The sequence below is a fragment of the Perognathus longimembris genome, chromosome 5, assembly GCF_023159225.1.
Source record: "Perognathus longimembris pacificus isolate PPM17 chromosome 5, ASM2315922v1, whole genome shotgun sequence".
Lineage (NCBI taxonomy): Eukaryota > Metazoa > Chordata > Mammalia > Rodentia > Heteromyidae > Perognathus > Perognathus longimembris.
In genome coordinates this window covers 1,456,225-1,522,696 of record NC_063165.1, presented here as the reverse complement: position 1 = coordinate 1,522,696, position 66,472 = coordinate 1,456,225, and the positions used below count along the sequence as shown (strand labels likewise).

General features: G+C 54.7%; 10 protein-coding genes across 28 annotated transcripts; 6 read left to right on the top strand and 4 right to left on the bottom strand.

Moving 5' to 3' along the window:
• The first annotated feature begins 3,865 nt into the window (after positions 1-3,865).
• LOC125351397 (keratin-associated protein 10-3-like) lies at positions 3,866-4,546 on the top strand. The gene is made up of 2 exons (XM_048346107.1): positions 3,866-4,188; positions 4,234-4,546. The coding sequence occupies exons 1-2, from the start codon at positions 3,866-3,868 to the stop codon at positions 4,544-4,546; spliced, it is 636 nt and encodes a 211-aa protein (XP_048202064.1).
• A 10,244-nt stretch (positions 4,547-14,790) lies between these two features.
• LOC125351394 (keratin-associated protein 10-3-like) lies at positions 14,791-15,486 on the bottom strand. 2 transcript variants are annotated; one of them, XM_048346102.1, is made up of 2 exons: positions 15,158-15,486; positions 14,791-15,088 (listed from the first exon to the last, which is right to left on the bottom strand). In XM_048346102.1, exons 1-2 carry the CDS (start codon positions 15,484-15,486, stop codon positions 14,791-14,793), a joined length of 627 nt encoding a protein of 208 aa, XP_048202059.1. The 2 variants fall into 2 exon arrangements, with proteins under 2 accessions (XP_048202059.1, XP_048202060.1); XM_048346103.1 differs by having other exon boundaries at positions 14,791-15,118; positions 15,194-15,486.
• Positions 15,487-17,917: 2,431 nt separating this feature from the next.
• LOC125351393 (keratin-associated protein 10-3-like) lies at positions 17,918-18,911 on the top strand. 3 transcript variants are annotated; one of them, XM_048346101.1, is made up of 2 exons: positions 17,918-18,520; positions 18,626-18,911. In XM_048346101.1, the coding sequence occupies exons 1-2, from the start codon at positions 18,186-18,188 to the stop codon at positions 18,909-18,911; spliced, it is 621 nt and encodes a 206-aa protein (XP_048202058.1). In that variant the 5' UTR covers positions 17,918-18,185. The 3 variants fall into 3 exon arrangements, with proteins under 3 accessions (XP_048202058.1, XP_048202056.1, XP_048202057.1); XM_048346099.1 differs by having other exon boundaries at positions 17,918-18,580; XM_048346100.1 differs by having other exon boundaries at positions 17,918-18,661; positions 18,749-18,911.
• A 7,746-nt stretch (positions 18,912-26,657) lies between these two features.
• LOC125351578 (keratin-associated protein 10-8-like) lies at positions 26,658-27,378 on the top strand. The gene has a single exon (XM_048346434.1). The coding sequence runs from the start codon at positions 26,713-26,715 to the stop codon at positions 27,376-27,378; it is 666 nt and encodes a 221-aa protein (XP_048202391.1). The 5' UTR covers positions 26,658-26,712.
• Positions 27,379-34,825: 7,447 nt separating this feature from the next.
• Positions 34,826-35,509, top strand: LOC125351396 (keratin-associated protein 10-3-like). Its single transcript, XM_048346106.1, has one exon. The coding sequence runs from the start codon at positions 34,826-34,828 to the stop codon at positions 35,507-35,509; it is 684 nt and encodes a 227-aa protein (XP_048202063.1).
• Positions 35,510-40,504: 4,995 nt separating this feature from the next.
• Positions 40,505-41,197, top strand: LOC125351577 (keratin-associated protein 10-12-like). The gene has a single exon (XM_048346432.1). The coding sequence runs from the start codon at positions 40,505-40,507 to the stop codon at positions 41,195-41,197; it is 693 nt and encodes a 230-aa protein (XP_048202389.1).
• A 9,383-nt stretch (positions 41,198-50,580) lies between these two features.
• Positions 50,581-51,105, top strand: LOC125351406 (keratin-associated protein 12-1-like). Of its 5 annotated transcripts, none has more exons than XM_048346136.1 (2): positions 50,581-50,642; positions 50,784-51,105. In XM_048346136.1, exons 1-2 carry the CDS (start codon positions 50,581-50,583, stop codon positions 51,103-51,105), a joined length of 384 nt encoding a protein of 127 aa, XP_048202093.1. The 5 variants fall into 5 exon arrangements, with proteins under 5 accessions (XP_048202093.1, XP_048202092.1, XP_048202096.1 ...); XM_048346135.1 differs by having other exon boundaries at positions 50,754-51,105; XM_048346139.1 differs by having other exon boundaries at positions 50,581-50,655; positions 50,854-51,105.
• Positions 51,106-57,124: 6,019 nt separating this feature from the next.
• On the bottom strand, positions 57,125-57,769 carry LOC125351408 (keratin-associated protein 12-1-like). Of its 5 annotated transcripts, XM_048346143.1 has the most exons (3): positions 57,707-57,769; positions 57,513-57,616; positions 57,125-57,353 (listed from the first exon to the last, which is right to left on the bottom strand). In XM_048346143.1, exons 1-3 carry the CDS (start codon positions 57,767-57,769, stop codon positions 57,125-57,127), a joined length of 396 nt encoding a protein of 131 aa, XP_048202100.1. The 5 variants fall into 5 exon arrangements, with proteins under 5 accessions (XP_048202100.1, XP_048202102.1, XP_048202104.1 ...); XM_048346145.1 differs by lacking the exon at positions 57,513-57,616 and having other exon boundaries at positions 57,663-57,769; XM_048346147.1 differs by lacking the exon at positions 57,513-57,616 and having other exon boundaries at positions 57,693-57,769.
• A 4,978-nt stretch (positions 57,770-62,747) lies between these two features.
• LOC125351404 (keratin-associated protein 12-1-like) lies at positions 62,748-63,302 on the bottom strand. 5 transcript variants are annotated; one of them, XM_048346126.1, is made up of 2 exons: positions 63,061-63,302; positions 62,748-62,976 (listed from the first exon to the last, which is right to left on the bottom strand). In XM_048346126.1, exons 1-2 carry the CDS (start codon positions 63,300-63,302, stop codon positions 62,748-62,750), a joined length of 471 nt encoding a protein of 156 aa, XP_048202083.1. The 5 variants fall into 5 exon arrangements, with proteins under 5 accessions (XP_048202083.1, XP_048202084.1, XP_048202086.1 ...); XM_048346127.1 differs by having other exon boundaries at positions 63,136-63,302; XM_048346129.1 differs by having other exon boundaries at positions 63,166-63,302.
• A 2,449-nt stretch (positions 63,303-65,751) lies between these two features.
• On the bottom strand, positions 65,752-66,246 carry LOC125351400 (keratin-associated protein 12-1-like). 4 transcript variants are annotated; one of them, XM_048346110.1, is made up of 2 exons: positions 66,050-66,246; positions 65,752-65,980 (listed from the first exon to the last, which is right to left on the bottom strand). In XM_048346110.1, exons 1-2 carry the CDS (start codon positions 66,244-66,246, stop codon positions 65,752-65,754), a joined length of 426 nt encoding a protein of 141 aa, XP_048202067.1. The 4 variants fall into 4 exon arrangements, with proteins under 4 accessions (XP_048202067.1, XP_048202068.1, XP_048202070.1 ...); XM_048346111.1 differs by having other exon boundaries at positions 66,110-66,246; XM_048346113.1 differs by having other exon boundaries at positions 66,170-66,246.
• Between the last annotated feature and the right edge of the window lie 226 nt (positions 66,247-66,472).

Sequence of the window (66,472 nt, the reverse complement as noted above, 5' to 3'; positions counted from 1 at the left end):
ACACACACAATGACCAGAAAAAAAACATGGAAAAAACCTCTGAGTGTCTCTGAATACATTGGATAACACTCATGCAAGAGAGAGCAGCAGGGGACAAGTGGAGGACTGATGACCCAAAGCACAAAGCAGAAGGCAAGAGCCGGTACAGCACCCTGAGCTCAAGCATCGTGGCTGGTGACAATTGCGGTGAAGCGACTTCACACGCAGAACTAGCAGGTGCTGTACCATCGCTCCTTGGAGAAGCAGAGCCAGGCTCCCCTATGCCTCTGTTCATTTTTCTCAATGAGCAATGCATCAGCTTACCTTATTGTGCTTAGTTCTCAGTACGATTGAGCCGTAGCCGACGCCATAGCTCATGCCTGACTTCTGAAGACATAACGTATTTTCTCCATAGTGCACATCACAGCCTGTGGAGCACCAGAGCACGCCTCACTACCATTGTGCCCCTTACACAGCAGAGGTGTCAGAAATGCATAAGAATCTGGGAAACGAGGAGCGGAGTAGACCATGGGAAGATACATATTCGCAATTTGAGAGCTGAAGCAGAAAGGCAGAACGTTCACTGATCGACCTGGAGGGGAGGGATTCTGGGGACCCTCTCTATGCCCTTGAGTGATTTGTCCTCCTAAGTGTTTACCAATTTTAGCAAATGAGTGTGAAAATCAAAAGGCCACCGTCAAATGCATCTTGATGATGGCATTAAATATGCATTATTTAAGTAATCAGACCAGATTCTAACAGCGAGGTCCAACCTGATGTTCTCTGTGTTGGGAACACTATGACAGATGCAAACATGCAAACAGATTCAAAGCAAAAGAATAAGTAGGGGTGTGGGCATGGCCCAAGTGGTATAGCACCTGTCCCATGTGCATTCAATCCTAGTACTGCCCCCCCCAAAAGATGTGTGATATAATGTGTGCTATCTATCTATCATTTATCTATATATCTGTCTATCATTAGTCTATTGATCAATCATCTATCATTTATCTGCCTCCCAGTCTATAATCTATCTACCAATTATCTATCTACCTTCAGGAGCTCCCTGGCCGCAGGCTTGGCAGTGACACAGTGCGCTGGGAATGGAGGGGGTTCTAGGTGTTGCTGGGGAGCCTACACACCGTGCAATGGGCCTACAGAGTTGGGTTTTCATGTGTGAGCTCACGGTTGACATTTCCTGTCGTGCGTGTCAGGATCAGAGCTGCGTGTCACTCTCCTGAGTGACGTAACGATGGCTGATGGTCAGCCTGTAGTCACACAGATCTGCCCGTGCTGCTGGCCAGGGCTGCACTGACCAGTGCAGCCATCATTGCCACTCCCAGAGACTCGGGGAGACTTGGGGAGACTCGGGGAGAGGTGGGCACACTCGCCTTGTAAGTATCAGAAAGGAAAAGCAGGCACGCAGGACGTAAAGAAACAATGGCACTGACCTTGGGTGGAAGGCTGGGCACATTCAAAGTCACCACGATGGAGAACTCCTCAGGGAACAGGTGGCACCGGGAGAAAATCCTAGACGCGGGGAAGCTCACGGTGTGCGGGTCAGCGGCTACCAGCTGGAGGCCTCGCGCGCCCTGAGTCTGCACCAGCCGTACTCCGCCCGTGGTCCCCGCTGGGGGCACGGCCTCTGCCAGGAGGTCCAGGGGGCCCAGGTCTGCGGCAAAGACAGCTGTCAGAACCCAGGCAGCCACCGTGCCAGGCACTGCTCACCAAAGCACAAACGAAGCGTGAATGAAGCCAGGCCCTGTGCCCGTCGACGAGGGCTCTGCCAGAACCACAAGTGGTGGCAGAGGCCGCCACCCCCTACACAGACACCCGGGAAGACGTGGGCCCGGCTCCACACGCAACCTCAGACCGTCTCCACCCAGGGCAGGGATCCCACAGCCGGAGCCTTGCTGCAAGACGCCTTGTGTGGTTCTCGCCTCGCCTGAGGGAAGTCCCCTCGCCTCAGCCTGCTGACCATTGCACCAGCCTGAGCCGCAGCCTGACCTACTGCAGCGCCCTGCTGGCTCTGAGGACAAACTAGTCTCTGTCTCTCTCTCTCTCTGTGTCTCTCTGTGTGTCTCCTCTGTCTCTGTCTCTCTCACCTATCTGTCTCTGTTACAGACACTGAATCCTTATAATAGCCCTGCAAGCTGTGCCTCTCTTCCTCCAGTCAGACTCCATGTGCTTTGGTGAAGAGCGGCCACCTTTGAACCCCAGGCTCGTTCCCCACATTCCGAGCTGCAGCTGTCATGGGTGGTGGCAGACACTGAGCAGTGTGTGGACGGGGCAGCGGGGACGCAGTATCGCGGGGACAGGACCTCTTTCTCCACGGTGCAGCGGGACTGAGGTGCTGGGCAGCACTGGCTGTCTCTCCACACCACACTGTCCAGGGTAAGGGCAAACAGCTCCCCACCCTCCAATCTGGGGACTGGGAGCTCGGCTGCCAGGCTGGGACGCAGGGGGCAGGGCCAGGTGCTCACACGGCCTGGCCTGCCCCACAGGAGATGGCTGACGCTGCCCTGTGAGAGCCTTGAGTCCCCGTTGCCGGGCTAGCTTTACCTCCCCTGGTGCGGGAATGCTAAGCTTACTCCCTTATCAGTGCTCCCCTTTTCACCCTCTCCCCTGGGCACCCGACCAGCGGGCAGCCAAGGTGGAGCGGAGGGACACGGGCTAGCCTAAGGTGCACGTGGCCAAACGAGATCCCCTTTTCCTCCCTCCTTACCCACCAAGGAAGCCAGGCACAGACGGATCTTGGAGATTCTTCAGAGAGCAATCCAATTTAATCGGGAGGGGCTCACAGTAATATAATGATGATGACGAGGATTGAGCATGAGCTGGCGATAGGCTGGTGAGCTTGTCCATCCAAGAGCAGCTCCCAAGGACCTCCCTTATGGGTTAACGTCACTTCTCATAGTACCGCCCTCTGGGCAAAGCCCGCGAAAAGGGGGCACATGTGCTCGCTGGCACAAGGTGGGGGATGGTCTCAAAACTACCCCTTCTGGTTATGGACCCAGAAGGAAATAGGTGTGGCTCACTTCCACACTGCCCTAGAGCTGGGGGAAGGGCGGCATCTCGGGAGCGTGCTCATCGCCCTTCCCCCCTTAAGGCCAAGATGAATCCCCAACATCCATCCCAAAGCAGAGCCCTTCTGCCTGCCTAGGATCAGCCACCACATGAGGCCGCTACGGGCCCACAGCCTCTCAGGACCCTGGACCAGACTGAGGAACCCAGGAAAACAGGTGCCTGGAGGCCAGGAAGCTCTGGGATTACACCGACATATCAGGAACCCCCTCCCCAGGGTGCTCCAACAAGGCCCAGGGACCCGGAGAACAAGGGACAGAGGCTGGGCCCAGGCCTCACCTCAGGCAGGGGAGCAACTGCAGCACCCCTCTTCTAAAGCAGCTCCCTGCGTGCAGAGGGGAGGCTGCACAGGGCTGCCGTGCAGTCATGGAAGCTCACCACGCCAGGTCACGAGAGGAGCCTGCACCCCGAACCCCACGGCACCTCTGCAGTCGCACCATGTCCTGCACCCCAAACCTCGGAACCCCCACGGCACGGCTCCAGCCACAACACGCCCAGGCCGCAGGACAGTGTGCCCACCCCCACCCCCGGACATCAGGTAGCAAAGCCTCCTGAGCTTGAGCTAACTCCCCTTTTCTGAGGCTAAAGATGGAAACCCGCACTCCGGGTCAGCTGAGCAGCAATGCAGGAAACCAAACACAGCTGCCAACGACTCTCCAGGAAGACCAAACATCAACAGGAAGGGCCTCTATGGGACAACACAGCCGAGGGGGGTATAAAAGCCAACAGTTCCTCACCACACACACACAGACACACCCACCCCCACACACCCTCATCTCCTCCTCCCAGCCCAGCCCAGCCCGCCATGGCCGCCTCCACCATGTCCGTCTGCTCCGACGCCTGCACCAACGCCTCCTGGCAGGTGGACGACTGCCCAGAGAGCTGCTGTGAGCCCTGCTGCTGCCCGCAGTCTAGCTGCCAGCCCTGTGGCTGCGCCCCCGCCCCTGGCCTGACCCTCCTCTGCTCCCCGGCCAGCTGTGTGTGCAGCCCCTGCTGCCAGTCCGTCTGCACCAGCTGCTGCACGCCCTGCTGCTGCCCGCAGTCTAGCTGCCAGCCCTGTGGCTGCACCGGCTCGCCCTGCCAGCAGGCCTGCTGTGTGCCCATGTGCTGTAAGCCCATGTGCTGCACGCCCGTGTGCTGTAAGCCCATGTGCTGCACACCCATGTCCTGCAGGCCCGTGTGCTGTGAGCCCATGTGCTGCACGCCTGTGTGCTGCAGGCCCGTGTGCTGTGGGGCTTCCTCCAGCTGCTGCCAGCCGTCTAGCTGCCAGCCCTGTGGCTGCACCTGCTCGCCCTGCCAGCCATCCTCTAGCATGTCCCTGCTGTGCAGGCCCGTGTGCAGGCCGGCCTGCGGGGTGCCCGCCTCCTGCTGCTGTGCCCCCTGCTGCCAGCCCAGTTGCTGCCGCCCCGCGGCCTCCTCTGTCTCTCTGCTGTGCCGCCCTGCCTGCTCCCGCCTGGCCTGCTGTGGCCAGACATCTTGCTGCTGATGAGTGCGGCCCGCGGCCAGTGGGCTTCCTTCTGTTAGAAGCTGGCAGCCCAGCATGAGTTGCTCCAGCACTGGCACAGCTCCTGGCATTGGGTGATTCCTCTGACACTGCGGGGGGTGTCGTGGAGATGTAGCTGCTCACACTTCCTGCCCCCCGCCTTGTCTCCCCTCCTGCCTTGGGTCAGCACCTCCTGTATTTACCCTCTCCCCTTGTCTTGATGTGCTTGAGTCTGTAATAAAGGCCCTGAATTTGATCCTTGGCTCCTGGTCATCATCTGTGTCCTCCTGCGGGGTCCTCTCTGCTCAGAGGAGAGGTGTACATCTGGGGGAGAAGGGAGCTTCTGGGGGTGGGAGCATCTGGGGGGAGGGAGAAGCCTCTGGGGGTGGGGACTTCTGGGGGAGGGAGCATCTAGGGGGAGGGGGTAGCCTCTAGGGGAGGGGATTCTGGGGGTGGAGGCTCTTGAGGTCTGTGGCCCTGGCCCTGGGGGCCCTCCCAGACCCACCTCGTGCTGTCACTGAAGAGCTCCCCTGTGTCTGAGGTGCCCTGCTGACCCCATGAGTAGGTGGCAGGAGCATGGGAGGGGGAGGGGGGAGATCAGGTCACTGGGCCTGTGCCATTGCCTCTCTTGGCTCCTCTGAACCCCGCTGGGACATAGGGGCCATGAGGCTGGCAGTTGAGAGGTCTGTGTGTGGTGGCTGCCAGAAAACCATGTCGCAACCAATACATGGGGTTAGATAGACGCCCTAATGCTATCTGTGGGCCAGACAGACGCCATGATGCCCTCTGCGGGGCCAGGGGGACCCCACAATTCCCTCTGTGGGGCCAGACAGACCCCATGATGCCCTCTGAGGAGCCAGGGAGACTGAACAATGCCCTCTGCAGGGCCAGACAGACCCCATGATGCCCTTTGTGGGGCGAGGGGGACCCACAATGCCCTCGGCAGGGCCAGACAGACCCCACGATGCACTCTGCGGGGCCAGTATGATGCCATGATGCTGGCTATGGGCCAGATGGACCCCATAATGCCCTCTGTGGGGCCGGGCACACGTTGCGATGCCCCTGTGGGGCCAGACTGCGTGTGACGCCGAACGCTCATGGAAACCAGTGCAGATGGCGTGCGATGGCTAGCGCTCGTGACTGGTGCAGACAGTGTGTGATGCTAAGCCCTTGTGAAACCAGTGCAGACAGCGCATGATGCCGAGTGCTCATGGAAACCAGTGCAGACGGTGCACGATGCTCAGCCTTCAGGGAAACCAGTGTAGACGGTGCACAATGCTCAGCCTTCAGGGAAACCTGTACAGATGGCGTGCAATGCCAAGTGCTCGTGGAAACCGGTGCCGATGGCACGTGACACCGAGTGCTTGTGGAAACCAGTGCAGATGGCATGCAATTCCGTGCCCTCATGGAAATCAGTGCAGATGGCACGTGACGCCGAGCTCTCATGGAAACTAGTGCAGACAGCACGTGACACCGAGCTCTCATGGAAACCAGTGCAGACAGCGCGCAATGCCGAGCTCTCAAAAAACCAGTGCAGATGGTGCGCAATGCTGTACTTTCATGGAAACCAGTACAGACGGTGCGATATGCTGAGCTCTCATGGAAACCAGTGCAGAGGGCAGGCGATGCCGAGCTCTCATGGAAACCAGTGCAGATGGCGCGATATACTGAGCTTTCGTGGAAACCAGTGCAGATGGCACGCGACGCCGAGCTCTCATGGAAACCAGTGCAGATGGCGCGATATGCCGTGCTCTCATGGAAACAAGAGCAGATGGCGCGATATGCCGTGCTCTCATGGAAACAAGAGCAGACGGCGCGATATGCCGAGCTCTCATGGAAACAAGAGCAGATGGCGCGATATGCCGAACTCTCATGGAAACAAGTGCAGATGGCGCGCGATGCCGAACTCTCATGGAAACCAGTGCAGACGGCGCGATATGTCGAGCTCTCATGGAAACCAGTGCAGACGGCCTGTGATGTTGAGTGCTCATGGAAACCAGTGCAGATGGCGTGGGACGCTAAGTTCTCATGGAAACTAGTGCAGATGGCGCGTGATGCTGTGCTCTCATGGAAACCAGTGCAGATGGCGCGTGATGCTGTGCTCTCATGGAAACCAGTGCAGATGGCGCGTGATGCCGAGCGCTCATAGAAACTGGTGCAGATGGTGCGCAATGCTGAGCTCTCATGGTAACCAGTGCAGACGGCACACGACGCTGAGCACTTGTGGAAACCAGTGCAGACAGTGCGCAATGCTGTGCTCTCATGGAAAGCAGTGCAGACGGTGCACGATGCAGAGCGCTCGTGGAAACCAGTGCAGATGGCACGTGATGCTGTGCTCTCATGGAAACCGGTGCAGACGGCCCTATATGCCTAGCTCTCATGGGAACCAGTGCAGACGGCACGCGACACCGAGTGCTCAAGAAACCAATGCAGACAGCGCACGACACCGATTGCTCATGGAAACCAGTGCTGACGGCGCGTGACGCCGAGCCCTCAGGGAAACCAGTGCAGACGGTGCGCGATGCTGTGCTCCCATGGAAACCAGTGCAGACATTGCACAATGCTAAGGGCTCATGAAAACCAGTGCAGACGGTGCACGGTGCTGAGTGCTCATGGAAAACAGTGCAGACTGCGTGTGACATCAAGCTCTCATGGAAACCAGTGCAGACTGCGCGCGACACCGAGCTCTCATGGAAACCAGTGCAGACGGCATGATATGCTGAGCTCTCATGGAAACCAGTGCAGACAGCGTGATATGCTGAGCTCTCATGGAAACCAGTGCAGATGTGGTTCGCACTGATGGCGTCTTGGGCTTCCAAGGCAGCGCCCACGCAGTCCCGTGGCTGTCTGGTGAGCTTAGTTGCAGCAGAGCCAGGGGAAAACAGAACACGAGCACTCACCCTGGTGGTCTTGGCTCCTGACAAATGAGATGGCTCACCAGACAAGTGTGCTCACACACTGCCATCGGGCCCTGGCCACAGGGTGTGAATCACACCTGTGGGGCCAAAGCTAACAACTTGCTACTCCAGCTGGTACTGGTGGCTCACACTTGCAACTCCAGCTACCTGGGAAGTCAAGAAAAGGAGGGTCACAGCTCAAGGTCAGCCTTGGCAGGAGCGTCTGTGTGCAAGACTCCATCTGCTGAGATGGAGGCTGGATGCAGTGGTGCACACCTGTTTCCCTAAAAACGACAGGAAGAGTAAAGTAGGCAAACCGCAGCCTAGGCCCAGGCCTGTGCAGGAAGCAAGATCCCTTCCCTAAAACTAACCTGAAAGAAACAGGGTGGAGGGCATAGCTCAGTGGTATAACACCAGCTTAGCAAATGCAGGTCTTGAGTTTAAGTCCCAGTACCACCAGAAGAATGGGATGAAGAAGGAGGAACAGGAGCAAAAACTCTACAGGAGTGAACTCTACTGAACGAGTTTTCTTTAGAAGAGACCTGTACTCTTGCTGTGACTGGAGAGGGGTGGCCATTCCTGGCTGGGGCTTCAACATATTGCCCTGTCATCAGGAAGGAATTTTCTGGCAGGTAAGAGGTGGCATGTAACTATTTCCTAAGACGCAAAACCTTTTGTGAGGCAAGATAAGAGCCTTTCCTGAAATCAGGTTAGCAGCAGAGGAGCAGAGGGCGATCCAGCTGGTTTGGAGGTGTGTTCCCCAAGCCCTGAGTGCTGAGGACTTGGATCCCAGCCTGGTGCAATGGGAAATGGTGAAGCCCATGTGCAAGACTCCTGGTCACATGCAGGCCAGCCTGGAAGGGTGGGGTGAGGGTTGCAGGCCCATCCATGGCCCTTGCCTCCTGCTGCAGAGTGAGTGGCTGCTCCTAATACACCCACAGCCAATACATGGCCTGGACATGGGCCTGGACAGAGCCCGCAGGCAATGGCCGATGTGGACAAAGTGACAGGGGTCTGTGCAGACAGGGCTCACAGGCTGACGTGGATTGGGCCGTGGGGGTCTGTGCGCAAACCCAATTTACCACCACCAACCAGAACATGTTGTCCACACATGAGCTGTGACGAAACGCACACCTCCAAGGGTCCAGTCAAGCTCCACAGACAGGATGTTCCAGCCAGAGACATGGGAAAAATCCCTGAGCAAGCATACGCAAAAATAATCTGAGAGGAAAGGACACCAGCATAATGGTCCTGCCAGGACCGCCTCTGGGGCCACCTGCCCACTAGCCCTGCCTGCCTTTTCCTGGGTCCGGAACCAGAAAGGGTGGCTCTAACCAGCCCCGCCTCCCACCTCAGACCGCGTGTGCGCCAAGGTGGTGGCGGGCAGAACCCAGGGGGTGGTCCTGTGGGATGTGACGACCGCCCATAGAGGAAGTCCTGTGACGTCATTGTGATGGGCAGTTCATAATCAGCCTATCGCCATGCTTAGTTAGCCACTCCAAATCCGTCCCCTTCCTGCCGCCATTACTGCTATATAAACCCCGCCCTGAATTAAAATCCTTGGATTTTCTGCCTGACGGATCCCCGAAGCGCCTGGTATCCTGAGTCCTTACTTAAACGTATGGGGGGCTGGGTGGGTGTTATTTGCGACTTGCACACATCCAGGGCTTCTCATACCCCAGCATTTCACCTGCGTGATGGGAGAAATCATGTGCGGCCTGAGGGCCCTGCAGATGGCGCCACAACGTGTGGCTTGAGCACACAGGGAACGTAGACTTAAAGCGCGTGCCGCTTTTTGCCTGGCTGCCATTGTTCGCCCCTCCCCCTCTCCGCTTCTGAGGCCTGGGAAATTTGCTGGCCTACCTACCTAACACGTTGTTGGCTAATCTGCTTTAAAAGAGACCAAAAAAAGGCTTTAGGTTTTGTTGTTGATGTTTGATAAGTTTGGGGATTCACTTAAATTCAAATTACTGTTGGATAAGCTTTTGGTGGACAAAGGAAAGGTTTTGGCTGGTGGGCACCTCCCACCCTCGCCCCAGGTGGTGAGCGTGCCGAATTCCTAAAGGCTGGGTGGGGACTTGGAGGCTCCCGAAAACCCTGCCCCCCACCTGGGAGGTAGCCTTACAAAAAAGATGTCTTGCAGTGAGCCTGAATCTGTGACAAATTTTGTTTCCTAGGAAGAGTTCTTTTGTTTTTTAACTGATCACGTGGTTCTAAAATATGGGCAAAATAATACCATTTTGCCACTGGAATTCCAGTAGACTTACATGGCCAATTCAGAAAGAGAAAATTTTTTCTAAGCACGCTCAAAGCTTGTGCACAACTGTGTTTGTATATGTCTGTCTGTCTGTCTGTGGGTAAAATATGTAAAAATCTAGCTTCATGGTTTAAAAAATTACTTGCCCCCTTTTAACTACTACGTTAACTTGCTTGAGTTTTGTGTTAAACTTTCCTTTGCAGCCTGTAGGTGGAGTTACAGCAAGGAAAAACCCCAGGTTTTAAACCCAAACTGATTGTTTGGGTGCAAGCAAATGTGTCTAAGAAAAACTCCAAAAAGTTCTGATATACAGCATATGGTATAAGTACAATGATGTAAAACCAGTGTGTTATTCTTTATGTTATTCTCTATGCTAAAGGTCAAGTGTACGTCTGTTCATGAAAATTCTTTGATATAGACTAAGATTTTGCTCTTCCAATTTTCTCTCCTATGCTCTCATGAACTCTTTAAGATCAAGGGATCAGTCATTTTATACAAATGTGACTATTAACCTAAATTTTCCTGACCCAAAATTAACATTTTGCTTCAAAGGATACAGATCAACATGTGTGCTAGCTGTGTGGACTGTGGCAGCCCATGACTACAGGAAGCTCCCACAGTCTGATCCCAAAGTGCTTGGTTTCACTACTAATGATTCCTTATTCTCTCTCTCTTGCATTGGAAACTGCTCAAGCAATGTAGGAGTCTTGTGAGGAGTCTTACCCCGGCTCTGCCTGCCCCAAGATTAGAGCTGGGTTCATAACAGTCCTATCATAACAGTTACTCCAGGTTAAAAACATCATAGTTATGTTGGTGGCCACAGGGTTGCCTTGGGGTAGCATTGGTCTTCCCTCTCCATGTCTGAGACTGTCATGGCTGCTACAAAGAGCAGACTTGGTTGGCCTTTAGTCTGTGTGGATTTTGTGACTAGGAAGATGGTTAAAGGCCCAATCCCTCTAAAATCTTTTTAAAGTTGTCACTCTGCTTAAACCAGTAGGACATCAGCCTACAAAAGCCACAGTACTCAGTAAACAACCAGGAAATACTGGGAGATTTCAAATGTCTTTAACCAGTCTGTGTAGAATTTTGCAGGTAACCCAGCAGGAGATGTCGATCTATCCAGAGGATTCCAAGAGATGCCTCCACAGCCTTGCCCAGATCCAACCCATCTCTCCTGCCTGCCTCCACCACACATGACTAATGAAGCCTGCTGATCCAGGATGGAAGACACAGCCACTGCTGAAGCTGAGACTTTTACATTGTCTTGACCCTTTGCCCTCTTGATTATTATTCACTTGTGCTCTCTTCCGCCTGCCAGTAAGGTTAAATGATACAATTTGACTTGATGACACATGGATCTCATTTAGTCTGCTGTTCCCTAAGTGTTATGACAGAACTCTGACAAGTATTTGTTGGTCAATTCTCAACAAGTTAAGGTAAAGCTATTTCTATTGCTCTCCTTGTTGCTTTAATTGGAAACAAAAAGGGCTTTTACGGCTAGAACTCCTTGGATTGCAGTTTGAAGCCAGCCTGGGCAAAAAATCTTTCTGAAACTCCACCTCCCAATTAACAATCAAAGAGCCAGGCAGGAAGCTTGGCTCAAGAGAATCAGCAAAATGCTGAATGTGGCACCGTGACTCAAGTGGTAGAGTGCTAGCCTTGAGAAGAAGTGCTCAGGGACAGTGCCCAGACCCTGAGTTCAAACCCCATAAATGCCAGCAACAAGCACCTAGATCCCTGGGACTCAGCCAGTTCAGGGAACAAGGATCATGGAGACGAGTAAGAGGAGAATGATGGCACATCCTAAATGGAGTAACTTTGTCTCTCCCTTTCAAAATTAATCAGAGCCAGGAGATCAGGAGGAATAGTTGTTTACCCACCCAATGCCCATACCTGTCCATTTTCCTTTTCCTGCCATTTGTATATATGTATATGTATTTATTTTAGCCTCTGACTGGCTACTCCAAACCAGTCCACTATCCCTAAACACAACCTTCAGCTATCCCTCCTTCCTTGTAATTGGCCACAAATTGGTTTATGTTCCAAATGGAACTTTTCTGGCTTATGCCCAGGGTATGTACTCCTATGTCATTCATGTTAACTAGCCCTATGAACTTGTCAGCCTTTTGCCTGACCTTTTCAAAAGTCTCTTTTAACAGGATAACATCCCTCACTGGGGTCACCACCTCGGAACTTGCAGTTCAAGGCCATCATCTTTCCACACTGCTGTGCCCAGAGCAGATCTGGACCCTGGAGGCCCCAGCCCTAGAGACTCCCTGATGTGCCCAAACTACAGGAGGTAGCCAGAGGAAACCATGACACCCTCTGGCCCTGATAACCATTCTCATGGAAATGATGAGGACTTTTACCAACCAAACTGGATGGTACCAGGCCAAATGACGAATCAGGGGCCCCCTGACTACTTTGCCCCCTTTCAGCAGAAAGTAGTTCCAGAAGAGATGACCTCTGCCCGTACTTCCAGCCTGGTGACCTCCTCTGTTATTAATTAAAACAAAAGGGGGTAACAGACCCCATGACCAGTTAAGGACAGCTATGTTTACATTAAATATCTTAAATTTACACTAAAAAAATTAAATCTCCCCAAAACAGTGTGGGAAGGGGCTTAGCATCCGCCTTTCCAATTGGGGAACCAAGCCCAATTTGGATATGGGCATTCGCTCTGGAGAAATCTCTTCTCTTTGTTCTCTCTAGGAAAACAAAGACCATGGTGGATTTCATCCTGCTCTTCCATGGAAATACGGGAAGCCTGCCTGCATACATCAGCAGTGGACCAGCGCCGGCCCTGCTTGCTTCCTGGACTCTGCCTTGGCGTCTCCCATGGCACAATGTTTTGCTGTGGCGATATTGCCTGCAGCTTTGCAAAAGAACTGGAATGGAGTATTACATTGTCGTTTCCCTTTTGTCTCTCCCCTGCTGCTAAACTTAAGGGTTCCCGTTGGAGGGAAATAGGAGTTGAGGGTTTTGACACCTTGCTTCAATGTTTATGATAAAATGTTTACTAACCACATGTGTTGAGCTACCAGCACCTTGACTGCCATGGACCTCCAGAGCCCGAACCTGCTTTTACCGCACCGCCAGAGAAGGGGAGTGCTGCCTGCGTTATCTTGAGTGGCGCAGAAACGGACTAAGAACTCCAATTTTCTCTGGACTGAGGCAAATGGGTGGCCCCTCCACCTGCTCCCCCTTGTGGGAGAGGCCCCACATATGCCTTATGTCCACATTTGCTTTATGTCTACATATGCCTTATGTTTACATCGCCTCCTGCTATTTAAAAAACAGAAGGGGGAGATGTGGGCCACTGCCTGCTGGGGCCGCCTGCCCGCTATCCCCGCCTGCCTTTTCCCAGGTCTGGAACCAGAAAGGGTGGCTCTAACCAGCCCCGCCTCCCGCCTCAGACCGCGTGTGCGCCAAGGTGGCGGCAGGCGGAACCCAGGGGGTGGTCCTGTGGGATGTGACGACCGCCCATAGAGGAAGTCCTGTGACGTCATTGTGATGGGCAGTTCATAATCAGCCTATCGCCATGCCTAGTTAGCCACTCCAAATCCCTCCCCTTCCTGCCGCCATTACTGCTATATAAACCCCGCCCTGAATTAAAATCCTTGGATTTACTCCCTGACGGATCCCCATGCGCCTGGTATCCTGAGTCCTTATTTAAACGTATGGGGGGCTGGGTGGGCGTTATTCGCGACTTGCACCATCCGTGGCTTCTCACACTAGGGCACACCCCAGCATTTCACCCACAGGATGGGAGAAATTGTGCGCAGGCCGAAGGCCCTACAAATAGAGCTATTGTAGAGTGCTAGCCTTGAGGGAAAAGTCCAGGAGCAGTGCCCTGGCACTAAGTTCAACCTCCAGGCTCAGCACTACAAAAAAAAAAGTATTACCATATTAATTAATAAAAAGAAAGGCATCTTGGGCATTTTGATGATCCTGGGGCTTTTTTTCTTAATTCAATGTGTTTATTTAAGGGAAAGCAATCTCAGAAAACTCATATTTTATGAGATAAGACAGAGCATTCTCCCCAAGGCCAAGAGTAGGGCCATAATTTGCTCTCACAGGTCTATCCAGCTTTACACCCGAGTCTCCTACCAGGGCACCAAGATCAGAAGAAATGACAGTGGCCAGGCACGGTGATACACGTCTATAATCCCAGCTACTCCAGAAACACAGTTAGGAGGATCACCATTCAAAACTAACTCAGGGCAAAAACATGAGACTCTATCTGAGAAACAAAGTAAGAACCGGGGTTAAGGGAGTGACTCACATGGAAGAGACCCTGCCCAGAGCTTGTGGGGCCCTGAGTTCTCAGTATGGTGCTCTCCCCCTGTGCCTGTGTGTCAGCTGGGGTCAAGAGGGCTGCATGGAGGCCTGCTGGTGGGGGCCCCCGCCACCCTGAGCGCCCCTGACAGCCCCTGCAGAGGGCCCTGCTCTGGTGCAGGAGACCTGCATGGTCAACTTCCTGCTGGACAAGACTTCTCCCACAGGAACCTCCCTCTTGCTGTAAGCCTGAGCAGCTCCTCTCCGTGTCCTGTGTGTGTGGGGGTGCCTGGCCACCAGGACAGATGGGCCGCTGTGTCTGAAGCCTGAGGCCGCAGCGCCCTGGAGAGGGGTGTCCAGGCGGGGGGGGGGGCACAGGTGCAGAAGATGTCTAGTAGCTCTGGGCCTCCTGGGTCCCTGACAGAGCCGCACCTGCTCCTGCCCACGCCCAAGGAGTGAGCTGGCCTCCCTTGTGACTCATAGGCTGTCATTTGTTCCTAGAAGTAGTGACTGGAGTCCCCCAACTGCTCACACCCCGCGGCCCACAACACAGAGAGGAGGAGACATGGTGATCGGTGAGTTTATTGATGACAGGGGAGGTCATGTGACACAGAACAGAGGGAATGGGAGGGAGGAGAGTGATCCAGAGAGAGAGCAGAGAGAGGAAGGAGGGAGGAAGGGGAGGAAGGAAGGAGAGGTCAGGGAACATAGGAGGCCCAACCACAGAGGTTGCTGCCTAGCTCAGGTCGGACCAAACTAAGGGCCTGTGACGGGGCACAGGCAGGACCTGAGCTCCCGGGCCCGGGCCGTGCCCATCAGCAGCTGCACTTTTGGCCGGAGGAGCCGCTGCAGCAGGCCGGGCGGGAGCAGGCGGGGCGGCACAGCAAGGAGACACAGGAGGCCGCGGGGCGGCAGCAGCTGGGCTGGCAGCAGGGGGTGCAGCCGTAGGAGGCAGGCACCCTGCAGGCCGGCCTGCACAGCAGGGACACGCTAGAGGACGGCTGGCAGGGAGAGCAGGTGCAGCCACAGGGCTGGCAGCAGCCGGAGGAAGCCCCACTGCACACGGGTGTGCAGCACACGGGCCTGCAGCATACGGGCGTGCAGCACACGGGCCTGCAGCATACGGGCGTGCAGCACATGGGCCTGCAGCACATGGGCGTGCAGCACACGGGCGTGCAGCACACGGGCCTGCAGCACACGGGCTTACAGCACATGGGCACACAGCAGGCCTGCTGGCAGGGTGAGCCGGTGCAGCCACAGGGCTGGCAGCTAGACTGCGGGCAGCAGCAGGGCGTGCAGCAGCTGGTGCAGACGGACTGGCAGCAGGGGCTGCACACACAGCTGGCCGGGGAGCAGAGGAGGGTCAGGCTGGGGGCGGGGGCGCAGCTGCAGGACTGGCAGCTAGACTGCGGGCAGCAGCAGGGCTCGCAGCAGCTCTCTGGGCAGTCGTCCACCTGCCAGGAGGTGTTGGTGTAGGCGTCGGAGCAGACGGACATGGTGGAGGCGGCCATGGCGGGCTGGGCTGGGAGGAGGTGTGAGTGTGTGTGTGCGTGTGTGTAAGTGTGTGTGGGTACAGTGGCTGCTGGCTTTTATATCCCTCTAGGGCTGTTGTCCTGGCCCCCAGCTTCCCCTTCCTGCTGGCAAGAGGCTCCTGGCTGTCATTAGCGATGTTTGTTTGCTGGGATGTTGTCCAGCTTGGTCATCCCAGTCAGGTGTCGGTAGATAGATAGCTCTGCTTACCAAATAGCAATCCTCTCTCTCTCTCTCTCTCTCTCTCTCTCTCTCTCTTTCTCTCTCTCTCTCTCTCTTTCTCTCTCTCCCCCTATCTATCATCTATCTATCTACCTAGCTATCACCTGTTCATGCATCTATCCAGTTGCCTGGTCTGGCTCTGTGACTTGTGAGCCCGACTGTGGCACACAGGACATAGCCAGTCAGGACGTGGACTCTGTCCAAAGGACTTGGTGCCAAGGACGTTGCCTGTGGCATCAGCCCTCCCCTGGCCCCCCACCCTAGTGTGCAGGGCAGTGAGCCCCTGCTGACAGGGCCTGGCGGCCAGGGCCATGACTGGACCCCGGCCCTTCCCCTGAGCTCTCAACAGCTTCTCACTCCTAACACCTCCTGAGCCCTGCCCCGTGTCCCCCCCGTCCTTTCTCGGACACCTGTGGCCCTCCTGGCTGCTCAGTCAGCCCTGGCACCGCGAGTCCTTTCTATCCCCACCTGGAACTTGAAAGGCAGCGGAGTAACGTGGACGATCTGCATTGCAAGGGCTTGTTTGCTCCCTCACTCCCCCCATTTCCAGTTCCACCCCAGGGTTTTCTGTTTCCCAGTTCCCAATCCCCTCCCCCACCCACCCCACATCCATTCAGCGATGACGCCCACCCCAGTCCATAAATCAGTGATCCTGATTCTTCAGTTAAAGGACTTCTGCTTATTTCATTTCTATGCACTTCCGCGTGCTGATACAATGCTTGACATGACGTCTGGGTTCCTACATGTATTAACCAGAGGGTGGCTCAGGCCCCCAATCCTAGATCCTCAGGAGGCTGGGATCTGAGGTTCATGTTTCAAACCCAACCCTGGCAAGAAAATCTGTGAGACTCTCATCTCCAGGTAACCACCAGAAAACCGGAAGTGGCGCTGTGGCTTAAAGTGGTAGATTGCTCGCCTTGAGCTGAAGCGCTCAGGGATGGTCCTGACTCCAGGGACGCCTTGAGTCCAAGCCCATGAACATCCACAAAAATTATGCTTAGATTTTTAGGTTTTCAGTTAGAAGTGTGTCTGACATAAGCCTCCGCCTTGCAGACAGGGCCCCTCACCGTGGCGGCCACGTGGCACTTGCCAACGTCCGAAGGAGCCAGGCTAACATCTGAACTGCATTGCCTATCATTCAACATCCAAAGGCGCTGAAGTAGCCATCATGTGATTGAAGCCCAGAGCCCCGAGGTCTCCAGGCCTTGCCCCGATCCCCCGGGGACTGAGACCTGAGCTGGGGCCCAACCACCATTGAAGGCGCAGCTGCCGTGGCCTCTCCACAGGGCACAGGTGCCGCTCCCACAGATGGGCCTAGTCCTAAAGGACCCTGGAAGGGGAGACTTTGGGCTTCTGGGATCCACCCCAGCACCGGGCCCTCCTGAGGCCACTCCAACTCGCACCTGTGTGGAGGCCTCCTGTGGGCCCAGGGCGTGCTGGGTGGGGCTCAGCCATCGAGGGCATCACTGGGCAGCCAGCAGCCTGCCTGAGGCCAGCCAGCTTCCTGGTCAGGGGCCCCTGCTGCCCCACCTGCCACGTACACTGAGGCTGCAGCTCCAGGGCAGGGCAGGGTGGGGCAGGGCAGGGCGGGGTGGGGCGGGGTAGGGCGGGGTGGGGTGGGGTAGGGCAGGCCGGGACGGGGTGGGGTGGGGTAGGCCAGGACGGGGCAGGGCAGGGCAGGGCGGGGCGGGGCAGCACAGGCTGAGCAAGCAAGGAGAGGGAGTCAGCACTCTAGCCCACCACACGTGGGCCCGCCGCATGTGGGTCATGGGTGAGAAGCAAAGGCACTGCGGGCAGGCACAGGGCCGTGGCCGGGTGACCCAGGAGTTGTCCAGTGACGGACGGGAGCTGTGGACAGACACAGGACAGAGGCCCTGCATGGCAGAGGGGAGACAAGAGCCCCGTAGTCCCACTCGGACCCGCCATCCCGGGATGAGGGAGGTGCTGCCACCCCAAACCCCCCGACGGCTCTGCCACCTGCACTGAAACCCAGGACTCCCATGCTGGGCAGACAGGGACTCACTTCTAGAAACCTCCACCCTGAGAGCCCGAGGCCCAGCGCCCTCCCCCCAGGCGCAGGTGGGCACAGGCTGGTGTTAGCTACAGGCCGTGAGATGAGGAAAAGGCAGCAATGCCAGTATGCACCCTGGGGGCCCCTCTGCCTCCCGGGCCTGCCCATGAGGGGTGAGGGGTGAGGATGAGTCATGAGCCCCGGCACTTGCTTTCCCCCTTTTCCGGAAAAGCAGCTTCTCAGAGCTAAACAAGGAGCTGGCGCTAATGAGCTCTTGGCTGCCAAACAAGGAAGGGACAGCCACGAGGCGCCACCAGGAGACACCCCACACTGGGATATAAAAGGCAGAGTGCCTGACACCTTACACACACACACACACACACACACACACACACACACACACACACACACACCGCCTCCTCCCAGTCCAGCCCAGCCCAGCCCGCCATGGCCGCCTCCACCATGTCCGTCTGCTCCGACGCCTACACCAACGCCTCCTGGCAGGTGGACGACTGCCCAGAGAGCTGCTGCGAGCCCTGCTGCGCCCCTGCCTGCTGCCAGCCCTGTGGCTGTGCCCCCACCCCCGGCCTGACCCTCCTCTGCTCCCCGGCCAGCTGTGTGTGCAGCCCCTGCTGCCAGTCCGTCTGCACCAGCTGCTGCACGCCCTGCTGCTGCCCACAGTCTAGCTGCCAGCCCTGTGGCTGCACCGGCTCACCCTGCCAGCAGGCCTGCTGTGAGCCCATGTGCTGTAAGCCCGTGTGCTGTAAGCCCGTGTGCTGCACGCCCGTGTGCTGCACACCCGTGTGCTGTGAGCCCATGTGTTGTAAACCCATGTGCTGCACGCCTGTGTGCTGCAGGCCCATGTGCTGCACGCCCGTGTGCTGCAGGCCGGTGTGCTGCACGCCCGTGTGCTGCACGCCCGTGTGTGGTGGGGCTTCCTCTGGCTGCTGCCCACCGTCTAGCTGCCAGCCCTGTGGCTGCACCTGCTCGCCCTGCCAGCCGTCCTCCAGCGTGTCCCTGCTGTGCAGGCCGGCCTGTGGGGTGCCCGCCTCCTGCGGCTGTGCCCCCTGCTGCCAGCCCAGCTGCTGCCGCCCCGCAGCCTCCTGTGTCTCTCTGCTGTGCCGCCCTGCCTGCTCCCGCCCGGCCTGCTGTGGCCACACATCCTGCTGCTGACTGATCTCTAGAGGCCGTCGCGGCCTGGGTTCCCCACGCCTCTGGTCATGCCTTGATAGTGTCAGGATGCCTCCCCAGGCCTGCACAGGGATGCAGGCACCTCACCCATGATCTAAGCACGTACCGACTGTCTCCAGTCGACAAGCAGGCTCTGCTCTAGGTCCGGAGAGCAGTGTCCACAGGCCAAGCCTGACCCTAGGCGGGCGCCGTCCATGTACATAAACACACAGCTGTCCCACTGACGGGTTCCTTGCCTATGTGGGGAAAGAGCTGCTACTTGCAGCTCCTTGGGCCTGGCTTCTCTCTGTGGTTTGGAGCCTCTTCCTCCCCCTTCTTCTTGATTGTGTGGGTTGTCAGACCATACAATAAAATCTTTTTCTGAAGCATCTACCTAGTTGGTGTCTGTGTTTGCATGGAAGCCCTGGCCTGGTGTGTACCTGCATCACACCAGCCCCTCCGAGGACACCCAGGAAGCCCGTGCCACCCTGGCCACGTGTGTGGAGGGTGACTGACCAGTGGCCCCACCCCAGGAGTGGCCCCTCACCCCACCCCCCCTGCTCCCCCAGGACGAGTCCCTGTGATCCACAGGGTGCCCTTGTGTCCCTCTTCCACGTGAAAGAATCCACAGCGTGCCCTCGAGTCCCTCTTCCACGTGAAAGAATCCACAGCGTGCCCTCGAGTCCCTCCTCCATGTAAAAGGGAATCCACAGGGTGCCCTTGTGTCCCTCTTCCACGTGAAAGAATCCACAGCATGCCCTCGAGTCCCTTTTTCACGTGAGAGGGAATCCACAGCGTGCCCTTGTTGGGGGCATCAGCTTGGCATTGAGGGGAGCGGTCCTGAGAGACCGCCCCCTTTCTTCCGCCCTGGGGCTGCGTGGCTGTTAGCCACTCCTACCCCCTTCCAGGTCCAGAACCGGAAGAGGCGGCTAAACCAGCCCCGCCTCCCGTCTGTAAGCACGTGTGCCACAATGGCGCCGGCCGAGCCCTGGGGGAGGAGGGGGACGGTCCTAGGGGACGTGACGTTAGCCTTGGAGGATGTCCTAGGATGCCGCCTCGGACGGACAGCTCATCAGCCAATCGCTGATACCTAGTTAGGCAATCCAAGTCCCTCCCCTTCCCGCCGTCATCACTGCTATAAATGTAATTGCCCTCCCCTTTATTAAACGGAAAGCTTGCCAGGCGGCTCCCCGAAATCGCCTGTGTGTCCTGAGTCCTGCTTTAAACTTAAGGGGGGCTCGCAGGCAGTTTTGCGGCTCTACCTCATCTTGGCTTTGCCACCCCGGGATACGCTTCCTGCTCCTCCTGCCGGCGGGAGAAATGAGCGGAGCTGAGTGTCCCGACATGCCCTTGAGTCCCTCTTCCACGTGACAGAATCCACAGTGTGCCTTTGAGTCCCTCTTCCACGTGACAGAATCCACGGCATGCCCTCGTGTCCCTCTTCCACGTGACAGAATCCACAGTGTGCCTTTGAGTCCCTCTTCCACGTGACAGAATCCACGGCATGCCCTCGTGTCCCTCTTCCCCATGAGGGGGAATCCACAGCGTGGACACACAGCGTGTGTGTCCTGAGTTCTGCTTTAAACTTAAGGGGGGCTCGGCAGGCGGTTTGGCGGCTCTACCTCATCTCGGCTTTGCCCTCCCCCCGCCCCCCGATACGCTTCCTGCTCCTCCTGCCGGGAGGAGAAGCGTGCGGAGCCGAGAGTCCCGACAATTGGTGTCCAAAAGTGGGACGAACGAACGCACGACAAGCGAACCTGGGGCTTAGAGGCTCCACCGCCTAGCCGAGCAATCTTTCACGGAGGCATGGGCATCCCCCCTGGGGCAAACCCACAATTAGTGGAGTGACCCGCTGATATATTGAGATTCATGCTCCAAAATACCGGATTGGACTTTTCAGACACTTTAAAACATGGCACTGGCCTTTGTAGCCTGGCCGCGTGGGAGGGGGATAGCCCTCCCGCTGCTCGGGAGGAGAGGGGCACAAAGCCTCATTCCAAGGGGCCCTTAGACCTGCCTTGGCCTCATCCCCCGGATCCCGGTGGGGGAAGAGCGGGCCGCGGAGCCGAGAGCGGCGGGCGCCATCACGCAGGCCTCCATGTCTGAGCCTGGCACCCCTCCCCCCCCGGCGACGCCTGTGGCTCAGCGAGCGGGAACCCGATGTGACACGGCGGCGGCATCGACGGCGACCATAGAGGTGACTGAGGCGGTCGGTCCCCTAAGCCCGTGGTCGGCCTCTGGGCGGCCGAGTTGCAGCTGAGTCGCGGCCGAGCGTAGCCCCCACGGCCCTGCCCTCTGTGACCTTGCTCGTATTACCCCCCCCATGGAGAAAGCAATGGTCCCGGCGGCGGCTGAGGGAGAAGGGAGCCGCCTGGTGGCGGCGGTGAGCGGGAGCCTGACCTGACGCCTGGCCTGGCGGGGACGGGCGGCAAGGCCCCTGTGTGTCCGCGCACGCCGTTCTTCTGGGTTTGCCCTTGCGCCTGCTCCCTCCCCCCTGCTTCTGAGGCCTGCTCATTTGCTGGCCTACCTAACACGATACTGGCTGATCTGCTTTGAAAGAAAAAAAACAGGGGTTTTAGATTTTTGTTATTGGGGCTCGATAAAATTTGGGAATTCGCTTAAATTCGGAGCTTTTGTTAAACAAAGGAAAGAGAGATGTCTCGCTGTGAGCCCGAATCTGAAAATTTTTCCTTCCTAGGAAAGGTTTTGGTTTGTTTCTTTTAACTGATCACGTGGTTCTAAAATTATGGGCAAAATAATATCATTTTGCCACTGGAATTCCAAAAAACTTACATGGCCAATCAAAAAACAATTTTAAGAGTGCTCAAAGCTTGTGCACAACCGTGTCTATATGTGTGTCTGTCTGTCTGTTTGTGGGTAAGATATGTAATTCCTTGGTATAGATTAAGATTTTGCTCTTCCATTTTTCTCTCCTGTGCTCTCATAAACTCTTAAGATCGAGGAATCAGAATCGTTTTATACAAATGTGACTATTAACCTAAATTTTCCTGACCCAAAATTAACGTTTTACTTCACAGAATACAGGTTAAAAATGTGTGCTAGCTGTGTGGATTTTGTGACTAGGAAAATCCTTTTACCCTGCTTGAACCAGAAGGGCCTCAGCCTACAAAAGCCAGAGGATACTCAGAATAAGCAACCAGTGAATACTGGGAGATTCAAATAACCAGTCTGTGTAAAATTTTGCAGGCATCTCAGCAGGGGGTGACGATCTATCCAGTGGATTCCAAGAGAAGCCTCCACAGCCTTGCCCAGATCTCTCCTGCCTGACTCCATCCCACGTGGCTAATAAAGCCTGCTAATCCAGGATGGAGGACACAGCCACTGCTAAAGCTGAGACTTTTACATTATCCTGAACTTTTTCCCTCTCGATTGTCATTTATTTGTGCTTTCTTTCACCTGCCAGTAAGATCAAATGGTGTGATTTAAATTGATGGCACATAGATCTCATTCAGTCTGCTGTTCTCTGAGTGTTATGACAGAACTCTGACAAGTAGTTGCTGGTCAACTCTCAACAAATTACAGATGGGACTCTGTTCCTATTGTTCTCCTTGTTGCTTTAATTGGATATAAAAAGGGCTTTTATGGCTAAAACTCCTCAGATCACAGTTCAAAGCCAGCCCGGGCAGAAAATCTCTCCAAAACTCCATCTCCCAATTAACCAGCAAAGAGCCAGACTGGAAGCTTGGCTCAAGAGAACTAGAGAAATGCTAAAAGCGGCACCGTGGCTCAAGTGGTAGAGCACTAGCCTTGAGCAGAAGTACTCAGGGACAGTGCTCAGGCCCTGAATTCAAACCCTGTAAATGCCAATGGGAACATGCCATCCCAACAACAAGCACCTAGACCCCTGGGACTCAGCCAGTCCAGGGAACAAGGATCATGGAGAGGAATAAGAGGAGAATGATGTCACATCCTAAACAGAATTGCCTTGTCTTGCCCTTTCAAAACTAATCAGAGCCAGGAGATCAAGAGGAATAGCTGTACCTACCCAATGCCCATACCTGTCCATTTTTCCTTTTCCTGCCAGTTGTATATATGTATATATATTTATTTTAGCCTCTGACTGGCTACTCCAAACCGGACCACTATCCCTAAACACTTCCTTCAGCTATCCCTCCTTCCTTGTAATTGGCCACAATTGGGTTTATGTTCTGAATGGAACTTTTCTGGCGTATGCCCAGGGTATGTTCTCCTATGTCATTCATGTTAACTGGTCCTGTGAACTTGTTGGCCTTTTGCCTGACCTTTTTAAAAGTCTCTTTTAACAGGATAACATCCCTCACTGAGGTCACCACCTGGGAACTTGCAGTTCAAGGCCATCATCTTTCTACACTGCTGTGCCCAGTGCAGATCTGGACCCTGGATTCCCCCAGCCCTAGGGACTTCCTAATATGCCTAAGCTACAGAAGGTAGCCAGAGGAGACCATGACACCCTTTGGCCCTGATAACCATTCTCGTGGTAATGATGAGGACTTTTGCCAACCAAACTGGATGGTACCAGGCCACATGACAAATCGGGGGCCCCTGACTACTTTGCCCCCTTTCAGCAGGAAGTAGTTCCAGAAGAAATGACCTCTGCCCATACTCCCAGCCTGGTGCCTTCCTCTATTATTAATTAAAGCAAAAAGGATGGAACAGCCCCCATGACCAGTTAAGGACAGCTATGCTTACATTAAATATCTTAAATTTACACACACACACACACACACACACACACACACACACACACACACACAAATTTAAATCTCCCCAAAACAGCACGGGAAGGGGTTATATATGTCTTCCCGATTGGGAAACTAAGCCTACAGCACTCGCTCTGGAGAAATGTCTTCTTTTTGTTCTCTCTAGGAAAACAAGGACCGTGGTGGATTCCTCCCTGTTCTTCCATGGAAATAAAGGAAGCCTGCCTGCTTGCATCAACGGCAGATGACACCGGAGATAGCCAGATTCCTTTCCCTGTTTGCTCCCTGGGCTCTGCCTTGGCGTCTTTCTGGCCCAATGTTTTGCGGTGGCAATATTGCCAACAGCTTTGCACAAGAACTGAAAAGGAATATTGTTTTCCCTTTTGCTCTCCCCCTGCTGCTAAACTTAGGGGGTTCCCGCTGGAGGGAAATAGGAGCTGAGGGTTTTGACATCTTGCTTCAATGTTTTTGTTAAAATGTTTACAAAATAGGCACAAGGGTTTAGTACCTTGCCTCAATGTTCATGATAAAAATGTTTACAAGATAGGTGTAAGGGTTTGCACCTTGCTTCAATGTTTATGATAAAGTATTTACTAACCACATGTGTTAACAGAGCCTTGGCTGCTGTGGACCACCAGAGTCGCCAAAGCTTGAACCTGTTTCTACCTCGCCGCCAGAGAAGGGGAGTGATGTCTGCATTGTCTTGAGTGGCACAGAAACGGGATAAGAACTCCAATTTCTCCAGACTGAGCCAAATGGGTGGCCCCTTCATTTACCCCCCCCCTTGTGGGAGAGGCCCCACATATATCTTATGTCAACATTTGCCTCATTCCTACACATGCCTTATGTATACAGCGCCTCCTGCTATTTTAAAAAACAGAATGGGGAGATGTTGGGGATCAGCTTGGCATCGGCTTGGCAGGTCCTGAGAGACCGCCCCTTTCTCCCGCCCTGAGGCTGTGTGGCTGTTATCCACTCCTACCTTTTCCCTGGGTCCGGAACCAGAAAGGGGGCCCAAACCAGCCCTGCCTCCCGTCTGGCTGGGAGCACATGGATATCATAGTGGCGCTGAACGGAGCCCAAGGAGGCGGTTCTGTGGGCTGTGATCTCCACCTCTGGAAGAAGTTCCATGACATCACTGTGATGGACAGCTCATCAGCCTATCGCTAGTATCCAGTTAGTCCCTCCTCTTCCTGCCACCATTACTGTCATATAAACCCCTCCCCTGAGTAAAACCAGTGGATTTCCCAGATGTTTTCCCCAAGACAGCCCGCATGTCCTGCCTCCTTATTCTTAGTGAGTAGGGGGCGGGCGTCTCGTGGCCACACATGCCAAGGCTTGCACATAGCCCTCACTCCAGCTTTGCTGTCTGTGGGATGGGCGGCTTACACTCGAGGGTGAAAGGGGACTACACAGGAGGTAACAAGGCCCGACAAAAAGTCACATGGCTTTGATCCGATTCACAGAAGAGACTAGCCACACATTTAAATAAATAAAATGCTCAAAACACTTGAACAAATACAGGAACAGAGACAGTCAGCCAGCCAGCCAGACAGCCATCTGGATGTTAGTTATTCTTGTATGCATCTATGTGTTCCATTTTGGGTGCATCACAAAGGAGTTAACGCAGCCTCCAAAAGTACATATGGATTTCCATAGCAGAATTACTGCTTTTAGCCGAAACCCAGGAGGGATGGAAATGGTGTCACTAAGGATGAATGAGATGCCACAGGATTTTCTGTAACAGGTCACGCACAGGATGGATGGAGGGTGGATGGGGAGATGGACGGCTTGATAGAACAAGGAAATACATATACATAAATAACAGGATATAGGGGAAAAGGAGTCACTGGCACTTGCAGCCACGTGGATGTACCCCACGGAAATTCTGTGGTGCAAAGGGGCCACAGCCAAGGGCCATGTGGAACAGGCTGAACTCATGACTAGGGAGAAAAAGTAGATCAGCACCTCCACCTTGGTAAGGAAGGGTGAGCTCAGAAATGCCACAAAAGCCACCAGCAAGAGCCCGGAGACGTCCACACCCACACGAGAGTATCAGGAGGAAGAACATCACCAGCACACACGTTTACCCCCTGCTGAACTGCTGACCACGTGTAAGGCAGAAAAATCTCCTTTTCACTCATGCTGCCCCTCAAAATATATTTTCTGTGACCCATGCCCATGTTGTGCTCCACCAAAATAAGGATATTCATGCAGAAAGAACAACACGAGGGATCTAAAATGCATGCGTGTGCCACAGGAGAGGGAGGGAGACAAACCCAAAGGCCACAGTTCAGGAAGGTCAGGTGTGGCGGTGCACCGCTATCATCCCAGCTCCGGGAGGCTGAGGCAGGGGCCAGCGGGATCTGTACTGGGCTCCAACTGTGGTGGAGGGGATCCCAGGACCAGCCCTGCGGGGAGCAGGAAGGGAGGGAGGCAGCAGAGCCTGCGGAAGAGCAGGGGAGATGTTTACAAACACTGAGCGAGCCACGGGGAGCTTGGGATGAGCAGGCCTCAACACAACATACACAGGACAGTAAGAAAACAAACAGAAGGGGAGAAAACACAAGCCAACCCCACAGGAACAGGTGAAGAATGAAACGGGCTTCCTGCGCAGACTTGGCTGTCAACAATGTGAGAAGATGCAATGACAACAACGTGACTGCGACCCCAGGGGCAGGAGCTGGCTTCTGGGGGGCGGGGGGAAATCCTGGGAAAGACTCCGGGTTCCCCTGACCAGGTGCCAGGACAGCTGGGGTCCCCTGCCGGAGCCTGCATCCCCGAAGGAAAAGCTGAGCCACGGAGACGGGAGGCAGAGCTGCTCCCCTCCCAGCCCAGCAGCTCGGCCTCCACCCTGCACAGGTGCCGCCCAGCTGCAGCACCGCCCAGCCAGCCACACCTGGAAACCGGCTCAGAATCCACCTGCCAGACCAGCACTGGCGGGGCAGACGGTGTGAGCAACCAGGAACCGGAAGACAGCGGGATTCCTGCCAGGAAAACACCAGGCAGGGTATAAAACCTGGGAGCCCAGAGCATCCCACATACACTCACACTCACTCACACTCACACACACACATACACACCAGGCCCCGTCACGTCACGGCATGGCTGACCCCTGCTGCTCAAGGACATGTGTCATTGCTGTGTCGGCCCTGTCCGTCAGCTCCAGCCACTGCGGTAGCCGGGCCTGCTCCCCAAGTGCCTGCACCAGCTCCTCCTGGAAGAGGGACGATTGCCAGGAGGCCTACTGTGAGCCCTGCTGTGCCCCTGGCAGCTGCCAGCCCCGTGGCTGCGCCCCCGCCCCCGGCCTGACCCTCCTCTGCTCCCCGGCCAGCTGTGTGTGCAGCCCCTGCTGCCAGTCCATCTGCACCAGCTGCTGCACGCCCTGCTGCTGCGCACAGTCTAGCTGCCAGCCCTGTGGCTGCACCGGCTCGCCCTGCCAGCAGGCCTGCTGTGTGCCTGTGTGCTGCATGCTGGTGTGCTGTGAGCCCGTGTGCTGCAGGCCCGTGTGCTGCACGCCCGTGTGCGGTGGGGCTTCCTCCGGCTGCTGCCAGCCCTGCGGCTGCACCTGCCCGCCCTGCCCACCGTCCTCCAGCGTGTCCCTGCTGTGTAGGCCCGTGTGCAGGCCGGCCTGCGGGGTGCCCACCTCCTGCGGCTGCGCCCCCTGCTGCCAGCCCAGCTGCTGCCGCCCCGCGGCCTCCTGTGTCTCCCTGCTGTGCCGCCCCGCCTGCTCCCACCCAGCCTGCTGCCCCCACACAACCTGCTGCTGACGGGCACAGCGGGCCATGATCACAGATCCTGGCTGCGCCCTCTCAGAGACTTTCACCCTGCTCCTGACTGGGCAGAGGCTGCCTCCTGCGGTTGGGGTGCCCTGTCCGCTGTGCTGACCGAGCTGGCCCTCCTTGCTCGGATGAGGCATGCTGCCCCCTGAGTCACCACCCCCACTCTGTCCACCCTCTTGTCACATGACCTGATTTCCACCCCCCCACCCCTCCCCCGCAACTGCAATAAACTCATTCTCAGCCCGGTCTCTGTGCTGTGACACTGACAGCAAGGAGGGAGTGACCATTAGGGCTCCGGACCTCGCCAGACAGACCCGGGCTGCTGGGGCCGATTTCCCCAGGGCTCTGAGGTCCAGGCTACTCAGCGCCTCTTCCAGATGGGGGGGGGCTGCTCCCCCACAGCCGGTGGGTGGCAGTGGGCAGGCTGGGGGGGCGTCTTCACGAGGTCCTCTGCTCACTGTAGCCTTGCCCTTCATGTGGCTTGGCAGGGGCCACGGGACCTCAGGGCTGTCCCCGTTGTGCTGTTAGGGCCCCAGCATGCCAGCCATGGGGCTGCCCGGTCACCCCGCTGTCACCTTCGCTTGCAGCAAGCGAGTGTGCACCCTGTGTACACCTCACGCTCGGCACGCCAGAGGCTGGCCTTGAACAGCAGCGTGACTTGATGTAGAAGCACCTCAGAGCCTGGCCACGCTCCCCTCTGGGCCCACAGAGTCAGGGGCCTTGCGGCTCTGCTGCAGCCCATGGTGGCCAAGAACACGAGCCATTGTGGAGGAGCCACCGCGGGAGGGGGGTGGGGGAGGGAGGAAGGGGGGCTCCCCCGTGGCCCCGGTGTAAATGTACTCCACACTGCAAGGGAAATCAGCACCGAGGGTGCCTCTGATAGCCCGCCCCTCTGCCGGACAACACAAGCTCCACGCGGGACAGAGGTGGCACCGTGACACTTCTCAAAGTCCGGGGTTTGGAATCACAGGTGACAAAGATAATGAGGTAGAAATGCCTGGTAGTTCAAAAGAATCGTGTTTGTTTTGTTTTTAAAGAAAGCTCAGGGAACTCCAAGAGAATACAGACAGGTATGTTGGGAAGAGAGCAGGGGACATGAATGAAAATAGCAATAAAGAGATAGATTAAAAAATAATCAACTAGAAATATTAGAAATGAAGAGGTCTGAAAATCAGATCTTAAGGGTCTGAATAACAAACTAGATAAAACAAAGTAAAGAATATCAGGGCTTGGGCTGGGATGGAGCTCAGAGGCAAAGCACTTGCCTACCAAGTGCAACGTCCTGGATTCAATCCCCAGTACAAAAAAAAAAAAAAAAAAAAAAGGACTATCAGGGCTTAAAGACAAGTCTTTGTAATATCACATCCAGACAGAAACAAATTAAAACGAAGAAAGAATGGCAGCATCCAAGAGTTTGGGGACCGCATTAAAAGATTAAACATCTCTCCAGGGGAAGTGGCTCACACCTATAATCCCAGCTACGCAGGAGGCTCCAGGGCAGCCTGAGCACAAGGTTAGCCAGGCTTCCATCTCCACCAATGGACAGCTGGACACGGGGTGTGCTGCGATCGCAGCTAAGTGGGGGACAAACGTGGGGGCCTCAGAACCCAGGTTGTGTCAGGCCAAGGAGCAGGACCCGGTTTGAAAAATGACGACACACACAAAGGACTCAAGCGTGACTCCAGTGGCAGAGTGCCTGCCTGGCAAGCATGAGGCTGTGAGTTCAAACCCCAGCACTGCCAAGAAGGAAAAATCACTGGCATGCCTACAGGAAAAGAAGAGAGGTTCAAAGGCATAGAAAACATGCCACACACCGTGCCTGATGGTGTCCTGACCCTGGGGAGACAGGACACGAAGGCTGGCCATGGCCCTGGCTGACCACAGCCCAGGCCAGCCACAGCCCAGGATGACCACAGAACAGGCCAGCTACAGCCCAGGCCAGCCACAGCCCAGGCCGACCACAGCCCAGGCCGACCACAGCCCAGGCTGACCACAGCCCAGGCCGACCACAGCCCAGGCCAGCCACAGCCCAGGCCAGGCCAGCCACAGCCACAGCCCAGGCCGACCACAGCCCAGGCTGACTACAGCCCAGGCTAGCCACAGCCCAGGCCAGGCCAGCCACAGCCACAGCCCAGGCCAGCCACAGCCCAGGCCGACCACAGCCCAGGCCGGCCACAGCCCAGGCCAGCCACAGCCCAGGCCGACCACAGCCCAGGCCAACTACAGCCCAGGCCAACCACAGCCCAGGCTGACCACAGCCACAGCCCAGGCTGACCACAGCCACAGCCCAGGCCGACCACAGCCCAGACCGACTACAGCCCAGGCTGACCACAGCCCAGGCCAGCCACAGGCCAGGCCAGCCACAGGCCAGGCCAGCCACAGCCCAGGCCGACCACAGCCCAGGCTGACCACAGCCACAGCCCAGGCCAGCCACAGCCCAGGCCGACCACAGCCCAGGCCGACCACAGCCCAGGCCAGGCCAGCCACAGCCACAGCTCAGGCCGACCACAGCCCAGGCCGGCAACAGCCCAGGCCAGGCCAGCCACAGCCACAGCTCAGGCCGACCACAGCCCAGGCTGACCACAGCCACAGCCCAGGCCAGCCACAGCCCAGGCCAGCCACAGCCCAGGCCGACCACAGCCCAGGCTGACCACAGCACAGGCCAGCCACAGCCCAGGCTGACCACAGCCCAGGCTGACCACAGCCACAGCCCAGGCCAGCCACAGCCCAGGCCAGCCACAGCCCAGGCCGACCACAGCCCAGGCCGACCACAGCACAGGCCGACTACAGCCCAGGCCAGCCACAGCCCAGGCTGACCACAGCCCAGGCCAGCCACAGCCCAGGCCAGGCCGACCACAGCCCCGGCTGACCACAGCACAGGCCAGCCACAGCCCAGGCTGACCACAGCCACAGCCCAGGCTGACCACAGCCACAGCCCAGGCCAGCCACAGCCCAGGCCAGCCACAGCCACAGCCCAGGCCAGCCACAGCCCAGGCCGACCACAGCCCAGGCCAGCCACAGCCCAGGCTGACCACAGCCCAGGCTGACCACAGCCACAGCCCAGGCCAGCCACAGCCCAGGCCAGCCACAGCCCAGGCCGACCACAGCCCAGGCCGACCACAGCACAGGCCGACTACAGCCCAGGCCAGCCACAGCCCAGGCTGACCACAGCCCAGGCCAGCCACAGCCCAGGCCAGGCCGACCACAGCCCAGGCTGACCACAGCACAGGCCAGCCACAGCCCAGGCTGACCACAGCCACAGCCCAGGCTGACCACAGCCACAGCCCAGGCCAGCCACAGCCCAGGCCAGCCACAGCCACAGCCCAGGCCAGCCACAGCCCAGGCCGACCACAGCCCAGGCCAGCCACAGCCCAGGCTGACCACAGCCCAGGCTGACCACAGCCACAGCCCAGGCCAGCCACAGCCCAGGCTGACCACAGCCCAGGCCAGCCACAGCCCAGGCTGACCACAGCCTCGAACAGAAGTGCTCAGGACCCAAGTTCAAAACCCGTAAATGTGGATGGGAGCATGCCATCCCATCAACAAGCACTGGAACTCCTGGGACTTAGCCAGTCAATGAGACGGGAATGTGGAGTGGAGTGAGAAGAGAATGGTGTCATATCCTAAACAGTGCTGTCTTGTCTCACCCTTTCAAAATGGATCAGAGCCGGGAAATCGAGTGAAATAATAACTGTCCATTTTCCTTTTTTTTCTGCCAGTTGTATATATGTATATACATATATTTATTTTTTGCCTCTGACTGTCTCGTCAAACCGGTTTTCTATCACTAAACACATTCCTCCTTACCTGTTCATTTTACAATTGGGTTTATGCTCCAAATGGAACTTTTCTGGCTTATGCCCAGGATATATTTTATGTCATTCATGCCAACCAGCTCTGAGAACTTGTCAATACTTTGCCTGACCTTTTCAAAAGTCTCTTTTAACAGAATAAAATCTCTTGCTGAGATCACCACCTAGGAACTTGCCGTTTATAGCCGTCACCCTAACACAGACCTGAACCCTGGAGGCCCCAGCCCTGGAAACTTCTGGGTATGCCCAAGGTGCAGGAGTTAGCCAGAGGAGACCATGGCACCCTCTGGCCCTAGTGAGCATTCTCGTGGTAATGATGGGAACTTTTGCCAGCCACACTGGACGGTGCCAGGGGCTGACCAGGGGCCCTTGATTACGTCGCCCCCTTTCAGCAGGAAGTAGCTACAGAAAAAAAGACTTTCACCCATATCCCCAGCCCAGCCTGGTGACCACCGGTGTCACAATTTTAAAAAACAAAAGGGGGGGTAGCCCCCAGGATTAATTAAGGATAGTTATGCTTATATTAAATATCTTTTAAAAAATTTAAATCATCCCAAATCAGTGTGGGATGGAGCCTTGCATATGGTTTTCCAGATTGGAAAACTAAACCCAGAGCACCTGCTCTGGAGAAATGTCTTGTTGCTTTCTCTCCAGGAAAACAAGGACCATGTTGGACTTCTTCTGCTCTTCCATGGGAATATGGAAAGCCTGACTGCATACAGCAGGAGGTTGGTAGGAGGCAACCAAGCTTCCTTTCCTTGTTTGCTTTCTAGATTCTTGAGCGTCTCATGGTGCAATGTTTTGCCATGGTGATACTGCCCACAGCGTCGCACAAAAACTAAAGAAATCTTACACCGTGTTTCTTCCTTTCCTCTCCCCCTGCTGCTAGACTTGGGGAGTCCCGTTGGAAAGGAAATCTGAGCTGAGGGTTCTGACACCTTATCTTGATATTTGTGATAATGTTTACAAAATAGGAGCTGAGGGTTTTGACACTCAACCCCAATGTTTCATGATAGAAATGTTTTGAAAAAAGTAAGCGCAAAGGTTTAGCTCCTGCGCTTCAATGTTTACGAAAGAAGGAATGTTTTACTAACCACATGTGCTTAAGTTACCAGCTACTGTGAACTAGCAGAGATGCCAGAGCTTCAGCCTGCTTCTACCTCACCGCCAAAAGAGGGATGATGTCTGCACTTGGCGCAGAAACCGGCTAAGGACTCCGACCTCTCTGGACAGAGCCAAACGGATGGCCACTTTACCTACCCCTTCCCTTTGTGGAAGAGGCCATATATATATATATATATATATATATATATATATATATATATATATATATATATATATATATATATGTCAGCATTTGCCTTATGCCTACATATGTGCTATATGTTTACAGCATCCCCTGCTAATTTAAAAAGCAAAACAAGAGCAGATGTTAGGGATTCATGCTGCCCTTTCCCCTGCCCTGGGGCAGTGTGGGAGGGAGCCCCTCCCACCTTCCGGCCTCAACTGGAAGAGAAGCAAGCGGTCCCTGCCTCTCGGCTCAGCCGCATGTTTAATGGCAGAGGCTTGGCCCTTGGGGGATTGTAATCTCCGCCCATAGAGGACGTTCGTGACATCACCATGACGGACATGGTCTTTAGCCTATAACTGACCCTTTGGCCAGTCCCCCTCCTTTCCCGCCATTACCGTTATATAAACCCTCCCCCAATTAAATCCTGAGATGTATGGACCATCGAATTGTCTCCCTGATGCCTCTCTCTCCGCCGCTATTTCTGACATGTGAGGGGACGGCGGGGGGGGGGGGGGAAGGGGGGTGTAGGCAACCTTTCCTCAGTTTAGCGTAATCCATAAGAACACGCTTTGTTCCTTCTGCCGGCGGGAGGAATAAAAGCCGAGTGTTCTTTCATAGTTTGGGATCAGGCATTCCCCCGGGAAATAGGGGGAAAGGGGGTCCAGAGCCCCCCAACAGACTTGACGGTGATTACTTAGCTAGGACACAAAAGATAAAACAGTAGGCAAGTCAGACTTCAGCCAAATCCAATATGTTTTGTGCACCAGAAAACAAATCAAGAAATGAGACGATAATCCACAGAATGTGAGAAAACCCAGAGATCTAACATGCAGAAAGCATGAAGAATCTTGGCTGGGCGTCGGTCTCCCATCTGCAGCCCTTGCTACCTGAGAGACCGCGGTCATGGTGTGGGACCCGGCTGAGCAAACAGAAGTCCACGAGACCCTGTGTAAGCAGCGGCAGGCGGGGGACGGAGCAGACGCCCCCCCCCCGCAGCTGTGTGGCGGCCCCTCAACTGCCGGACACAGAATCACACACAATGCCACCCAAAGGAAGAGGGAAGAATTGTGCCAACAAAACCGTGCACCAACGCTCACAGCACACAAGTTACGCTCACCACAGAGAAGCACAGGCGCCCCGCAGTGGATTCATGGATCCCCAGGGGGCCAGCTGTCCACGTGGAGGGATCATTCTCAGAAAGGAAGAAGCTCCCACCCACAGTACCACACTGGGTGCACTTGAAAGCATGTTGGGTGACAGACAGCAGACAAATGAGGCCCCCCGTCTCCCAAGGGCCCCGAGCCAGCTGCCTGTGTACTGCCCTCCCTGGCGCGGCTGGCCTCGGAATGGACCCCGCAGTCAGCTGTGCACGTAGGCCCTGTGGGTCCCGCTCGGGTCATGGCAGGCATTCTGGCCGGGGGGCTGTGAGCGGGGTTCTGACCCTCGCCCTCTGCTGCCCCCAGGTAGGGCCTCTGGCCAGAGCACCTTCTCGCCTGCACCCCCACAAGCCGAGAGGACGCTGCAGCAGGGCTCCTGCTCATCCCCCTTCAGGCCACGCTGGGAAGGTCATGGCGTCGAGGGCACGTGTGTGATGCCCATTTTGGTCCAGGGCCTCTGCCCAGCGGACCACAGGTGTCCTCTGGCATCTCCGGGTGTCCACACCCCCTCCACCAGGCTGTGCCCCCCCCAACCCTGGCCGCCTCTCCTGGGCAGGGGATGTGGACGCCAGTGAACGCTGGTTGGGAGAGGAAGTGCAGACTCAGTGCCTCCATGAGTCTGGGTGTGGCACTAACCAGCCCGCTCCCTGGGGGCCAGGCCAGGGTGGGCGCTGGCATCCTCCCCAGGGAGAGGCCTAGGCCAGTGCCCTCACCAGCGCTGGGCCCTGGTCACCCACAGCCCCAGGAGGGCCCGTCCTTCAGATACTGTGGTGTAGACAGGCAGCTCTGCCCATCTGACCACCCAGAGGCCCCGGCCCACAGGCTCGGGACAGAGTGCGTCCCAGGCCAGGAGCCCAGCCAGACACCCTGGTGATGTACTGGTGGAGGGTGTGGCCAGCCATGGCCACCTGTCCCCAAGTGCCCCCTGATGTCCTGCAGAGCCACACATAGGTCTGCAGTCCTCAGCAACAAGGAAGTTTATGAGCTGTGCCCTAATGAAGGTCCTCGTGCGCCAACAGCAACACGGAAACGGAAGGGCGCGGTGGGCTCTGGACAGGGAAACACACTGCAGGTGAATAAAAGCCCAGGAGTGTGGGCACCCCACATTCACCCCACATTCACACCCAACTCACCCCCTCACCTCCTCCTCCCAGCCCAGCCCAGCCCAGCCCGCCATGGCCGCCTCCACCATGTCCGTCTGCTCCGACGCCTGCACCAATGCCTCCTGGCAGGTGGACGACTGCCCAGAGAGCTGCTGCGAGCCCTGCTGCACCCCTGCCTGCTGCCAGCCTTGTGGCTGCGCCCCCGCCCCCAGCCTGACCCTCCTCTGCTCCCCGGCCAGCTGTGTGTGCAGCCCCTGCTGCCAGTCAGTCTGCACCAGCTGCTGCACACCCTGCTGCTGCCCGCAGTCTAGCTGCCAGCCCTGTGGCTGCACCGGCTCGCCCTGCCAACAGACCTGCTGTGAGCCCATGTGCTGTAAGCCCGTGTGCTGCACACCCGTGTGCTGCACACCCATGTGCTGCATGCCCGTGTGCTGTACGCCCGTGTGCGGTGGGGCTTCCTCCAGCTGCTGCCAGTCCGTCTGCACCAGCTGCTGCACACCCTGCTGCTGCCCGCCGTCTAGCTACCAGCCCTGCATCTGTGCCTGCTCGCCCTGCCAGCCATCCTCCAGCGTGTCCCTGCTGTGCAGGCCCGTGTGCAGGCCGGCTTGCGGGGTGCCCGCCTCCTGTGGTTGCGCCTCCTGCTGCCAGCCCAGCTGCTGCCGCCCCGCAGCCTCCTGTGTCTCCCTGCTGTGCCGCCCTGCCTGTTCTCGCCCGGCCTGCAGCAGCAGCTCCTCCGGCCAGCAGTGCAGCTGCTGAGCACCCAAGTCTCCCCTCAGCCCTGTCCTCACCACAGGGCTGCTCCACTGTCCACCCCTCTCACCTGCCAGTCACAGGGCACAGCACACTCTCCCTCAGGAGCCCCTGGCATTCCCTGGTGCAGCTAGCTTGGGATCCGGCTGCTCCCTAATCTCCTCCCCATGGAGTGGGCTCCCCACAGCCGCTCTCGCCACCCTGGAGTCACGACCACCCTGCACCCGCCAGCCCCGCTCCCCACTGGCACCCCCTCAGTCCTAATAAAGCTGCTGTCTCACCCCACCTTTGGTCCTGGCCTCAACTTGGTGCAAAGGGGGAGGGGGAGGTCTATGGGGGCACTGACAGCCCTTCCGGCCCTGCTCCCTGTGAGCCTGTGGGGTCCCAGCCCCCTCAGGGAAGATACCAGGGAGCCAAGGCCAGGATTTCATGGGGAAGCCAGGACATCCGCACTGCACTTGTCCTTCCCAGCCCAGACTCACACCCGGCCTGGCCTCGCTGCCCAGGCCTCCACAGTGCTTCCCCCCGGGCTGGGGCACCCCGGGCCTGGCCAGCACCGCAGAGTCCCTGGCTGACTGTCAGGGTCTGTGAAGACCCAGCCGTAGAGGATGGGTCTTTGCCAGGCCTAGAGACCATCGCCAGAATGGGTCATGGGACAGAGGAGGGCCATGGGACAGAACGGGGTCACAGGACGGGGGGGGGGTCGTGGGACAGAATGGGGTCACGGGACAGAGGGGGGTCACAGAACAGAATGGGGTCATGGTCACAGGACAGAGTGAGGTTGCAGGACAGAGTGGGGTCGCGGGACAGAATGGGGTCACAGGACAGAGTGGGGTCGCGGAACAGAGGGCAGTCACGGGACAGAATGGGGGTCACAGGATAGAGTGGAGTTGCGAGACAGAGTGGGGTCACGGGATGGGGGGTAGCAGAACGGGGGGGTTCACGGGACAAAGTGGGATCGCAGGACAGAGTGAGGGCATGCTCGACTCCCATCACAGGACAGAAACACAGCAATCCCTCTGGGAAATTAAAAACGTGACAGTAAATAAGTCAAGCAATGGACCAGGAGTGGCTGAAGATCGGAATGTGAACTGCAGAATAGTCAGGAAAATCTTCTGGAGGAAGGTCAAAGGGTAAGCGTAGAGAACCTAGAGGCAATGAACAGGCCCAGAGGAGCTGGAGCCCCCAGCCATCATCTTATTCTGAAATAACACAAGATTTCCTGAGAGGAGTCTTCACACCGAAAGCCTCAACGACCTCCCAACCACAGAAGATGAAATAAACACGCAGACTATAAGCAAAATACGATGGTTCTCGACCCTAGACCAAGAAGGAAAACACATACACACACACACTCTCTCTCACACACACACATGCACACACACACACACACACACACACACACACAGTTCGTTTTGCTTTTCACTTGTTTTGTGCTGGTACTGGGGTTTGAACTCAGAGCCTAGGCACTTTCCTTCATCTGGTGCTCTACCACTTGAGCCACAGCTCCACTTCTGGCTTTTGGGTGGTTAATTGGAGATGCGTCTTGAGGATTTTTCTGTCTGGGCTGGCTTTGAACAGTTTACTAGTATAATAGTCCTAAGTTACCAGTGACTGGTACAGGCAGGAGAGGAGAGGGGAGAGAGGACAGAGGAAAGAAGAGAGAGGGGAGATAGGAGGGGAGGAGAGAAGAAAGCAAAGAGAAAGGAGAGAGGGGAGAGGAGGGAAAGAAGGGAAATGAAGGGAGAGGAGGGAAGAGGGCAAAGAAGAGAGAAGAGAGGGGAGAGAAAAGAGAGAGGACAGAGGAAAGAAGAGAGGGGGGAGATCGGAGGGGAGAGGGAGAGAGACCCAGCGCACACAGCAGGTGTCTGCCCGGCTGTCTGCAGGAGGGACTGTTCCAAACCAGAGCGCTGTCCCCGGCCACGCTACCACAAGGTGGGAGGGGAAGCCTCATGGTTTTCAGGCATGCAAAAGCCACCTGGTGCTCTCTCCTCTCTCTTTCTTTTTTCCAGTTCAGATCCTCTGCCTTGTAATGGCCTATCTACTCAATCCAGGAGATAAGTGTCCCATGGGAAACCAAGAGTATTACACAAAAAGCTTGAAATCTGAGCATCCTGGTGCAAACCAGCCTGGGCAGGAAAGTCCATGAGACTCTTATCTCTAATTAACCACCAGCAAGCCGAAAGTAATAGAGCTGTAGCCATTAGAAAAACACCTCAAGTTCAAACCCATGACTGGAACTCATGTAAACAAACCTTTTGGCCCAGCTCCGCGCCCCGGCTCCGCGTCCCAGCTCCCACGCCCGGCTCCCGCACCCTGGCTCCCACATCCCGGCTCCTCGTCCCGGCTCCCGTGCCCCAGCTCCGCGTCCCAGCTCCGCATCCCGGGTCCCATGCCCGGGCTCCGCGCCCTGGCTCCCACATCCCAGCTCCTCGTCCCAGTTCCCGCGCTCTGGCTCTGCGTCCTGGCTCCCGCGTCCCGGCTCCTGCGCCCCGGCTCCACGCCCCAGCTCCCGCGTCCCAGGCTCGGTGCCCCGGCTCTGCATCCCGGGCAGCTGCACCTGCAGGTCATTTGAGGAGCCCAACTGGTCATCTGAGGAGGTCTCCCCGGAACCCAACCCCAGACCTCTGTATTTAGAGACCCAGGACCATCTATGGCGTGTCCAGGGTGCACGTGGAGCTCATGGGATAATATTATCATTACCAGTATGGCCTAGATTTCTGGTGTCTGCAATACCCTGGGATCATTTCAGCCGATTCCCAGCCTGGAGGAGGAATGATGGACCAGGCAGTTCAGATTTTCGAGGCTGCCGCCAAGAGCAGCAAGTTCGAATGTAACAAATGAGGAAATTCTTTCACCTAGAAGTGGGACAGACCTTCATGTTCATCAGAGAACACACAGGAGAGAAACCTTATGAATACAACAAATGTGAACAGACCTTGGCATGTATAATAGAATTCACACAGGTGAGAAAGCTTGTAAAATAGAAAGTCTTTCAAGCAAAATTTACACTTTAACAGGCCTAAGAGAATTCACACAGGTGAAAAATGTTAGGAATGTAATAGATGTGGAATGTCTTTCACCTGGAAGAAAACTCAGCTTGCATTGGAGAACCCAAACAGGATAAAAAGCCTTGTGAATGTAAATCCATTTTTTTAAAAAAGAATTCTTAAAATAGGCACAGATTGTGTGGTGAGCAGTAACCAGAGTAGAGAGAGCTAACAAAGAATATTGTTCATAAAGTTAACTTGCACATATGAAAATACAACTATGTTATTAATATGGAGAAGATAACATGACATCCTACATAATTTCATAGAAAAGTCCATTCTGTGCATATTAGGTAACATAATGAATTCTACTGAATAATCAACAAAAATATTGTCTCTAAAGTAAACATAATTGTTTGCCTACTGAAAAAATAGTCAATATGCTTAATGAAATTAACAGCAAGATAAACTTAGAAATCAGACTACTCAGTAAATTTTTAATTTGTCATTGAAATCAGTTATTTTAGAATATGTCTCATTCAAAAGTGTTACATTTGATTTTAGATAATCAATCTCTTGTTTAATGTGTACTTAAAATAAAGGTAATCTTAATGGCAAAAAAAAGAAATGATAAAATAATGGCATTCACAGGGAAATGGTCAGATCTTGAATGAATAATATTGAGCGAGACAAGCCTAGAGCACAGAGGACAAAGGCACATGGTCTCCCTGATATGTGGTTGTTGGAGGGGGAGGAGAGAACAGTAGAGATCATGTCTGTAAAAAACCAAACTTCTTTTCAAATGGTATTTCTACATGTTTTGGTCAGCGACTTTACATCATGTCTCTAAAACCAAACAATTACTAAATAAACATAAAAAGGTCTAGGATAGACCTGCCAGGAGCACCAGTAGCTCAACAGCTACATACATATGTTTATATAAGATGAGGCTAAGCAAAATGAACTCCAAAAGATGGAAACAGGAGGATTTTACTGTTGTCATTATGTTTAATGTACTAGGTGAATTTCCTTTGACGTACCCCCTGTGGTCACTGTATATGATTCTGGTACACTGGACATTGTATATATGCTTATTTGAACTGGGGAAGGGAAAGAAAAATGGAAGGTGTAACAAATATGACAAGAAATGTACTCACTACCTTATTATGTAACTATACCCTCTCTGTACATCACCTTATCAATAAAATTTAATTTTTTTTAAAAAGCCACCTGGTGGGGCTGGGAATGTGGTCTAGTGGTAGAGTGCTGCCACGTATACATGAAGCCCTGGGTTCAATTCCCCAGCACCACAAATATAGAAAATGGCCAGAAGTGGCGCTGTGGCTCAAGTGGCAGAGTGCTAGCCTTGGGCAAAAAGAAGCCAGGGACAGTGCTCAGGCCCTGAGTCCAAGGCCCAGGACTGGCAAAAGAAAAGCCACCTCGTCTGCCCCAGAGTAAAAGGAAAATAGACATGCAAGGGGTTGGGGAGAGGACCCACAGCTGGAGAGGGGCCCCACTCCACAGGGAGCCCTACTCCCCCACACTCTCCTCCAGCGGAGCCCAAAGACGGCACGGGAGGGCGCGGCCTCCTTCGCTCTGTGCAGCTGGCTGTGCTTCCTAAGATGCGCACATTTTTCCTTATGCTCATCATTTTGAAGTGCTTAAGGCAATAGAGAACTCTGGATGGGCGTGAGGCCAGATGGATGGGGGCAGGGCACCCCCGCAGGTGAGGGGTGCACTGCTAGTTCCCCAGGACAGACGTGGACAGAGCCCAAGGGAGACGAGGAAGGCGTCCGAGGCAGCGCCCCCAGCCCCCGTGTCCGGCATTAATGAGGGCCCACGGCCAGCCAGAGGCTGCACCGCCAGGAAGGGAGGCTTGTAAACCTCCGCAGGGACAACACGCTGGGTATAAAAGCCCACAGACAGCCCGGGCCACACACCACACACTCACACCCACACGCACATGCACACGCACCTCCTCCAGAACCAGCCCGCCACAGCCGCCTCCACCATGTCCCTGTGCTCTAGTGACCTGAGCTACGACAGCCGCGTCTGCCTGCCCGGCTCCTGCGACTCCTGCACCGACGCCTCCTGGCAGGTGGACGACTGCCCAGAGAGCTGCTGCGAGCCCTGCTGCGCCCCTGCCTGCTGCCAGCCCTGCAGCTGCGCCCCCGCCCCCGGCCTGACCCTCCTCTGCTCCCCGGCCAGCTGTGTGTGCAGCCCCTGCTGCCAGTCCGTCTGCACCAGCTGCTGCACGCCCTGCTGCTGCCCGCAGTCTAGCTGCCAGCCCTGCGGCTGCACCGGCTCGCCCTGCCAGCAAGCCTGCTGTGAGCCCGTGTGCTGCAGGCCAGTGTGCTGCACGCCCATGTGCTGCACGCCTGTGTGCTGCACACCTGTGTGCTGCAGGCCCGTGTGCTGCACGCCCATGTGCTGCAGGCCCGTGTGCTGCAGGCCCGTGTGCAGTGGGGCTTCCTCCAGCTGCTGCCAGCCCTGTGGCTGCACCTGCTCGCCCTGCCCGCCGTCCTCCAGCGTGTCCCTGCTGTGCAGGCCCGTGTGCAGGCCGGCCTGCGGGGCGCCCGCCTCCTGCGGCTGTGCCCCCTGCTGCCAGCCCAGCTGCTGCCGCCCCGCGGCCTCCTGTGTCTCCCTGCTGTGCCGCCCCGCCTGCTCCCGCCCAGCCTGCTGCCCCCACACATCCTGCTGCTGACGGGCGCGGCCCCGCCCCAGGAGTCCCCTTCTCCAGAGCAGTGGCCACCGGCTGCTGCGTGATGGTGACACAGTGACACATCATCCCTGTCCTCAGCCTCCCTGGGGAGGGGTCACACTCGCTTCCAGGTGACCAGAGCCGGTTGCTGCAGCGAATAAAGCATTTGCATGGGCACCCACGCTCTATGTTCTGCACTTCCTCTGAGCCACATCCAGCCTGGACTGGGCAGGCTACACTGCCTGGGAAATCCAGGCGTTTCCGCCTAGTGGCTCCCATCAGGGCTCCAGAGCCGCGGGGGGCGTAGAGTGCCCGGGCGGCAGGGGTCCTGAGCTGCTGGCTCTACAGGCTTCCAGGAGGGCCACCAGGCAGGGGGCTGCGGGGAGAGAGGCTCAGCCTGGTCCGCCCGTACACTGGGCGCCACATGGGTGCCCTGCGTGGGGCTCTAGGGAGTCCCGTGGACCCCAGAGAACTCAGGGCCGCCGGACATCACTGTCCACTCAGAGGTTAAGGAGACGCAACACAGGAGACATCTCGTGGACGGAACGGCAGGTAGAAAGGGTCGCAGTCCCCACGCACCCACGCGGGAGTGGGAGCGAGGGTTGTGGTCCCGCGGCTGAGGCTTGCGTGGTCAGACCGGCCAGGCCAGGCCAGGAGCCAGGCACGCAGCCGGCAAAGAGGTGGCAGCTTCGGCAGCAAGCTGTACGCCCCGGGTTTCCAACGGCCAGCGTCCCGCCTGGCGAGGCCCACTCCGGCCTCGGAGGCCCAAGCTGGGGTCAATGCTGGGGAACCGCAGACCGGAGCTGCCGTGCCCACCCAGGAGGACACAGCGGCCCCTGACCGGCCCCTCCTGCAGCACCAGGCGCTGCTCACGCCTCACAGCAGAGGACACTGCGGCCACTCGCTCGGGGGCCACTCGCTCGGGGGCCACGCGCTCGGGGTCACGCGCTTGGGGTCACGCGCTTGGGGGCCACACGCTTGGGGGCCACGTGCTTGGGGACCACTCCAGAACCCGTATGAACATTCCTGGTGCGTCCGCCACCCTGAGCAGTCAGTTCTGTGGCTGTGGGGCTCACTGGACACCATGTGGAAAGTGAGCTGCTCGACTTGTAAAAAAGACAGGAGGGGAAACTGAGAGTGCAAGGAGCAGGCGACACTGTTCCAAAAGAAATGCGCTCTGCACCTGACTTACAAAATGCACTCGCCTTTAGAATAACAATAAAAACATCCTTTAAAAAGTCCAGGAACTCTGCTGCACTGTCGATGGGGATGTAAACTACTACAACCACTCTGGAGAGCGGTCCAGAGGCTCCTCAAAAAACTAAACACAGACCTTCCCTACAACCCAGCCACACCACGCCTGGGCATCTCCCCTGGACATCCAAGCCAGGATATGGGGAAGACACCGCACACCACGTTCATCGCGGCACCATTCACAGCAGCCAAGCTATGGAAACAGCCCAGATGCCCCACAACAGAGGAGCGCGTCGATAAAATGTGGTGCCTGCAATTCACAATAGCTAAAATATGGAAACAACCCAGATGCCCCTCCACAGACGAATGGATCCAAAAAATATGGTACTTATACACAATGGAATACTACATAGCGATTAGGAATGGTGAAATACTGTTATTCGCAGGGAAATGGTCAGAACTCGAACAAATAATGTTGAGTGAGACAAGCCTAGAACACAGAAAACAAAGGGGCATGATCTCCCTGATATATGACTGTTAACAAAGGGAGACAGAGAGACAGTAGAGACCAAGTCTGTGAATACTGTATATGTTCTTGATACATTGTATATTGCATATATGTCAACCTGACCTAGACAAGGGATAGAAAAACAGGTCATAAGATATCATAAGAAATGTACACACTGCCCTACTATGTAACTGCACCCTCTATGCACAACACCTTGTAAAAAAATTTATGTCCAATTAATAAAAAAAAGAAAAATAAATAAATAAATCTTGGCCACAGATAAGTCACATTCTTGAGATTATAAAAACTGAACACAATAAAATGTCATTTAAAAACAAAACAAAAAAAATGTGGTGCCTGCACACAACGGGATTTCTCACAGCCATTAGATTTATCTCTTCTTTAATCTTTGTGATCTCTCTCCTCCTAGTCGTTTTAGAGTCTGTCATTTCTTGTTTCTCCAGTTGTTTTAGTTTCAACGTGAGGTTATTCACCTGCTCTGCTTCCATTCTTTTAATGTGCGTGCTGAGGGCAATGATCTTGCCCCTCAATACTGCCTTAGCTGTGTCCCATAGGTTTCTTTGTGATGTATTTTCATTGTCGTTGTGACTTATGAATTCGTTGATTTCATCTTTAATTTGGTCTGTGGCCCAAGTGTTGGATAACAGTGTGGGGTTTAGCCTCCAAGAATGTGTATAGCCTCTGTAGTAACCATTGTTATTGAAGGTTACCTTTAATCCACTGTGATCAGATATAATACATGGGATTACGCCAATACTCTTGTATTTGCTGAGGTTCTTTGTGTGGGCTATGACGTGGTCTATTTTGGAGTATGATCCATCGGCTGCTGAGAATAAGGTGTATTGGGTCTCTGTAGGGTGGAAGATTCTGTATAGGTCTGTCAGATCCATTTGGGATATGGTGTTACTTAGGACCTCAGCTCCCTTGCTGATCCTCTGGGTGTTGGATCTGTCTCTTGGAGAGAGTGGGGTATTAAAGTCACCCACTATGATTGTGTTTGCGTCTATCTTGTTCTGTAATTCTGTGAGAATTTGCTTGACATATGTAGGGCCTCTTTTATTTGGTGAGTATACATTTATCACCGTGATGTCTTGATTCTGGATTTTTCCTTGTATTAATATGTAGTGTCCTTCTTTGTCTTTTTGAGTTGCTTTTAATGAAAAGTCCAGCTTGTCTGAAATCAGGATGGCTACACCTGCCGTTTTGGTAGGTGCGTTTGCTTGGTAGATCTTGCTCCATCCTGTTTTTGTCCCTTGCTGTAAGGTGGGTCTCTTGTGGACAGCAGATGTCAACTTTTTGTTTGCAGATCCATTCTGCCAGTCTGCTCCTCTTTATCGGAGAGTTTAAACCATTTATATTTAAAGAGATCAAGGATAAGGGTGTTTTTCCTCCTTCCATTTTCTTGTTGGGCTGGTTTTTCCTCTTTTTTTTTCTTGTCTTTAGTGAGCTGTTCTTTCTGTTGGACTTTGGCTATTGTAGTTTCTTTCTGTTTCTGTCTGTGTGTCTTGTATGATCTCTGTTGGGTGGGGCTCCCCTCTTAGAATTCGCTGTAGGGCTGGTTTTTATTCACATACTCCTTTAGATCCTCTTTGGTATGGAAAGATCTGGTTTTCCCTTCGAATGTGAACTCCAATTTCTCTGGATATTTGATCCTAGATTGCATATTGTTAGCCTGAAGTACTTGGATGGTGTTCTTCCACTCACTTCGTGCTTGGTAGGTTTGTGTGGAGAGGTCTGCTGTTATTCGAATCCTCTTCCCATTTTAGAAAATTTCTTTCTTAGCTTTGGCTGAGTTCAGAATTTGCTCTTTAATCTTGAGATCTGAAGTCTTGAATATTATGTGCCTTGGGGTGGCTTTTTCTGGGGTCTGGCCTGCCAGGTGTCCTATAGGCTTCGGTTACCTGGATGGGGTCCCTTGTGAGATTGGGTAAGTTTTCTGCAATAATTTTATTGAAAACATGATTGAGCCCTCTGCTCTGGTATTCGGCTCCTTCTTCTATTCCAATTATGCACAGATTATATCTCTTGTCTTCGTCCATTAGTTCCTGGATTAGTCTGCCCTGAAGCTTCGCCGTTTCTTGGAGTGTGGTAATTTTCTGGTTGTTGTCGGCTGCTTCATCATCCAGGCAAGAGATTCTGGATTCCATATGGTCAATTCTTTGTGCTGTGGATTCAATTGCGGAGTTTATGGATGTCAGAGAGCTATTTATGGTTGTCATATCAGCTCTGATTGTGGAAATTTCTTCCTTTAAAGAGTTGTATTTTAAATCTATTTTTTCATGCATTTCAAGTATCAGGATGTTAAGGTCTTCTTTAAAGGAGGCTTGCATTGTATCCATTTTTGCTTCCATTTCTTTCTTGGCTTCCTGGATGTCCTTCAAGATTTCCACTCTAACCTCCTGGAATTGTTTTCTGACGCTTTCCATCATTTCTCTTAACATGGCCTCATTTGCTTTTTTATTCTCCATCTCCTCTTCAGTCGTGCTGCTTTTTGGAGCTGGCGAGTTGGCTTGCTCTTTGATGAACTGTGTTATATTTCTTTGTGATTTGTGCATCTGGAGATCTGTGGGTGGTTTCTCTGGTTGGGTTTTGTGTTGGTTCCCGCTGGTCCGCCGGTGGGAGCCTTGTGTCCTGGTGTCCTGGCTCTGGGTTTGGCTTTGAACCTTGCTTCCCAATGGGTGAGCGTGACCTTCTCGGTTGTTGCTGAGGTGGTCACCCTCACTGCACTTGGGGGCCAGTAGGTTCTGTGTCTTTCTCTGCGGGACAGTGTCCTGCTGCTGTGCTGTGCTGACCCTAGCATGCCCCTGTTGGGGGCTTGCTGGTCGCTGATTCAGCGTGGCGTGGAGGCTTATCTCTTCTTTGGTTCTTTTTTTCCACTCTGTATCTTGGTCAGAGGAGCTCACCTCTCAGGCAGTTCACCTTCCTGTGTGGACCACTCTTGGGCCGGTGTTGTTGGGGTACAGCCCACCCACTTGTGCGAAATGCAGCAAACTGAGTGGGCACGGGCCGATGGATAGCTCTGCCCTCCCTCCTGTGTAGGCGCTGTGGCCCCGCCCACCTGAGCGGGGTACTCCTACCAGAGCGGGCGCTGTTGCTAGGGGCCCCGCCCACCTGTGCACTGTGCGCCCGCTACAACAGGCACTGGCGCTGTGGCCCCATCCACCTTAGCGGCGTACGCCTAACAGAGCGAGCCCCGGGTTGTTGGATTGTGCTTGCACCCTCCCGCGAGTCCGTTGTGGGGGGCGGTATGTATGGGGCCCAGTGGGATCAACTGTCCGGGCCCGGGTTAGCACCCTCAGACTGTGCCTCCGCTGCGTGGGGGGGGCACGTGATCAGGCCCAGGTGTCCCTGCTGTGTTGGTATTGCCCACCAGTGCCTGTGATTTTAGTTGTAAAAGTCCGCGAGGTCCAGGCACCTTGGGTGGGGCTTGCACTGCCGGCCGTCCCCCGGCCCCTGTTGGGAAGCGGGCAGGGCCAATTCGGCCAGTTCAGGCTCCTGGGAGGCCTTGGGGCTGCTCCGCCCTTCCCCTGCTAAACTGTGACATCCCAGCGCCTGATGGTAGCTTCCCGCCTGATTTGGGGGTTCTTTGTTCCCTCAAGGTGGGGAGGGGGAGGGAGGGAGCTCTAGCTTCTTTGTAGGGTTTGGGTCTCTGATAGCTGGTCTCCCATTGGGGGAGGGGGTAATGGGGGACTCACTGATCCTGGATTGTGTGTGTGTCCCGCGCCGCCGTTGGTCCTTCAGGGTTGGCGAAAGGTCATGGTGGCGTCCCTGGCTCTCCCCTTCTGACGCGCTGGGTTCCCCAGCTGCTTGCGTCCATCTGTTCCTGTTGTGGACCCGAACTTCCCGTCGCCAACATCGCCGTATGTCTTGGTCCGCACTCTCCCTAGTGTCCGTGGAGTCCCGCTGTCTGGACTCTGTGCTCCCGGCAGTCGGTCTGCCGATCGCCGGGTCCCCTTTGCCAGCCTGGCCCTATTCGGGCCAGGGTTGGCTGGTGGGGGGAGGGTGCCCCGTAGATTCTCCGGCTCCGTGTAGGTTTTTGGCTCTTCTTTTTTACTCCTTTGTGTTTTCCTGCATTTCTCCACTGCTTCTGGCTGCTGGTTTTGCTGGGTTCTTGATGGGGTGTTGGGTGCTGGAGTTCCCAGCTCGCTATTCAGTTGGAGCGAGTTGGGGTGCCTCCCTACTGTGGCGGCGCCATCTTCCTTCTCTCACACAGCCATTAGAAAGAATACAGTTATGACATTTGCTCACATACAGTGGGATCAAGGGAGGGACACAAAGGCAAAATGCTATGCACCTCTGACCATATAAAATAATCTTTATGTAAATGAACTCCAGGTATGGGAACAAGAGGTTTTTTCTTTTTTTTTTTTTTTTAAGAAAGATTGTCATTCACAGGGAAACAGATGGACCTAGAGAAAATCCAGTGAGGTAAGCCAAGCTTGGAGAGACAACTGGTAGGAGCTACACCTAAAATATAACTGGCATGATAACTCCCACACAAACTCCAGGCACTCACACAAGGAGATTAAAGGGAGATACCAGCAGGGAGGGTCCCACGGCACAACTCTCCTGGACATGTGAAGTGCTATTTATTGAATTCCAAGAATCAAAAATATGGGTTATTTATGAAAGTCATCCAGGTAGCAGTGGCTCAGGCCTGTGATCCTAACTACTCAGGAGGCTGAGATCTGAGAACTGCAGTCTGAAGCCAGCCTGGGCAAGGAAAGTCTGTGAGATTCTCATCTCCAATAAACTACTCAGAAAACTCCGGAAGTAGAGCTGTGGCTTAAGTGGTGGAACTCTATCCTTGAACACAAAGAAGCTCAAGGACAGTGCCCAGGCCCAGGATTGGGAAAAAAAGTCACTTGTAAAGGGAGCTACTTGCAAGTGACACTCAGTGGTAGAACTTGTCTTACACGTGCAAACCCTTAATTTGATCTCCAACATCAACATCACACACACACACACACACACACACACACACACACACACACACACACACACACGAGATCCAACTGGATTTCTCTATCTAGAAGGCGTAGGAAAGCAGTCAGTTGATTACAGGCTCATTAGGAAGAGAGAAAAGGCCTCTTGCCCTCCGGAAGGTTCTGGTGTCCGGTGTCTTTCTCTAGGTTTGGTGTCCACAGGATCGGAAGCCTGCTCAACCTGATGCACTGGGTCCGCACTCCTCATAGCTCAAGCTGCTGATGAGGAAGCCTCTCCACTTATATTTTATGAACATTTCCATTTTATCTTCTAGCGATCTTTAGATTCTTGCTCACAGGATTTTTGTTTTCCTGCTTTGCAGACGTTGTCACCCACACCTCACCGTCTCCGCCGGGAATCTACAGCCACCTCGGCCTTTCTCCTGTGCCTTCAGGATTCCCATTGTAATTGTGGTTTCTGCCATCTTAGTATGGGGTCACTTGTGGTTTTCTTTATGTTTATCCTGTTGATGTTTTATGAGACTCTTGGATCTCTATTTTGGTTTAAAAAATAAAGTGTTGCCTCAAAAAAAGTAGTTAATGGGGGCTGGGAATGCAGCCTAGTGGTAGTGTGCTTGCCTTGCATACAATGCTTGCCCTGTGTTCGACTCCTCAGCACCATATATATATACATATATGTGTGTATATATATATATATATATATATATATATATATATATATATATATATATATATATTTGGTGCTCAAGAGGTAGACTGCTAGCCTTGAGCAAAAAGAAGCCAGGGACAGTGCCCAGGCCCTGAGTTCAAGCCCTAGAACTGGCAAGAAAAAGTTAATGGCTCAGTTATTATCCATCCATCGCCTGCCCAAGTTTATTTGACTATGTTTGTATGTTGGACTATGATTTTGCTTCAAATGGCACTCTTGTTTTTCTTAATTTTTCCTCACCCAGATTACTTCAGACTACATAATTGCTACTGGCATATCTACACACTCCGTAACTCTTTGTCTTTTTTTTTTTTTTTTTTTTTTGGCCAGTCCTGGGCCTTGGACTCAGGGCCTGAGGACTGTCCCTGGCTTCTTCCCACTCAAGGCTAGCACTCTGCCACTTGAGCCACAACACCGCTTCTGGACGTTTTCTGTATATGTGGTGCTGGGGAATCGAACCCAGGGCCTCGTGTATCTGAGGCAGGAACTCTTGCCACTAGGCCATATCCCCAGCCCTTGTCTTATTTTTTGGTTTGTGTGTTGGCATGTGGCTTGAACTCAGGGCCTGGTGTTCTCAAGTCTGGCTCTCTACCTCTTGAACCACACCTTCAAGCCCGCATTTTGTTGGTTCGTGGGAAATGGAGTCCCACAGGCTTCTTTCCCCCAGGCTTGCTCCACACTGCAGTCATCTGAGTGCAGCCTCCTGAGTGGTGAGGCTGACAGGTGTGAACCTCAGGTGCCTGGGCACACCCAGAGAACATTGCTATCAAGTGGCTCCCGACTACACGGTCCAGGTCCCCCAGCGCAGGAGTGTGACAGCTGGTTCTTGGGTCTACCCCACCCTCCTGCACACATGCGTGGGGCGTGGCTTCTCATCGCCCGGGATGCCAGCTCCAGCGGCAGTGTCTTCCTTGCAGTCCTCTCCATGACCACTCTGTTCTTCACAAATGGCCCCTGGAGGCCTTCACACCCGAGGCCAGATAAACACCATTCCTCATAGAATCCCCCAGACTGCCTGCCCGGCCCTGGCCACCACAAATCCATTTTATGTGGCAAGACACAGCCCTCTCTGGGATTATTTCCTTCTTTCCTTCCTTCCTTCATTTGAAGGAAGGCTCATGAGAGCAGGGCTTGCGGCACACAGTATGTTTGTTGCATGAGCAAATAAAATTCTTGTCAGTTATTATATGGTAGAGTTAGCTAACTTTCTGCTAAGGGCCAAACATAAATATTTTTGTTATTCAAGATGGTGCAAAAGGGGCTGGGGATATAGCCTAGTGGCAAGAGTGCCTGCCTCGGATACACGAGGCCCTAGGTTCGATTCCCCAGCACCACATATACCGAAAAACGGCCAGAAGCGGCGCTGTGGCTCAAGTGGCAGAGTGCTAGCCTTGAGCGGGAAGAAGCCAGGGACAGTGCTCAGGCCCTGAGTCCAAGGCCCAGGACTGGCCAAAAAAAAAAAAAAAAAAAAAAAAAGATGGTGCAAAAGTAGTTGCTGGCAACATGCACACACCTGGGCCTGCTGTATTCCAATAAAACTTTATTTATAAAAATAGGCAAGGGGCAAAGTTTGGTCCATAAACCATAGCTTGCCAACTTCTGCATTGAACTTTCCTTATGCAAAACAAAAGGTCAAAATAACTAATCAATTATTACTTCGTCCACAACATGAGAATAATAAAGAAATGAGACTGTATACTTTTTGCTAAGACAGGTGTGTGACATGCATAGTAGTGACCTGAAAAACAACAACACAAAGCCTCCACAAAGTCAACCCAGATATCCTGTTTATGGAAGGAGAAATTGGCCTCACGGGAATGTTTATGGGGCAGTCGATGCAGGAAACAGCATCCCAACATAATAAGATGTTAGGGAAGACAAGATAAAAATACCACACAGAAGACACAGCTGCGCTCTGTGTTGTTGGGACACCCAGGCTGGGTATAAAGGCTGCCCAGAGCAGGCGCTCAGACATTACCACCTTCTCCCAACACCATCCACCTCCACCATGTGCCACACCAGCTGCTCCTCAGGCTGCCAGCCAGCTTGCTGCGTGTCCAGTCCCTGCCAGTCATCCTGCTATGTGTCCCAACCCTGCAAGCCGTCCTGCTGCGTGTCCACCCCCTGCCAATCATCCTGCTGTGTGCCCAACCCCTGCCAGTCGTCCTGCTGGGTGTCCAGTCCCTGCCAATCATCCTGCTGTGTGTCCAGTCCCTGCCAGCCATCCTGCTGTGTATCCACCCCCTGTCAGTCGTCCTGCTGTGTGTCCATCCCCTGCCAGTCGTCCTGCTGCATGAGCTGCAGACCCGCCATGTGTGTTCCTGTGAGATTACAGGTGGCCTGCTGCTCTCCTGTGAGCTGTAGACCTACTGTGTGTGTGGCTCCTTCCTGCCAATCCTCCGTGTGTGATCCTGGGAGCTGCAGGCCTGCTGTGTGCATGGTCCCCTCCTGCCAGTCCTCTGGGTGCTGCCCGACGTCCTGCCCCACCCTGGTCTGCAGACCTGCCTCCTGCAGCACCCCCACCTGCTGCTGAGCAGGAGAGCCTGGCCCGCTCTCCCCAGCGCGCGCTCACAGCCGGGCCCTTCCCAGCACTCGTGCTCGGTGCCCACCTTCTCCCCTGAGGCGGGTGGAGGGTACATGCCCTGGATGTCAGTAAGAGAACACAGATGACAGAAGAATGATCTGGGTCACTCCATTCCTGCCTATCCTCTGAAGAAGCTCTGGGCCCCAGTTCCATCCCTTCCCCGTGTGAACCAAATAAATCCACTTTCCTAATGTACCTCCTGTCTCTCTCAACCTCATATATTTTGAGGCAACTCCACAGAACATAGGACACAGAGCAGTAGCCCCCACAACACTCCCCTCCCAGCCCCCCTCCCACTGCCCCCTCTTCACACCTGGGAGTGATGGTGGAGGGCTCTGTGGGAAACAGGCCTGGACCTCAAAGCATATGCCAGACCCTGAAGGCTCACCACAGCAGGGAGGGAGGGGAATCGTGTCTCTCACAACACCCCACAAATACCAAGAGGAGTTTGTCTCAGAGGAGGAGCAAAACATCAGAGAAGCCCCTGTCCAGCCCCAGCACAGTGGCTTGCTGGAGGCCAAGACAGGAGACCCAAGGCCTGAGGCCAGGGATCAGAGCCCAGGACCCTCCCTCCCACCAGGGAAAAGCAAACCATGTGTGAAGATGCCTCTGTATGACGGGCATCTGAAAACTCCCCAACTGACTCAACATAACACACACACACACACACACACACACACACACACACACACACACACACACACGACCTGACAGCAGAGATACACTTCCAGTGGAAATTCTACTTGTATTAATCTGTAATGTCTGATATCCAATCAACGATTATATGACATATGATTCAGCAAGGAAAAGCCAGCCAATCATCTAAAGAAGACAGTCAACAAAAGCAGACTCAATAGCCCAAGGGGCAAGGCTGCCAGACACAAGCTAGGGAGTCAGGTGATTACGGCAGAAGCCAACGCACCATGGAAGATGACCTGCAATGGGCTTACGGGAGCACAGGCAGAGCCACTGGATTTGAACAGAGGTAGATAGAAACCATGAGCAGTGAAGAACAAAGGGAAAGATGACGACGGGCAAGGAACAAGAAAGAACAAAGGCAAGATGCGCTGGGGCGACGTCAAGTCATTGCTGATGTTTGCGGTTGGAGTCCTGGAAGAAGAGGAGGTCAGGGAGTCTGTGCAGAAGAGACATTAAGGAGGTGACAGCAGTAACGAAATGCATGAAAACACATAGCCAAAAGTGCAAAGGACCCCAAACAACATGGATCTTCTCCTCCTACAAAGAAAAATAAAAGATTAGATACACCTTATTCAACCTATGACTCTCAGAAGCCAAAGCTTGCTGTTGGTGGAGATGGCGTTTTCTGGTTTTCCTTTCTGTTTGTTTGTTTTTTCTTGTTTGTCCTCTTTTCTCTCTTCTGAGAGGGACAAGGGGATGCAGAAGTTGAGGGGGGAAGGGTGAGCAATGCAGCAGTGGTATTTAGTAGACCCTATATGGAAAATGAACTATGCAACCTGTGCACAGGAATGGGAAGGGGAAACAGGAAAAGCAAAGGAAGGGGTAACATGACCCAAGAAGAAATGTACTCATTACTTGACTCCTGAAGTGGTAATCCCTTTGCACAATGCTTTAATAATAACAACAACAAAACTATTAAAAAAAAAAAAAAACCAAAGTACCTATTCAGGAGGTTGAGATCTGAGGATCACAGTTTGAAGGCAGCCCAGGCAGGAAAGTCTGTGAGACTCTATCTCCAATAAACTACTCAGGAAAAGCTGAAAGTGTCACTTTGGCCCAAGTGGTAGTGTGCTAGCCCTGAGCAAAAGAAGCCCAGGGATAGCATCCAGGCCCAGAGTTCAAGCCCCAGGATTGGCAGAAAAATAAAGATAAAAGAGGAAATTGTGGAAGCATGCAGATTAAAACACCATACACAGGAAATAAAGATATCTGAATTTCTAAGAAGACAGAGGCCAACCCCAGGAAACTAAAGTGCCTTTCACAAATGAAGATGAAATAAATACATGCTAGATACACCAAAGCCAAGAGAGCCTCCATTAACAACAAACGTGGAGCATAATAAATATCACAGAAATCTCTTCAGGAACTTGGAGAGCTTCCATTGAGGACTTGGAGAGCTCCAACGATGTTTTAAGGCGCAGACAGACATGTAAGTCTTGGCAGGATAGTTGTTGCCTAGGCAAAAATAGTAGCAGTTCTTGGTGGAATGCTTAACGTAAGCAGAAGCAAAATATGACAACAGAGACACCAAGGGCAGAGGCAGGAGAGGGAGGGGGCCGAAAGGTGGAGCGGAGATAGTCCATGTTACACGAGAGCTGTGGGATTGCAAATATGGGGCAGGCCAAGTGAGTTGAAAAGATAATGAATTGACCCCGTGCAGAGATGAAATGAAATACTCAAAGACATTAAATCAAACCCAAAAGAAGCATAACAAGGAGAAAAAACAGAATAATATACAGCAGGTAACTAGCAAGATGGTAAACACAGGAAAGTACATCAGTGGTTCCATTAAACATGAAAGTCTGGGCTTCAGAACCACAAGCCAGAGATTTTCAAATTGGATAAAAAAGCAAAGTCTAACAAGATTCTATTGAACAGAAACCCACTGGAAAAATATAGGTTAATTCCAGGTGCCAGTGGCTCATGCCTGTGACTGATATCAAACAGCTGTCAAAGTAAGGAATGGTAGGAAGGGTGGGAGTACCACTCAAGTGGTAGCACACCTGGCCCAGCAAGCACAAGGCACTGAGTTCAAACGCCAGTACTATATGCAGATATGGTGGAAAGCTCTGATGAAGAAGATGTCTCACTAATGACTTAAAAGGTTCAATTCACCAGGGACGGTGACTCAAGCCTGTAATCCTACCTTCTTGGGAGGTAGAGGTTGAACATAAAAGAACACAGAAGTTCATGAGACTCCATCTCAATCAATGGCCAAGCAGAGTGGCACGTACCTGTTATCCCAACCTCTGGGGCCATCTGAGGGGAGTGACAGCCCAGGTGATCCCTGGAAGACTCTGCCTGCCTGCCTAGTCAGCCCAAGCCTATACATTCCAATCCAATGCCACCAAAAAAGGCTTGGTTCACCAAGAATATGTGACTCGCCTTATCACCAAGTATCTGGATGGCAGAGGAGTGCCCAGGCATTGCAAAGTATCCGAGCAGCATGAAGTAGCTGGGCATTGCAGAGTTGCCAAGAGAGAATGGAGCCACGTAGGCCATGAAGGCAGACAGGATGGAGCCACGCAGGCCACGCAGGCAGACAGGACGGAGTCACACGGAAGCCACGCAGGCAGACAGGACGGAGCCACGCTGGTCACGCAGGCAGACAGGACGGGGCCACACAGGTCACACAGGCCACACAGACAGATGGATGGAGCCACACAGGCCACGCAGGCAGACAGGACGGAGTCACACAAGCCACGCAGGCAGACAGGACAGAGCCACACAGGCCACTCAGGCAGACAGGATGGAGCCACACTGGCCATGCAGGCAGACAGGACAGAGCTGTCGGGGTTTTTAGCCTCCGTGCCCCCCCTACCCGCGGGAGAGACAGGGAAGGCACACCCTGAACGGACGAGCCAAGAAAGGAAAGGGTCGGCAGACCGCCCACACCCAGCCCTCCCTCATTGGAGGACAATCAGATGGCCTGGGAGTCAAGTCAGCGCAAGATCTCGTTTATTGGGGAAGTACGTGCCACTAATATAAGGCACAGAAGCCAATCAGGTCTCAGATCGGCAGGAAGGGGAGGGATGAGCTGTCCATCAAGGGTGGAAGAGCCGGGGCGTCACCACCCACAGAACCGTCTCCGGGTTATCACCAAAGACACTTGTAGCAGCTGTGCATTGTTGTGAGGTGCCGCCATCTTAGCTACACGTGGCCCCAAGACTGAGAAACAGGCGGGGCCAGCTAGTTGACTTCCAGGTGTGCCCCACACAGAGCCATGCAGGAAACACAGGCAGACGGAACGGAGCCACACAGGCCACCCAGGCAGAAAGGACAGAGCCACACTGGCCATGCAGGCAGACAGGATGGAGGCACGCTGGCCACACAGGCAGACAGGATGGAGCCACGCTGACCACGTCCATGCAGACAAACTAGAACACAAAACACATGTGGTGACATTCTGAAGGCCTGAGGGAGCCACCAAATGGCAAATTCAAGCAGGATAACGTGATCTGAAGTAAAGAGGAGGAAAAGAGTGCTTGTGGGACTGGGGTAGGGACGCGCCCTGGCAGGCACAGCGCTGACTCCCCAGCGGCCTGTAGCCCGCTCTGCTTCTCTGGGCTGAGCCACCACACCTGCTGCCCACCATGAGGTGGGCACCCAGCCCCACGAGCCCCCCAGCATGCACCCCTTTGCCACCCTGTGTGCAGCCAGGGCCTGTTGCCATGTGCCCATCCCTGTCAGCCTGCATGTCGCGTGCCTGGGACAGCCAGTCTTACAGCCAGTGCCAGGCTGCTGCCCCACCATGCTGACCCCACCCCCAGAGCTGACCTCTCCTCGCCTGGCATGTTCCCCACTCCAGGCAGTGTTTCCTGTTCTACCTCCCTTCCTTTAGCATGAACTTAAGAGCAACTGGAGTTCTACCTGGGAATTCTCCTAAATTAATCAGTCTCTAGATTGCTCGTGCTTCCTTGCTTTCTGTGTTCTCAACCGGCTTCCTTGGTCTCACTGTAGGTGCAATTGAGCAGCTCAGAGGGGCTGACAGAGGCCCAGGGGTCCTTGCTGCAGAGGGGGCAGAGCCTCTGCTGCCTCTTTCTGAGCAGCAGTGGGACGTTTCCAGAGCGCTCACCTCTCCTGCTCCAAGTCCAGCCTCACCTCCCACGGGGGAGGCCACGTGCCTGCATGCATGTGCAGGAGTACCTAGTGCATGAGTGTGCAAGGCACTCTGAGTGTGTGTGCACATGAGGATCTTGTGTTGCAAGAGCATGCAGGAGCATGCAGGAGAGTGCATGGGCACTCCTGAGTGTGTACATGTGTGCACAATAAAGCCCAAGGTGGGCACCAGTGTGATGAAGAGTGCATGAGGGCACATAAGTGCATGAAACTGCCTTTGTGTGCAAAACTCTGTTTTCGTGTGCATTTGTGTACGTGAGGGTGTGTGCTGGGTGTATTTGTGTGCATCTGTGCATGCAAATGTGCTGAGCGGATGCATGGGGGTGTGCACAGTCACGACTATTGATCCAGGACTGCTTCTATTTCCCCAATTTGAACAACACAGTAGGTACCAGACCATCTTGGTGTGAGGGTATCAAACCACTGAGGAAGCAGACAGCAGCGAGGACTCCATGTTGGGAGGGGCCCATGGATGAGCCCTGTGGAAAACCAGACCCAGGGAACTGCGGGTCTGCCATCTCCCTGGGGTCTTTAACATGGAGTGGACCTTGTGTATGACAGGAGATGGGCTAATGGCTCACTGACAGATGACGGAGGGTTACAGAGCCAATCTGGTTCTGCAACTTCACAAGGAGGAATTGAGGCCACTCTGCTGGACCAGGAAGCAAGGCCCTGGATCCTGTCTGCAGGCCCTTGGTCCCCCGTGAGACAAGGCCCCATCCTGGGCACTGTGACTGCTATCTATGCGATCCATGGGAGTGGATACATGTGGTAGCCAGAAGCCACGAGTTTTGGCAAAAGCACCAGGCTCCTGTACCACCGAGTCTTCAGTGACCTCACCAAAACAAGCAGGTCCTGGCCTGCCTTCTGATGCCCAGTAAAGCCAATCCAGAGCAGCCAGAGCAAATGAACCACAGAGTCAGCCAGGCGATGGAGGTGATATTTATTTGAAAGCTAGGGTCAGGGGAGGATGTTGCCACCAATTTCGACTGGAGTGGATCAGGCACAGCTGAACCTTGTTAGGATGGATTCACAACAAAGGCTGAACAAGTTTTGCATCTGCCTTATGAGTGGGCCCTAAGCCATGGGAAATGTGCCAGGAAGGGCCCCGCTGTGAGTGCACTGGGGAGACCGGGCAAGGCTCTCCTGCTCAGCAGCAGATAGGGGTGCTGCAGGAAGCAGGTCTGCAGACCAGGGTGGAACAGGACATCGGACAGCACCCAGAGGACTGGCAGGAGGGGACCACGCACATAGCAGGCCTGCAGCTCCCAGGAACACACACGGAGGATTGGCAGGAAGGAGCCACACACACAGTAGGTCTACAGCTCACAGGAGAGCAGCAGGCCACCTGTAATCTCACAGGAACGCACATGGCGGGTCTGCAGCTCATGCAGCAGGACGACTGGCAGGGGATAGACACACAGCAGGACGACTGGCAGGGATTTGACACACAGCAGGACGACTGGCAGGGACTGGACACACAGCAGGATGACTGGCAGGGACTGGACACACAGCAGGAAGACTGGCAGGGGGTGGGCACACAGCAGGATGACTGGCAGGGGGTGGACACACAGCAGGATGGCTGGCAGGGTTGGGACACATAGCAGGATGACTGGCAGGGACTGGACACACAGCAGGATGGCTGGCAGGGACTGGACACGCAGCAAGCTGGCTGGCAGGGGGTGGACACACAGCAGGATGGCTTGCAGGGTTGGGACACACAGCAGGATGCCTGGCAGGGACTGGACACGCAGCAAGCTGGCTGGCAGCCTGAGGAGCAGCTGGTGTGGCACATGGTGGAGGCTGGCTGGTGTTGGGAGGAGGTGGTAATGTCTGAGCGCCTGCTCTGGGCAGCCTTTATACCCAGCCTGGGTGTCCCAACAACACAGAGCAGAGCCCTGACTTCCTTATTCTGCTTCCTCTTTCCTGTCCCCATTTGGTTTGTTGTTGTCTGGACTCAGCTTCCCGAGGAGCTTTCCCAAGCCCCAGCTCTCCTTGGGCACCTGCCTGGTCCTTTCTGACTCCACCTGGCTCTGTTCCACTCCACCACTTGTCCTCACCTAAGGCGGTGAGACTAGAAAGATGCAGGACGAAGAGTTTTCCTCCCAGTGGCCGGTTTGGTTCTGTGCTGATCTGGGAGGGCCTACAGACAGAGGGGCCTGATCGTAGGGTGTATACTCATGAATCTTCCCGTGGCTCTGAGCTGGGGTTAGATGGGGGATTGATGGTGGAAAGACACAGAGACTTCTGTCTCAGGGAGACCCAGGACCCTTGTCTCCAAAAGCACTCTTTTTATGGACCCAGCTGAGAGACAACCCTGCACCTTGGGCATAGAGATGCAGCTTCATGCTCCCGGGTTGTCTTGATCCTGATGCCAGCCCACAGCAGGAAGCCTGGCAGGTTGGAGGAGGCTATGAAGACCTGGCACCATGAGCATATCCGCCACCCACCCACAAGTACCAGAAAGGCCAGCACCATCACCACCTGGGACTGCAGATATCCACTGGTCACTATAACCTGGTGGACAGGAGCTCTGAGCTCAGTGACATGACTTTGGAATATTTCTATTGGCAAGGTAGGAGAAAGACATGGCCACTCATCAGAGTCACCCTTTTGCCTTTTCACTGAGGCTGCCCCCAAAACAAAACAAAGAAAGGAGGGGTGTGGTATATGTCCCTCACCCCCTCCCAGCATTTTGCCTATAACATTCCAAGTGAACATGTGGGAAGGTTCCCAAGACACCTTCATGAAAGGTCCCAGGTCTCCTCTCACCTCCAGCCCCAACCTCAACTGCAAAGAAGCTTTGCAAGTAAGACTCAGAAGACAGTGCTTCTGTAAGAATCCCAGAGGAGGGTGTTCTGCAGAGAGATGGAGGGAGTGCCACAGGAAAGGGATGTGGACGACAACCTAGACAGGCCGGTGCCTCACCAGCTCCCATAGCTCTACCATGGGGAAGATCCAGGCGGTACACAGTAGAGCAAAGAAGGCCACGAGAAAAACTAAAAAACTACACAAAACTAAGGAGAAGATCTTTGGAGTGGTGGAAGAGACACTTGCATAAAGGGAACAATGGTAAGAAAACCTCTGACACCTCCACAGAAACAGTGGAGACCAATGGAAAATGGAACCATGTTCCCAAACCACTGAGACACTAGCAGAAACCATGGAGGATTTATTTAGAGAGAGACAGAGAGAGAGAGAGACAGAGAGAGACAGAGAGAGAGACAGAGAGACAGAGAAAAAGAGAGAGAGACAGAGAGGGAGAGAGATCCAATAAGTATGAAAATAAAACTGTTCAGAAAGGTAAATAGAAAGAGATTTCTTCCCCAGTGATCTGGCACTCCAGTAAATGAGGGACGAGCTATGTCTTGAGTGTATCTCAAAGAAGAACTCCTGTAGGTATTTATCCACAGAAGCTTCAGGGCTGTTTGAAGACAGGCCTTTGGAGGCAACAAGGATCACATGGAATCAGGAGGGGGGGAGACCCACGCTGGCATTGGTGGGTTCATAGCAAGAAGAAGAGAACCAAGCTGGCACGGTGCCATGCCTCCCCTTCCACCATCTCAACATGAAACCCCCACCAAAGAGCAGCACTGTGGCTGGACAGTCCAGCCCCCGAACCACGAGTCTGTGAAGCTCTTCCATTTACAAATCACCCAACCTGTGGGATTCAGCTACCGCACAGAGAAGGCATCAAGACAGGCGAAGGCAGGTTGAACAGACATGAGACCAGGTGGCAGCCCAGAGTAAAGATCTCACAGGGCAGCTGGGCACCAGTGCTCACGCCTGTCATCCTAGCTCAGGGGGCTGAGATGTGAGGACTGCAGTTCACAGCCAGCCCAGGCAGGAAAGTCTGCGAGACTCTTATTTGTAATTAAGCACCAAAAGCCAGAAATGGAGCTGTGGCTCAAGTGGTAGAGCACTATTCTTGAGCAAAGAAAAAGCTCAGGGACAGGGCCCAGGCTCTGAGTTCAGGCACTAGGATTACCACCACAAAAAAGTACCTTAGAAGGTAAAGCTGCATCTACCCATACAGGAAACTTTTTCTTTCTTCTCATAATGGATTAGTAAAACCATGTTCCACCGCGCTGCTATGCTTTCTAGACAGAGAAATTAAGTTTGACCAGTATTGTTTGTGTGGTTGGGGATCAAGCCAAGGCCCTGGCACCTATTGGAAAGAAGCTCTACAATGCAGCCACAACCCTCATAACTGTCCTAAGGGACAGGATATTTTTTATTTTTACTTATTTATTATTTTATTGATGTACACAGGAAGTATTTGTTGATTGCCTATCATACTCCAATTTCCATCTTCTACCCTTGGGACAGAGCTGTGAACCAAAGAAAAAATAAGCACATGAAACTTGCCCTGAGAGCCCTTAAATACAGGCGGGAAAAGACAGATCATTAGAAAGTTGCAAAAGTGGTTTTAAAATTCACAAAGAGAGAGCAACCTGTGTAGATAAAAAGTTTGAAAGAGGCCCAGAATAATCCATGCCTGACAACAGAAAGAACTGTGCAGCGTGGGCCGCCCGTGTGTGGCACCGTGTTCTGACAAGATAAAGGTGGTAAACTTGGGGCTCACTGAGAAAGTGGTATTTGAGGCGAACCCTGCCCGAAGCAAGGCCGTTAGTGTGACTGCTGGGCTCAGTGTGAATCCAGGCCCTGACCCTGGCTTTAGACTATGGGGTCCGCACTGGCCTTGTGCCCCAGGCGACAGCATCCCTGTGGGGTCTGGCTCACCCAGGCCTGAGCTACCTGAGACTACCCGTGTCCAGAGGTGACACCAGGACCCCGCTGGCACCACCTGGGTCACCTACATGTGACATCAGGACCCTCCTGTGGTGACATCGCAAGACCCTACTCCCACAAAGCTGTCATTCCGCTATCACAATCCATCCACCATGAGGGTCCACTTTCCCTGACTCGGGACTTCACCACCTGCCATACTATCCACTTCCCCTGACTCAGAACTTCCTCCTCTATGACTGCCCACTTCCCCTGACTCAGGATTTCCTCCTCCATGACTGTCCACTTCCGCTGACTCAGGACTTCCTCCTCCATGAAGTCCACTTCCCCTGACTCAGGACTTCCTCCTCCATGACTGTCCACTTCCGCTGACTCAGGACTTCCTCCTCCATGAATGTCCACTTCCCCTGACTCTGGACTTCCTCCTCCATGAAGTCCACTTCCCCTGACTCAGGACTTCCTCCTCCATGAAGTCCACTTCTGACTGGCCTCCTCCATGAAGTCCACTTCCCCTGACTAGCCTCCTCCATGAAGTCTACTTCCCCTGGCTCAGCACTTTATCCTCTATGAGGTCCACCTCTCCTGACTCGGGAATTCCTCCATCCACCATGACTGTTCACTTCCTGTCATTCCGAACTTCACCTACCTGAGACCTGAGAGTTGCCAGTCTGCTTGCACAGGCTCCGCCTCCCAGAATGCCGATGAAAATGAACGATGTGACCAGAGCCAGTCCCTTCCCAGCACCTGATGAGCAGCTGGGGCTGAGTAATGGTTGTCATTTCAGTAATGACAACTACTGCACAGTCAGCAGCAATAGCTCTGAGTCTGTACACAAGAAGACTGCCGAGGACTGAGGTCCAAATGGGTCCTGGTGTGGTGAGAGTATACACCAGGCAGGACACTGACAGCGGGCCCAGGACCTTGCAAGTCCATGAGGTTGGTCCCCTATGTGCAATCAACTTCCAACCCACCTCTATCTACCAAGAATATGCTATCCAGCCCACTGCTGAGTCACAGGCCGTCCAACCCATGCTGTGTCAACAGAGAAAGAACCACTGGGCTGAGGAGGGACAGCAAGCCCCAGAGACACAACAGAGAGAGCAGGGGAGGAGACCATGACCTCACAGGTGTATTGATGGATGATAACCTCTCATCAGGCAATAAAAAGCAGACAGGGAGGGGCCCGTGGAGGGGCCCACCACGGCTAGTGGAGCTTGCGCCTCTGATGGAGGTTGCGGCTTCCCGGTAGAGGAAGAACTCTGTGGCCCCAAGGGGGTGAAAGCTCCTTCTGGGCATGCTGGGACCAGGCACGCGTGGTGTGGATGCAGAGCACTGCCGTGGGTGAGTTCCTATCGCGCAGTCACACTGGGGAAGGCCATGGGACAGCAGGATGCAGTTACTAGAAAGGCGAGTCCAGACGGGAACTCGAGGCATCAGGGTGCACGGAATCCGCAGAGACCTAACCACACAAGCTGAGTGGGACACACACACACACACACACACACACACACACACACAAACACACACGTGTTCCCTATTGAGCCCCAGCGACACCAGGATCACCACATCAGATCCCACCAGCACCACCACACCACAGCCCACCAGCATTACCACATCAGATCCCACCAGGGTCACCACACCAGATCCCACCAGGGTCACCACACCAGATCCCTCCAGGGTCACCACACCACATCCCACCAGGGACCACCACACCACATCCCACCAGGACCACCACACCACATCCCACCAGGACCACCACACCACATCCCACCAGGACCACCACACCACATCCCACCAGGACGGTTTTGTGAGTGCTTGTTTCTAGAAGCAGAATACAGAACGCAGGAAAGGAAGGAAGTGGGCAGTGTGAAGTCTATTTATTTGGACATGGGTAAGAGAAGGGTGCTGGAGGCCTTGTGGGAAGGAGAAACGCAGATCACCCTTCGATGCTGGCACTGGACAGGCACTGGACGGGTTTGGTGAGGTGAAGCGGCACTGCGAGAAGCTCCCCTACAGCTCACTGGTCAGCAGCAGTTGGAGGTACTGCAGGAGGCAGGTCTGCAGACCAGGGTGGGGCAGGACGTCAGGCAGCACCCAGAGGACTGGCAGGAGGGGACCACGCACACAGCAGGCTTGCAGATCCCAGGAACACACACGGAGGATTGGCAGGAAGGAGCCACACACACAGTAGGTCTACAGCTCACAGGAGAGCAGCAGGCCACCTGTAATCTCACAGGAATGCACACGGCGGGTCTGCAGCTCATGCAGCAGGACGACTGGCAAGGGGTGGGCACACAGCAGGATGACTGGCAGGGACTGGACACACAGCAAGATGACTGGCAGGGGGTGGGCACACAGCAGGACGACTGGCAAGGGGTGGGCACACAGCAGGATGACTGGCAGGGAATGGGCACACAGCAGGATGACTGGCAGGGACTGGACACACAGCAGGATGATTGGCAGGGGGTGGACACACAGCAGGACGGCTTGCAGGGTTGGGACACATAGCAGGATGACTGGCAGGGACTGGACACGCAGCAAGCTGGCTGGCAGCCTGAGGAGCAGCTGGTGTGGCACATGGTGGAGGCTGGCTGGTGTTGGGAGGAGGTGGTAATGTCTGAGCACCTGCTCTGGGCAGCCTTTATACCCAGCCTGGGTGTCCCAACAACACAGAGCACAGCCCTGACTTCCTTGTTCTGCTTCCTCTTTCCTGTCCCCATTTGGTTTGTTGTTGTCTGGACTCAGCTTCCCCAGGAGGTTTCCCAAGCCCCAGCTCTCCTTGGGCACCTGCCTGGTCCTTTCTGGCTCCACCTGGCTCTGTTCCACTCCACAACTTGTCCTCACTAAATCTGATGAGACTAGAAAGATGCAGGACACAGAGTTTTCCTCCCAGTGGCAGGTTCAGTTCTTTGCCAATCTAGAAGGGTCTGCAGACAAAGGGGCCTGACAGCAGGGTGTTCACTCGTGAATCTTCCTGTGGCTCTGAGCTTAGGTCAGATGGAGGATGGACGGTAGGAAGGCACAGAGACTTCTGTCTAAGGGAGACCCAGGACCTTTGTCTCCAAAAAACACTCTTTTAATGGACCCAGCTGAGAGACAACCCTGCACCTTGCTATCACAATCCATCCACCATGAGGGTCCACTTTTCCTGACTTGGGAATTCACCACCTGTCATACTATCCACTTCCCCTGACTCAGGACTTCCTCCTCCATAAAGTCCACTTCCCCTGACTGTCCTCCTCCATGAAGTCCACTTCTTCTGACTGGCCTCCTCCATGAAGTCCACGTCCCCTGGCTCAGGACATCATCCTCCATGAATGTTAACTTCTCCTGACTCGGGACGTCCTCCTCCATGACTTCCACTTCCTCTGACTGGGCTCCTACATGAAGTCCACTTCTTCTGACTGGCCTCCTCCATGAAGTCCACTTCCCATGACTCGCCTCCTCCATGAAGTCTACTTCCCCTGGCTCAGGACTTCATCCTCTAGGAATGTCCACTTCTCCTGCCTCGGGAATTCCTCCATCCACCATGACCGTCCACTTCCTGTCGATCTCAACTTCACCTACCTGAGACCTGAGAGTTGCCAGTCTGCTTGCACAGGCTCCGCCTCCCAGAATGCCGATGAAAATGAACGATGTGACCAGAGCCAGTCCCTTCCCAGCACCTGATGAGCAGCTGGGGCTGAGTAATGGTTGTCATTTCAGTAATGACAACTACTGCACAGTCAGCAGCAATAGCTCTGAGTCTGTAGACAAGAAGATTGCCGAAGACTGAGGTCCAAACGGGTCCTGGTGTGGTGAGAGTAGACACCAGGCAGGACACTGACAGCGGGCCCAGGACCTTGCAAGTCCATCAGTTTGGTCCCCTGTGTGCACTCAATTTCCAGCCCACCTCTATCTACCAAGAATATGCTATCCAGCCCACTGCTGAGTCACAGGCCGTCCAACCCATGCTGTGTCAACAGAGAAAGAACCACTGGGCTGAGGAGGGACAGCAAGCCCCAGAGACACAACAGAGAGAGCAGGCGAGGAGACCATGACCTCACAGGTGTATTGATGGATGATAACCTCTCATCAGGCAAGAAAAAGCAGACAGGGAGGGGCCCGTGGAGGGGTGCACCACGGCTAGTGGAGCTCGCGCCTCTGATGGAGGTTGCGGCTTCCCGGTAGAGGAAGAACTCAGTGGCCGCAAGGGGGTGAAAACTCCTTCTGGGCATGCTTGGCCCAGGCACGTGTGGTGTGGACGCAGAGCACTGCCGTGGGTGAGTTCCTATCGTGCAGTCACACTGGGGAAGGCCATGGGACAGCAGGATGCAGTTACTAGAAAGGCGAGTCCAGACGGGAACTCGAGGCATCAGGGTGCATGGACTCCGCAGAGACCTAACCACACGAGCTGAGTGGGACACACACACACATACACACACACACACACACACACACACACACACACACACACACACACGTTCCCTATTGAGCCCCAGCGACACCAGGATCACCACATCAGATCCCACCAGGACCACCACACCACAGCCCACCAGCATTACCACAGCAGATCCTACCAGGGTCACCACACCAGATCCCTCCAGGGTCACCACACCAGATCCCTCCAGGACCACCACACCAGATCCCACCAGGGTCACCACACCACATCCCACCAGGACCACCACACCACATCCCACCAGGACGACCACACCACATCCCACCAGGACCACCACACCAGATCCCACCAGGGTCACCACACCACATCCCCCCAGGACCACCACACCACATCCCCCCAGGACCACCACACCACATCCTACCAAGACGATTTTGTGAGTGCTTTTTTCTAGAAGCAGAATACAGAACGCAGGAAAGGAAGGAAGTGGGCAGTGTGAAGTCTATTTATTTGGACATGGGTAAGAGAAGGGTGCTGGAGGCCTTGTGGGAAGGAGAAACGCAGATCACCCTTCGATGCTGGCACTGGACAGGCACTGGACGGGTTTGGTGAGGTGAAGCGGCACTGCAAGAAGCTCCCCTACAGCTCACTGGTCAGCAGCAGGTGGAGGTACTGCAGGAGGCAGGTCTGCAGACCAGGGTGGGGCAGGACGTCAGGCAGCACCCAGAGGACTGGCAGGAGGGGACCACGCACACAGCAGGCTTGCAGCTCCCAGGAACACACACGGAGGATTGGCAGGAAGGAGCCACACACACAGTAGGTCTACAGCTCACAGGAGAGCAGCAGGCCACCTGTAATCTCACAGGGATGCAAACGGCGGGTCTGCAGCTCATGCAGCAGGACGACTGGCAAGGGGTTGGAACACAGCAGGATGACTGGCAGGGACTGGACACACAGCAGGATGACTGGCAGGGAATGGGCACACAGCAGGATGACTGGCAGGGACTGGACACACAGCAGGATGACTGGCAGGGGGTGGACACACAGCAGGACGGCTTGCAGGGTTGGGACACATAGCAGGATGACTGGCAGGGACTGGACACGCAGCAAGCTGGCTGGCAGCCTGAGGAGCAGCTGGTGTGGCACATGGTGGAGGCTGGCTGGTGTTGGGAGGAGGTGGTAGTGTCTGAGCGCCTGCTCTGGGCAGCCTTTATACCCAGCCTGGGTGTCCCAACAACACAGAGCACAGCCCTGACTTCCTTGTTCTGCTTCCTCTTTCCTGTCCCCATTTGGTTTGTTGTTGTCTGGACTCAGCTTCCCGAGGAGCTTTCCCAAGCCCCAGCTCTCCTTGGGCACCTGCCTGGTCCTTTCTGG

Bases quoted from the DNA above. Each gene is read 5' to 3' on its own strand.
- LOC125351577 (XM_048346432.1), top strand. From the start codon at position 40,505: ATGTCCCTGTGCTCTAGTGACCTGAGCTACGACAGCCGCGTCTGCCTG.
- LOC125351408 (XM_048346143.1), bottom strand. From the start codon at position 57,769: ATGTGCCACACCAGCTGCTCCTCAGGCTGCCAGCCAGCTTGCTGCGTG. The intron at 57,617-57,706 runs GCATCCTGCTGT...AGTCCCTGCCAG, and splicing joins GCGTGTCCAGTCCCTGCCAG to CCATCCTGCTGTGTGTCCAG. The intron at 57,354-57,512 runs GCCCACCCCCTG...CATGAGCTGCAG, and splicing joins TGCCAGTCATCCTGCTGTGT to ACCCGCCATGTGCGTTCCTG.
- LOC125351404 (XM_048346126.1), bottom strand. From the start codon at position 63,302: ATGTGCCACACCAGCTGCTCCTCAGGCTGCCAGCCAGCTTGCTGCGTG. The intron at 62,977-63,060 runs GTCATCTTGCTG...CATGAGCTGCAG, and splicing joins TGTGTGCCCACCCCCTGCCA to ACCCGCCGTGTGCATTCCTG.
- LOC125351400 (XM_048346110.1), bottom strand. From the start codon at position 66,246: ATGTGCCACACCAGCTGCTCCTCAGGCTGCCAGCCAGCTTGCTGCGTG. The intron at 65,981-66,049 runs GTCCAGTCCCTG...CATGAGCTGCAG, and splicing joins TGCCAGTCATCCTGCTGTGT to ACCCGCCGTTTGCATCCCTG.
- LOC125351578 (XM_048346434.1), top strand. From the start codon at position 26,713: ATGGCTGACCCCTGCTGCTCAAGGACATGTGTCATTGCTGTGTCGGCC.
- LOC125351397 (XM_048346107.1), top strand. From the start codon at position 3,866: ATGGCCGCCTCCACCATGTCCGTCTGCTCCGACGCCTGCACCAACGCC. The intron at 4,189-4,233 runs GCCCGTGTGCTG...CATGTCCTGCAG, and splicing joins TGTAAGCCCATGTGCTGCAC to GCCCGTGTGCTGTGAGCCCA.
- LOC125351393 (XM_048346099.1), top strand. From the start codon at position 18,186: ATGGCCGCCTCCACCATGTCCGTCTGCTCCGACGCCTACACCAACGCC. The intron at 18,581-18,625 runs GCCTGTGTGCTG...CGTGTGCTGCAG, and splicing joins TGTAAACCCATGTGCTGCAC to GCCGGTGTGCTGCACGCCCG.
- LOC125351406 (XM_048346135.1), top strand. From the start codon at position 50,581: ATGTGCCACACCAGCTGCTCCTCAGGCTGCCAGCCAGCTTGCTGCGTG. The intron at 50,643-50,753 runs GTCATCCTGCTA...CTGGGTGTCCAG, and splicing joins TGCGTGTCCAGTCCCTGCCA to TCCCTGCCAATCATCCTGCT.
- LOC125351396 (XM_048346106.1), top strand. From the start codon at position 34,826: ATGGCCGCCTCCACCATGTCCGTCTGCTCCGACGCCTGCACCAATGCC.
- LOC125351394 (XM_048346102.1), bottom strand. From the start codon at position 15,486: ATGGCCGCCTCCACCATGTCCGTCTGCTCCGACGCCTACACCAACACC. The intron at 15,089-15,157 runs GTGCTGCACGCC...CGTATGCTGCAG, and splicing joins CCCGTGTGCTGCAGGCCCGT to GCCCGTGTGCTGCACGCCCG.